Source organism: Erythrolamprus reginae, unplaced genomic scaffold (genome assembly GCF_031021105.1).
Source record: "Erythrolamprus reginae isolate rEryReg1 unplaced genomic scaffold, rEryReg1.hap1 H_5, whole genome shotgun sequence".
Classification (NCBI taxonomy): Eukaryota; Metazoa; Chordata; class Lepidosauria; order Squamata; family Dipsadidae; genus Erythrolamprus; species Erythrolamprus reginae.
Genome location: NW_027248506.1, coordinates 812,299 through 884,387, shown reverse-complemented (window position 1 = coordinate 884,387; position 72,089 = coordinate 812,299). Strand labels below are relative to the sequence as shown.

Genomic DNA, 72,089 nt, shown 5'->3' with positions numbered 1-72,089 from the left:
GTAGGATAAAGATCATTAAGCAGCAGCTGAAAAATTAAAAGACCTTTTAAACGGGTGAAAATGAATGAGCCTCTAGGATGTAACTGTTGTGCTGTATGTACAGTATGTATTTATGTATTTATTTATTTATTTATTTATTTATTTATTTATTTATTTATTATTTAGATTTGTATGTCGCCCCTCTCCGCAGACTCGGTATACAATAGTGTATACAATAATCCCTTGCTTTCACAGATTCACTACTTCACGGGTTTTCAAAGGGCGGGTAAAATATTTACTGACCCCTCACATCCTGGACACAAATTGTTTCAACTCCTACCCTCAAAACGTCGCTACAGAGCACTGCACACCAAGACAACTAGACACAAGAACAGTTTTTTCCCAAACGCCATCACTCTACTAAACAAATAATTCCCTCAACACTGTCAGACTTTCTACTAAATCTGCACTTCTATTCTACTAGTTTTTCTCATTATTCCTATCACCCATTTCCTCCCATGTTGACTGTATGACTGTAACTTGTTGCTTGTATCCTAAGATTTTTATTAATATTGCTTCTTCATTGCTTATTTGACCCCTATGACAATCATTAAGTGTTGTACCACATGATTCTTATTTTATTTTATGTATGCTGAGAGCATCTGCACCAAGACAAATTCCTTGTGTGTCCAATCACACTTGGCCAATAAAAATTCTATTCTATTCTATTCTAAATTCATTAAAAAATTTAAATCCATTAAAAATCCATAAAATTGTTCTACAGTACTACTGTACTCTATTAAAGAAACCGGTAGAATATCACATATAGTTCCAGCTGAGAAACATTATAGAATGACTGTTTAATGCAAAGGGTAAGCTTTAAAAGTCCAAATACTTGTTAAATACATAAAAAAATATCTTTCCTCTACTTTATGGAAATTTGTTTTTTATGGGTGGTCTTGGAACGCATCCCCAGCGAAAAACGAGGGATCATTGTATATAGAACGGGCCCGAAAGCTAATATAGGAACACCAGGCTATACTGTACATTCTTCTAGTCCCTAAGGCCACATGTCCAAATGATGCATGTGCTTAGCATAATGGTTGCCTGGTTACCAAGATACCAGGGAAGAAGGATTCTGTTCCTTTCCATCAGGCCCGTTTCTGACCTCATTACTGAAAATTTAGAGGTCATAGTTGAAGTTCCATTACCTAAGTTCCTGCTTACATTCTTTGGCAACTAACAGATTCCTCATTATGCTTTCTTTCTTTGTGCATTTCTAAATAACCTGAAGGTTGTCAGGGAGTAAAATTAGCCTAAAATTTCCTCCAGTATCATTGTGAAACAAAATACAAATGTAAAATAATGCACTTGGGGAAAAGGAATCCTCAATCTGAGTATTGCATTGGCAGTTCTGTGTTAGCAAAAATGTCAGAAGAGGAGGATTTAGGGGTCGTGATGGGTGAGCAGTGTGGTCGGGTGGTAGGAAAAGCAAGTAGGATGCTTGGCTGCATAGCTAGAGGTATAACAAGCAGGAAGAGGGAGATTGTGATTGCCTTATATAGAGCGCTGGTGAGACCACATTTGGAATAATACTGTGTTCTCTTCTGGAGACCTCACCTACAAAAAGATATGGATAAAATTGAATGGGTCCAAAGACAGGCTACAAAACAATTACCTCTCCTTTTCCGTCCTGCTCCCCTTCTCAAAAACAGTCCCAAAATGCCATTATGGCATGACTAATACATCTGTTTTCTTCCGGAATGGAGGCCCTGACACTATGTCCTACCCATTTCAGACAGGTATTTGTCTGTCATCGCTTGTTTCCTTTGTCACATGGAGCTTCTGTGATCTTTGGATAGGGAATTACCCCAATGCTTCTATCCAGGCTGTAATTTTCCTCCCATTTGCTGGTTTAACCTCATGAAGCATTTATTTATTATTTCATTTCCCAGGCTTATATTGCCGGCCCAATTGCTAACTCTATTGCTGAAGTCGCATTTTTTTTGCTGTTTAGTTTAGAGAGGTTGACATTTAGTTTTAATCTATTATGTGCTTGTGTGTTGTTGTGGTTGAAGATGAAGTGAAGGCGAAGTAGTCACTAACAGGAAGGACATTTTGGTATATGATTTTATGAACTATAGTTAAGTCAGAATGGAGGGGATGGTACAACAGTTCGTTTAGTGACTCTTCAGCATTGAAAAAAAGTGATTTATGATAGTTTTTCAAATTTATTTATCTATCTATCTATCTATCTATCTATCTATCTATCTATCTATCTATCTATCTATTGGATTTGTATGCCGCCCCTCTCCGAAGACTCGGGGCGGGTAACAACAAAAAAAAAGACAATGTAAACAAATCTAATATTAAAAATAATCTAAAAAACCCCAATTTAAGAAACCAATCATACATACAAACATACCATGTATAAATTCTATAAGCCTAGGGGGGAAGGGAAAGTTTCAATTCCCCCATGCCTGACGACAGAGGTGGGTTTTAAGGAGCTTGCGAAAGGCAAGGATATCGGGGGGGAGTTGGTTCCAGAGAGTCGGGGCGGCCACAGAGAAGGCTCTTCCCCTGGGTCCCGCCAAACGACATGTATTCATTGTCTCTCCAAGGTATCATTTTAAGCAAAACAGTTAGATGCGGTGTATTTTACGCAGCGCATAGACAACTGGATTCAAGCATAGCCATAAAACCATCTCTCTTCTCTTACAACTAAATTGTGTATAGAAAAAGAACACTACACACATGAGTGTTTTTCAAGACTCCGGGCTCATACGTAAAATAAGTTTTAAAAAAAATGTAAGAATTGAGGAAGCTTTGCTAATAAGGAAGCGGCAGAAAAAGGAATAATTAAGGTTTCTAGAGAGCAGTTTTTTTCAGAACGGGGAGATTTTGGGTCAACCTGCCAATTGGGAGGACAAATATTTGTATATCCCAGTGGGAAGAATCGTATAATAAATTCATTTTGACAGGAAAAGAAATTCTGTGTTACATTCTTTGCATGCCATTTCCCACACACTTCCAACAACCCCACTTATATTGCTGTACACTGATACCCCGTAATCTTCACAGCGTGAAGGAGGTTGGGAAAACCTGTACTGATATTTAGTGCTTTGGATTTTTTAAATAAACTCCTGTATATGTTGTCAGCAATTAACATGTTTATTTATAGCTCACGAATAACAGTTGCAGGTTATATAACTGCCTCCTTTCTAAGAGGGTAGACGCAAAGAAGAAAAAGAAGGGAGGGAGAAAGAAAGGAAGGAAGGAAGGAAAGAAGGAAGGAAGGAAAGAAGGAAAGAAGGAAAGAAGGAAAGAAGGAAGGAAGGAAAGAAGGAAGGAAGTTAGGAAGGAAGGAAGGAAGGAAGGAAGGAAGGAAGGAAGGAAGGAAGGAAGGAAGGGGAGGTTGCCACTACCGCTGCTATTGGTGCGCGTAATTTTCATAAGTTTGGGGCGTTTAAGGTATGGTGCACAGCTTCAGATCTCTGGCATACGCGCAAGAATGTCGCAGCAAAATTTTGCTTCTGTGCATGCGCAGGAGTCCAGATCTTGCGAGAGGACATGCACACGTGCAAGATTTTGGTGATATTTTTTTTGCTTCTGCTCATGCGCAGAAATAAAAAATCTTTCACACATGTCCCCTCGCAAGATTTTTCTTCTTGTGCATGCACAGAAGCAAAATCTCACTGGCATGTGCGCATGCTAGAGACTGCAAACTGTGCATGCAGCTCAAGTTTAACTACCAGTGTGGCGTCCGCATCTGTACCAGTAGGAACTTACTACTGGAAGAATATAAGAACCTAAGAAGAGCCCTGCTGAATCAGGCCAAAGCCCATCGAATCCAGCATTCTGTGTCACCCAGGGGCCCACCAATTGTCCATGGGGATCTTGAGCAGAAAGAGAAGGCAAGACCCTCCCTTTCCCTTGACCCCCAACAACACAACAACAACAACACAAGCGCACACAACAGATTTAAACTTAATATTAACCGCTCCAAACTTGACTGTAAAAAATACGACTTCAATAACCGAGTTATCGAAGCGTGGAACTCATTACCGGACTCCATAGTGTCATCCCCAAACCCCCAACACTTTACCCTTAGACTATCCTACGGTTGACCTATCCAGATTCCTAAGAGGTCAGTAAGGGGCGAGTACAAGTGCACTAGAGTGCCTTCCATCCCCTGTCCTATTGCTCTCCTATATCTCCTATACCTTTCTTCTATTCCTATATCTCTTCTTCTATTCTTTCATTGATATGTTCTATTCCTATATCTTCTCTTCTGTTCTTTCTTAGATATATTTTACTATGAGTATCTCCTCTATAACTTTCATTATGTATTTTACTATGCGTATACCCACTAAAACCCTCATTGTGTATTGGACAGAATCAATAAATAAAATAAATACAATTAAAATAAATAAGTGGTACCCAAGGGAATCCTGCCTGCCTCAACCAACATAGAGGCGGCACATGGACATCCAAGTGAAGAAGGTTGGAAGGAAGGGAGGGAGGAAGAAAGGGAGGGAGGGAGGAAGGAAGGGAGAGAGGGAGGGAGGGAGGAGGGAAGGAGGGAGTGTGAAGAATGAACTAATGGTATAGTATTGTTCTGAAGTTTCCAAATTCCAGTATTATATTCTTCAGTCCTTAGCTCATAACCATTTTTAAGACTGTGTTGTAAACTAAAGTCAAGTGTTTTCTGGTTCCTATTATTAAATTTATGGCTGTAATATCATGCGAGACAGTAGCCAATTGCTATTATTCCAGGCTGCATGGGAATGATAAAGCAAGGGGGAAAGGCATGAGGCAACTAAGAGTTTTAGCGCTCTTACAATTTGTACAGATTGTCTCTGTGAATCATCTGAACAAATAGCTTAATTCTGCCCAGAGTCGTTATCTGTACTATTCAAGCAACTGCATTTCGAAAATTAAAAATCCAGAAGGTTAAAGGAGAATTATTTATATCTTTTACAGTCAGAAGCAGTGTAACATACCTTAAACGCCCCAAACCTATGAAAATTACTTTGTGTTTAATATTAATTCTTATTCAATGGTTTGGGGGGGGGGGTTAGTGTTCCATGCTTAATATGCTGCCAGCTAATAAAGTCTCTTGACAGTTATAATAATCAAAATAAATGTAAAATAAAAACATTAAAAACAAAGCAGCAATTAACAGCAATGAAAACAAGTACCACACATAAAATTATACAAGAGACTAGACAGTCGCTTGTCTAAAATGGCATCGGGAGTCCTACTTGAGCAGGGGGTTGGACTAGAACAGTGAAGGCGAACCTTTTTGTCCTCGGGTGCTGAAAGAGCATGCATGCGCGCTATTGCGCATGTGTGAGTGCCCACACTCATAATTCAATGCCTGGGGAGGGCAGAAACAGCTTCCCCTACCCTCTGGAGACCGGAAACAGACTGTTTCCCAACTTTTGGTGGGCCCAGTAGCCTTGCCTCCCCCAGAGGCTCTCTGGAAGCCAAAAACGCCCTCCCAGAGCCTCCGTGAGAAACAAAAATTATTATTATTATTATTATTATTATTATTATTATTATTTATTAGATTTGCATGCCGCCTCTCTCCGAAGACTCCGGGCGGCTCACAACAGCAAAAACAGTACAAATCCAATAATTAAAACAGTTTAAAACCCTTAATATAAAAAACATCCACGGTTGACCGCTCCAGATTCCTAAGAGGTCAGTAAGGGGCGAGTACAAGTGCACTAGAGTGCCTTCCGTCCCCTGTCCTATTGCTCTCTTATATCTCCTATACCTTTCTTCTGTTCCTATATCTCTTCTATTCTTTCATTGATATGTTTTATTCCTATATCTTCTCTTCTCTTCTTTCTTAGATATATTTTACTATGAGTATCTCCTCTATAACCTTCATCATGTATTTTACTATGTGTATATATATATATATATATATATATATATATCCATTAAATCCCTCATTGTGTATTGGACAAAATAAAATAAATAAAAAATAAAACAATCATACATCTCATACAGACCATACATAAAGCGGAAACGGCCCAGGGGGAATCAATTCCCCCATGCCTGATGATAGAGGTGGGTTTTAAGGAGTTTGCGGAAGACAAGGAGGGTGGAGCCAATCGTAATCTCCGGGGGGAGTTGGTTCCAGAGGGTCGGGGCTGCCACAGAGAAGGCTCTTCCCCTGGGTCCCGCCAGACTATATTGCTTCATCAACAGAACCCAGAGAAGGCCGACTCTGTGGGACCTAACTCGTCACTGGGATTCGTGTGGCCGGAGGCATGTTGGAGCTGAGCTAGGGCAACAGCTCACCACCAAAACAACCCAAAGCAAAAAAAAGTATTGGCAAAAGATTCACAATTAGGTTACAAGAGATTACAGAGAAAGAAACAGCAAACGCTCCGGGATTCTTTCTACTAGGAATAACAAAAAAGCAACAACCGAAGGACATATAATATCTATCATTATATATTATCACAGCGGCAAGAATTGCTTAGGCTCAATATTGGAAAGATGACCAAACTCCGTTTTGCTTGACAAAATATACAGGTGTGCAGAAATGGACAAATTGACAAGAGAATTAAAAGGACCAAACAAGTCGGATTATTAAGAGATGCTTGGAAGAAACTTCCAGCAGACATGGTTGGTAAATCTACAGGAACTGGATTTAAACATGCCTGGGATAAACATAGATCCATCCTAAGATAAAATACAAGAAATGGTATAAGGGCAGACTAGATGGACCATGAGGTCTTTTTCTGCTGTCAGACTTCTATGTTTCTATTACAAGGTTTGGACTACATGGTAGAACTGGATTAAAAAAAATAAGAGAAAGGCCAAGTGACAATATGGAAAAGAAGACTAGGAATTGGAACAAGGAAAAGATACGATGTATTGTAAATAGAAATGTAAATCTCAATGTGTGAAATATGGATGCAGATCTATGTAAAAATTATGATGATGATGATGATGATGATGATAATAATAATAATAATAATAATAATAACAATAATAATTTATTAGATTTGTATGCTATCTCTCTCCGCAGACTCGGAGCGGCTCACAACAATAATAAAACAATGTACAATGTGACAAATCTAATGTTTAAAAGAAAACACATTAAAAACCCAACATTTAAAAACCATGCAACACAAGCATACCATACATATATATGATGTTTAAAGATTTAAAAATGATAATAAAAAGAACATCTGCTTTCTGCTAACAGAATAGAATAGAGTAGAATAGAGTAAAGTAGGGTAGGGTAGGGTAGGGTAGGGTAGAGTAGAATAGAGTAGAGTAGAATAGAATAGAATAGAATAGAATAGAATAGAATAGAATTCTTTATTGGCCATTCTTTACGGTGTGATTGGACACACAAGGAATTTGTCTTTGGTGCATAGGCTCTCAGTGTACATAGAAGAAAAAGATACATTTTTCAAGTATCAATCAATTAATGATTGTCATAGGGGTCAAATAACGAAGAAACATTTTAAAAAAAATTAACTAGGATTCTGTAAAGCACATCAGTCTTCCCAAGACTGGGATGGAGGTAATATATTTCTGCTTACTTTCCCCGCGTAGTATCATAGCTGGGACTCCTGTTATCTTTCGCCTGCTGGGGGCCGCTGCTTCCGTAGCCCGAGTGCCTGGACGTTCTGCTTATGACCGGTCTTTGGGGTGTTTCTTTTTCAAGAGGACCCTTTCGGGGTTGGATCTGCGCTTGGTGCCCTCCATCCTTAGACAGGATTGATGCCTTGGAATTTGCAACACTCCCGTCACTGTCCTTTTCCCTGCTAGGAGTTTTAGGAGTGATATTTTCCCCTCGCTGTGTCGTAACTGGACTTGGAGAGCTGTGAATTCCCTCCTGGGTTGTAACAGTGCTGTGTTCTATATCCCGTCCATCCTGGCTTATAGTCAACACAGAAGTGGTGGGATTCCCAGAAGAATCTGGTATCGATGGTGTTGCCTCCCCACCTCCAGTCAAGCCAGGATAGCTTACTTCCACCGTGCTAGAATCCAAAGCCTGGGCCGAAACATGGTCTGTTGAATTAGCTCCTGCGCCGCTTCGTCCCAAGGTTAATAAAAGCAACAATGAAAACATCTCCCACCTTCTCATGGCTTGAGAGAACCTCGGTACGTCGTTGATATTGTCTGAACTCTTTCGCTTTGTGCTGGTTGTTTTCAGCCCCGGGTTGGAACCGAACGCCGGATTGCGAGGTTGTGTTTGTGGGAGAGAAAGGAAACAGGTTTTGAGTAGTTGAAAGTAGACGGAGGAAGCTCCGTTTCCTGTTTCTGTGGGTTGTGACCTGTGGCCTCTTGGAGCAGTGGAAGATTGTGCCAATTGCCTTTGTTGAAGTTGGAGGAGAGGGAATGGCCGAATGCAAACATGGAAATATGCTGTCAGTGAAATCAATTGATGGGAGAGGACGTTGAGTAACTTCCCTTCCACATTGAGTAGCGGCAGAGAACATGAGTAACCTATCCAAGGTCCCACTTGCATAATCATTCTACGATGTAAGTAAATCTCAAGTTGCTTCTTTGTCACCATTAGTCCTGGACTTATGACCAAAATAATTGAGCCCAAAATTTATGTTGCTAAGCAGGACAGTTGTTAAATGAGTTTTGCCCTGTTTTGCCTTCTTCCTTAGCCTGGTTGCCGATCAGTTTCCAGTCACAATTCAAAGTGTTGGTCATGAGTCTACGGAGAGGGGCGGCATACAAATCTAATAAATAAATACAGTAAATAAAATACACAATATAGTGATCCCTCGTTTTTTGCAGGGGATGCGTTCCAAGACCACCCATGAAAAACGAATTTCCATGAAGTAGAGGAAAGATACTTTTTAATGTATTTAACAAGTATTTGGACTTTTAAAACCCACCCTTTGCATGATACAGTCATTCTATAATGTTTCTCAGCTGGAACTACATGGGACATCCTACCAATTTCTTTAAACCATCTTTCCAAGCAGCCTCCATGTTTTCAGTGTCTTTCTCCCATCTTGGAACTGAACCAGATGGATATTTCTTCCCACAATATGTATATTGTGGAAATATATGTATTTTGCATATGTATTTTAGAGGATCGATCTTCAAAACGTCTTCTTGGCAATTTACAATTAAATAAAAGATTTAGAAGTGTATAAGTCTGCGGAGAGGGGCGGCATACAAATCCAATTAATAATAATAATAATAATAATAATAATAATAATAATAATAATAATAATGCGCTAAAATAAAATAGAACCATGAACGGCCACCATTACAAATACTTTATAGACAAAAGTTAAAGAACTGAACACTGGAAAGAAGGAACAGAGGGCTATTCATTGCACAAGTTCTCACAAAATCACAAAATGTGCTTTACTGATATCTGGTCTTTCCCACTATGATGACATCTGTTGAGTTTTCATTCAAAATAAGTTGGTGCATCCATAAATCACACCAAGAAAATCTTATGCAATTGTGAAATCTTATGCAATGCTTTGTCCTCTCTTTCTCTCTGTGTCTCTCTCTTTTATCTTCTTTCTTTCACTTTCTATCTTTCTTTCTTTTTTGTATTTTTCCCCTTTCTGGCATACATTATAGAAATACACATCTCTGACAAAGCACTAAAGACAATATGGATTTATTTTCAGAGATTAAGCTATGACTCAGCATATCTCAATGGTGTAACTCTCCCCACCCCAATTTATTTATGAAAAAAGGAAGTGAACATGGTGAATTTGTAAAATTCATTAAATAGATAGGACATAGCTGAATGCGTTGCAACGCCTTAATCAAAAAAATTTTTTTTAAAAAAAATCCAAAATTCAAAACAGGATTGTTTGAGAAAGAGGATTTGTGATGTACATTTTGGGAAGAAAGAATGTAAGATTTTTTATTTAATATTTTGCCAAAGACCTTGGTTTTTTCGCCCTGCTATTCTCCATTTCAACGAGAAATAGAATTGCCTACTGTTTTATAATTGCAACAAAGCAATCCTTAATTCTGACAATTTGGAAAGAGCAGCCTGCCTTTCACAGGTCAATCACATGGGCAGTACATTCATAATTATTGAAAACCTCAATCTGTCAAAGACCTTGGAGTACTCATATCCAATTATCTAAGTCCTAGAGCCCACTGCAATAACATTGCCAAAAAGGCTTTAAGAGTTGTTCACCTAATCCTTCGCAGCTTCTTCTCTGGTAATTTTGAACTGCTAACAAGAACTTACAAAACATTTGTCAGACCAATCCTAGAATAAAGCTCGCCTGTATGGAACCCATATTGCATATCTGACATCAACACAATTGAGAGAGTCCAGAAATATTTCACAAGAAGAGTCCTTCACTCCTCTTCTCAGAACAAAATACCTTACTCCACCAGACTTGAAATTCTTGGTTTAGACAACTTACAACTCCGTCGTCTCCGTTCCGACTTAATTATAATTCATAAAATCATATACCTAAATGTCCTACCTGTTAACAACTACTTCACCTTCAACCACAACAACACACGAGCATGAAATCGATTTAAACTAAATGTCAACCGCTCCAATCTTGACTACAAAAAATATGACTTCAGCAACAGAGTAATCAATGCCTGGAATGCACTACATGAATCTGTGGTTTCTACTCCTAGCCCCAAAACCTTTAACCTTAGACTGTCTACAACTGACCTCTCCTCCTTTCTAAGAGGTCTGTAAGGGGCGTGCATAAGCGCACCACTGTGCCTACCGTCCTTGTCCTATTGTCTACTTTTTATCATTACTTATCTAATGTTTAATATGTACAAATTATCACCCTATCATTGTTTGACAAATAAATAAATAAGATAAATAAATAATGAAAACTTACATAAAAAATTACAGGAGCAGCTCTGGCACAGCTGGTTAAGACACTGACTAGAGGGGAGAATAGTCTATGAGAATATTCTATTTTTACGAATGGGAATTGGGTTTCAGAGGTCAAGGTGGGAGACAATTTAGGTTGCAGTGACCACCTATGTTTGTGGTTTGATGTAAAAACTGATTGTGAGCAATCCTGTACTGCAACCAAAGTATTGGATTTCAGAAAAACAAATTTTAATGCAATGGGGGAATGTTTAAATAATGAATTAAAGGGGAGGGATAAACTGGCAGGAGCGAGCACCCAAGTGGACTGTATTAAAAAAGGCCATGTTAAAAGCCACTGGACTGAATGTAAGGCAAATAACTAAAGGTAAAAGGAAGAAGAAACCGCTATGGTTTAGCAATGATGTAAGGGCTATAGTCAATGAAAAAAAGGCTGCCTATAGGAGGTATAAAGAGTCTGGAAGTATAGCTGATAGAGAGGTGTATAAAATGAGACAGAAGGAGGCGAAACAGATAATATATGCTGCTAAAGCCTCAAAAGAGGAAGAAATTGCCAAATCTTTAAAGAAGGGAGATAAAACATAAGGGCAGACTAGATGGACCATGAGGTCTTTTTCTGCTGTCAATCTTCTATGTTTCTAAAGAATTATATTTATATCTTCTTGGAAGTCATGTGAACTGCTTTCACTTGTGCATAGTTTTAGGAACCAGACTGAAATGCATGAAAATGCTCCTTTCGCTCACTTCTGCTTTTCTGCATTTAAAAAGAATCAGGATGTGGAGATCAGGAGACCAAGGGAATCGATAGAGAAGAATATTGGCAGCTCACGACTGAAATGAAGAGTGCTTGCTGATTTTTGAGCTCGGTCTACTGATTCCTAGAGAGGCCCCACGGAGGCTTCTCCCCACCTTTCCCAGCCCTGTTTCCTCCCAAGAGATTCCTAGAGAGGCCCCACGGAGGCTTCTCCCCACCTTTCCCGGCCCTGTTTCCTCCCAAGAGATTCCTAGAGAGGCCCCACGGAGGCTTCTCCCCACCTTTTCCAGCCCTGTTTCCTCCCAGGAGATTCCTAGAGAGGCCCCACGGAGGCTTCTCCCCACCTTTTCCGGCCCTGTTTCCTCCCAAGAGATTCCTAGAGAGGCCCCACGGAGGCTTCTCCCCACCTTTCCCGGCCCTGTTTCCTCCCAGGAGATTCCTAGAGAGGCCCCACGGAGGCTTCTCCCCACCTTTCCCAGCCCTGTTTCCTCCCAAGAGATTCCTAGAGAGGCCCCATGGAGGCTTCTCCCCACCTTTTCCAGCCCTGTTTCCTCCCAGGAGATTCCTAGAGAGGCCCCACGGAGGCTTCTCCCTGACTTTTCGGGTTACAGTTTCGGAGGCTCGGGTTTGTAAGTGGGAAATGGTTCTTGAGAAGAGGCAAAAAAATCTTGAACACCCGGTTCTAATCTGGAAAAGTTCATAAGTAGAGGTGTTCTTAGGTAGAGGTACCACTGTACATTCTATCAGGAGTAGAATCATACAGGAATTACTCCATGGTGTGTGCCTCCAGAAGCAAAGGAAGATTATCAATCTCTTATCCAAAGAACAGCAGACCAAGGGACAAAAGAAGAGTATATAAATATATCTTAAGTCTCTGTCTGGAATTCAGGATCCCTCTTATGGAAGTACCGGTATATCATGGAAATAGGTCAGGGTCTCCTTATGGAAGTAGATAGAAACATAGAAACATAGAAGACTGATGGCAGAAAAAGACCTCATGATCCATCTAGTCTGCCCTTATACTATTTCTTGTATTTTTATCTTAGGATGGATATATGTTTATCCCAGGCATGTTTAAATTCAGTTCCTGTGGATTTACCAGCCACGGCTGCTGGAAGTTTGTTCCAAGGATCTACTACTCTTTCAGTAAAATAATATTTTCTCACATTATTTCTGATCTTTCCCCAACTAACCTCAGATTGTGTCCCCTTGTCCTTGTGTCCACTTTCCTATTGAAAACACTTCCCTCCTGGACCTTATTTAACCCTTTAACATATTTAAATGTTTCGATCGTGTCCCCCCTTTCCCTTCTGTCCTCCAGACTATACAGATTGAGTTCATGAAGTCTTTCCTGATATGTTTTATGCTTAAGACCTTCCACCATTCTTGTAGCCCGTCTTTGAATCATGACATACTGAAAAATCTGTACCCCTGGATTCACACCTCCAATAGCCACCCAGGCAGAACACCTGGCCAAATGTTGCCAAGGCTGAAGAACAAATCAAAATCCAGTCAAGAGTTGCTTAAGGAAGCTCCATTATTATTATTATCATTTATTGGATATGTATGCCGCCCCTCTCCGCAGACTCGGGACGGCATACAAATCCAATAAATAACTCCCAACCTGTTTAAAACATCACAGACAAGATAAACAGGGGTCTCCCTTCCCATCAACCGCTCTGAGTCTCCGGAGAGGGGCGGCATACAAATCTAATAAATAAAATAATAAAAATAAAAATCACACAAAAGAGTCACAGAACTTGTTCCCATCACAGTGCTTTTTGGGGGAAGGAAGTTGAATCAGATTTTAATTTGCTCAATTCTATTCAGTGTTACTTGCTTTGATCACTGGCGGGAACATTTGCACAATGAGTAAACAAGAGAACTATGAGTGAGCTTTGCATTTCTGCATTCGGCTTTTACTTTTCCTTCCCCACCGCATCCCATTCCTGTGTCACTGTACCGTTTTTCTGAGCAACATCTTACAGATAACATGACGCGTAAGCACCATTGTGTAACATTATCTTTGCTAGTCTCTTTGTGAGCTCCATTCTCTTTACAGAGCACCGGTTTTTTGCTCTTACGGAACACGGGGCAATTCTCGGGAACTTCCAGTGTATAATATCATCTACTTCTTGCTAATTTATCTATAAACTTCTACTGGAAGATTTGGAGCCGCTAGTTTGAATTGGCCCTGCGAATGTCTGGAAGTCCCCAGTATTGTTGTTTTGAAACTAACAACAGTGAGAAAGCCAGCAGAAGTAGCAACACACACAAAGACAGGAAACCTAAATTCCAATCTGCAAGATGCTGAACTGTAATTTTGGAAGTGACAAAAGCAGAGGAGCATTACAGTGATACCTTGTCTTATGAAATTTATTTATTTGTTTGTTTATTTTGTCCAATACACAATGAGGGTTTTAGTGGGTATATATGTATGTATGTATGACCTTCCACCATTCTTGTAGCCCGTCTTTGGACCCCTTCAATTTTGTCAATATCTTTTTGTAGGTGAGGTCTCCAGAACTGAACACAGTATTCCAAATGTGGTCTCACCAGCATTCTATATAGCGGGATCACAATCTCCCTCTTCCTGCTTGCTATACCTCTAGCTATGCAGCCAAGCATCCTACTTGCTTTCCCTACCGCCTGACTGCACTGTTCATCCATTTTGAGACTTATTATTTCTCACCTATTGAAGAAATGGAATCCAATAAGCTTGATACCGCAAAAAAAAATTGTACAGTGTACTAATGTTGATTACTGCATAACACAAGGAGAATTTACAGCTCTTGTCTGACTGAGGAACATAATTACAGCAGTATTTGGATACTTATACTTTTCAGACTATAGAATTGCTGCCCATATGTGCTCATTAACTCTAACCAGATTGTTGTTACGATGCTGCCAGAGAAATACCGGGAGTTGGGCTTTGTGACAGAAATATTCCACTTGAGAATGGAGATGTTGTATGTTTTCCAATAGTGACTTTGTAAGTGACACAACGTAAGAAGAAAAGGTTTCTCCATGTCAACTGCTTCATAGTTCGATTTTGATGGGAACTTAAATTAGAAAAATAATAAGCAGGACACAAACAACTTTGGAATAAGTTAAGCCCATTAATAGAAAACTTAGAACTAAGACACCTTAAACATGATCTAAGTATTGCCCACAAGATTATAGACTGCAATGTCCTGCCTGTCGATGACTACTTCAGCTTCAACGACAACAACAGAAGAGCACATAACAGATTCAAGGTCAGTATTAACTGCTCCAAACTTGACTGTAAAAAATACGACTTTATTAATAGAGTTGTTGAAGCGTGGAACTCATTACCAGACTCCGTAGTGTCGTCCCCTAACCCCCAACATTTTACCCTTAGTCCACGGTTGACCTCTCCAGATTCCTAAGAGGTCAGTAAGGGGCGTGCATAAGTGCACTAGAGTGCCTTCCATCCCCTGTCCTATTGACTCTCCTATATCCCATATATCTTCTCTTCTATTCTATATCTTTCTTCTATTCTCTCGTTGGTTATTTTATCCTATATTCTCTCTTCTATTCTTTCTCTAATTCTGTTTCCTCGAAGGTGTCCTCTATTACCTTCATTGTGTATTATTGTGCATTGGACAAAATAAATAAGTTTCAAGTTTCAAGTTTTATTGGATTTATATGCCGCCCCTCTCCGAAAACTCGGGGCGGCTAACAGCAATCATAGACAATATACAATAATAATCCAATACTAAAAGCAAATTAAAAACCCCTTAATATAGAAAACCAAGCACACATACAAACATACCATGCATACCATTGTAACGGCCTAGGGGGAGAAGAAATCTCAATTCCCCCATGCCTGGCGGCAGAGGTGGGTTTTAAGTAGTTTACGAAAGGCAAGGAGGGTGGGGGCAATTCTAATCTCTGGGGGGAGTTGGTTCCAGAGGGCCGGGGCCGCCACAGAGAAGGCTCTTCCCCTGGGTCCCGCCAAGCGACATTGTTTAGTTGACAGGACCCGGAGAAGGCCTGGATGGATGGATGGATGGATGGATGGATGGATGGATGGATGGATGGATGGATAGATAGATAGATAGATAGATAGATAGATAGATAGATAGATAGATAAGTCTGTAGCATCCCTCCACAACTCAGCCTCATAACCCTTGTATAATAAAATGATTTAGCAATGAAATCCCCCGTTCCAGATAGAAACAAACCCACCTCCTACCCAATAAATTGTTCTTTCTCTCCAGCAAAGTGTCATATAGAGCATCTACTGAGCTTCCAAGCCAAATGTGGGTTTGGTTAGTTTCAGAGCTGTGATTAACTGGTGACATAGTGTCTTATTAAATGATCTACATGCTGGGTATTTTTAAACCTTTTGCAGTTTTCCTGGAGACAAAGGGACAACACAGGATTTGTTTGGAGCCTAAAGGAGTTTCCACTCCCAAGGAAAATACGGTGGTACTTCTACCTAAGAACGCCTCTACTTATGAACTTTTCTAGATAAGAACCGGGTGTTCAAGATTTTTTTGCCTCGTCTCAAGAACCATTTTCCACTTACAAACCCAAGCCTCCGAAACTGTAACCGGAAAAGGTAGGGAGAAGTCTCCGTGGGGCCTCTCTAGGAATCTCCTGGGAGGAAACAGGGCCAGAAAAGGCAGGGAGAAGCCTCTATGGGGCCTCTCTAGGAATCTCCTGAGAGGAAACAGGGCCTCCACCCTCCCTGTGGTTTCCCCAATCGCACACATTATTTGCTTTTACATTGATTCCTATGAGAAATATTGCTTCTTATTATAAACCTTTCTACTTAAGAACCTGGTCACGGAACAAATTAAGTTCATAAGTAGAGGTAAATCCTGCAACTTCCTAAATTGACCTGGCAGAGCAATGTTCCTGTGGTTGGTTGGTGAGCAATTTTATTGTTTATTTATTTGAGTTTGCATGAAAACTAGAGCCAACTAACAACTTTCATTATTACCTTTGAATTCAGCATGTGAAATCCATTAAGAAACGGCACGTTCCATTTCTGAAACTGAAAAAAATTGAAAATTTGTAGAACAGTGAATTATCTGACCATCTCCTTTAGTGAAGTTTAAACCAGTGGTTAAATTCAAGAAGAATCATTTCCCTATGGACCAGTGGAAGAATCTGCTTCAGAGAAAAGAGTAGAATAGAGTAGAGTAGAGTAGAACAGAACAGAATATAGAATATAGAATATAGAATATAGAATATAGAATATAGAATATAGAATATAGAATATAGAATATAGAATATAGAATATAGAATATAGAATATAGAATATAGAATATAGAATATAGAATATAGAATATAGAATATAGAATATAGAATATAGAATATAGAGTGTCAGTTTTTTTGGCAGCTGCATCACACTGCTGGCTCATATTTAAGTGATTATGCACTAGGACTCCAAAAAATCTCTCAAAGTTACTACTATGGATTTGGGAAGTGGAAATGTTGCATAAAATTGTAGAGGAGGGGGTGGAATGTTACAGTACCAGTTTAGTAATTTAATTAATATATCAAAAGGATAGGGATCCCAAATTCGGTCTTAAATAGACAGCCTGGTTTATATGGCTCTTTTTATCATTCAGATGATTTGCAACCTAATTCATGCGCTTAACAGCAAATGTACCAACAAACCAATTTGGAAATTCCATTTGAATTAGTTCTTTGGGGGTTCACCACCTTCAATTTAATTAAGATAACGTGAAAAGCCTTCCTTCTCATCAAACCGAATAACACTGAAGACATAAACTGAAAAGACACTAATAGTGAAATTAAGCAGTGGAAATATGTTGCATTAGGTTGTTATAGTAACAGGCAGAACACTTTCATAAGAATTTGAAATGCGGAGTCCTGATTTTTAAGGAGAGGTTCCATTGGAAAATGTGTAGGGCGGAATCATGAGAACAAGTGGGTGATATTGTGTATTCAAACTGCCCCATTGGGGAACATAATGGGTCTTCTTAGAAATTAATAATTCCTAAGAGTACCCCTCTCCCCAATTGGTTTGTCTCTCTCTTTAACAAAAGAGATAGCGAGAGAGATTCATAAAATGAGTTTGCATGAGAGAATAATAATAATAATAATAATAATAATAATAATAATAATAATAATACTCAGCTGCTGCAAAAAGATCGCACAGACTGACTGCAAGCATAGACATGATACTGTGGCACAGATGATCCACTGGAACTTGTGCCAGAACTACCATTCATTTATTCATTTATTTATTCATTCATTCATTTATTCATTTATTTATGTATTGGATTTGTATGCCGCCCCTCTCCACAGACTCGGGGCGGCTAACAACAATGATAAAAAACAACATGTAACAATCCAATTTAATAAAACAACTAAAAACCCTTATTATAAAAACCAAACATACACACACACAAACATACCATACATAACTTGTAATGGCCTGGGGGAAGGAATAGCCTAATATCAATTAATCAATCCTGCTGGTAAATTCATCTCCGAATGTAGAGGAATGATTTTGTTGTTGCCTACATTTCAAAGAGAGAGAGATCTGATTCAACACATAGCCGACCCTCTTCAGTGTAAATCTTGGAAATAATTGCATGTTGAAATTAAAAAAAAAATGCAAACTGAGATTTCAGCCCAAATTGCTTATGTACAAAGACAATAGTATGAATTGCTACTATTTTTTTTTTTAAAGACATTTGGTATTTTTTATTATTTTTCGGTATAGTACTCTCAAAAAATGATTACAACTCTAGCTGTGCCAAACATTTGATTCCTCCTGCATTGTGCTGAGGCTTGTACCGAACTCCAGAAAGTTCACAGAGATGATTCAAATCAAAAGAAACTGTCACTGAAGAGATATAAGGAAAGAGTTACGTTTACAGACGGAAGGGGGAAAGAAGAGGTTTGTGTTGATCCAGGAAAAAAACTTCTTTCCGAGAATGAAATGATGAAGGAAAGGTTTGTTAAGCATCTTTAAAAAAAAATACAATTTTGTGCACAATAAATGGAAAAGAAAACAAACAAAGACACACACACAAGCACACAAATAAATAAATCTTACAGTCTGGGCTACAGTTTTAACTCTATCTAAGAACGCCTCTACAGTACTTACAAACTTTTCTAGACAAGAACCGGGTGTTCAAGATTTTTTTGCCTCTTCTCAAGAACCGTTTTCCACTTACAAACCTGAGCCTCCGAAACTGTAACTGGAAATGGCAGGGAGAAGCCTCCGTGGGGCCTCTCTAGGAATCTCATGGGAGGAAACAGGGCTGGAAATGGTGGGGAGAAGCCTCAATTGGGCCTCTCTAGGAATCTCCTGGGAGGAGACAGGGCCCAAAAAGGCAGGGAGAAGCCTCTGTGGGGCCTCTTTAGGAATCTCCTGGGAGGAAACAGGGCTGGAAAAGGTGGGGAGAAGCCTCCGTGGGGCCTCTTTAGGAATCTCCTGGGAGGAAACAGGACCGGAAAAGGCAGGGGAGAAGCCTCCGTGGGACCTCTCTAGGAATCTCCTGGGAGGAAACAGGACCGGAAAAGGCAGGGGAGAAGCCTCCATGGGGCCTCTCTAGGAATCTCCTGGGAGGAAACAGGGCTGGAAAAAGCAGGGAGAAGCCTCCGTGGGACCTCTCTAGGAATCTCCTGGGAGGAAACAGGACCGGAAAAGGCAGGGGAGAAGCCTCCATGGGGCCTCTCTAGGAATCTCCTGGGAGGAAACAGGGCTGGAAAAGGTGGGGAGAAGCCTCCGTGGGGCCTCTTTAGGAATCTCCTGGGAGGAAACAGGGCTGGAAAAGGCAGGGAGAAGCCTCCGTGGGACCTCTCTAGGAATCTCCTGGGAGGAAACAGGACCGGAAAAGGCAGGGGAGAAGCCTCCATGGGGCCTCTCTAGGGAGGAAACAGGGCCTCCACCCTCCCTGTGGTTTTCCCAATCGCATGCCTTATTTGCTTTTACATTGATTCCTATGGGAAAAGTTGATTCTTCTTACAAACTTTTCTACGTAAGAACATGGTCACGGAACGAATTAAGTTCGTAAGTAGAGGCGCCACTGTATAACCTTGGAATGTTCAGGTGCTTCTCAGTCAAATATTGATTTGGCTCACTTGCTCTCCTGCCGGCTGCAAAGGCAGGGGGGCAAGCGTCAGGACTTTCTCCCCGCCTTTCTCCTCCCCCTCGACTGGGCCGACCGTGCCTCTTCCCAACCTCCCTCCCTCCTCCTCCTCCTCCTCTTCCTCCTCCTCCCGACCGGCCGACATCTCCCTGGGGTTCGCCTTCCTCCGCCCCCACCAGCTTCCGGCTCCTCCTCCTCTTCTCAGAAAATGACAGCCGGGCGGCAGCGCAGAGGCTGGGGGAGTGGGGAGGGGGATTCCGGGGAGCGCCGGGGGGACCTAAGGCTGTTTCCCTCCCCCCCCTGGCAAGAAGGTGGGCTGCCTGGGGTTGATGGGATTTCCCCGCCCTCGGGAATGGCGCTAAAAGCAAAAGGAAGCGGGGGATTCCCGGGGCGGGGCTTTGACGTCACATGATTTTTTTGCATGCACAAGTTTTTGTTGCCTCTGCATCAGCCAGAGAATATATATTTTAAAAAACCATTTTGATATGTTTAAATGTTTAACATTGTGTGTTAAGAATGCATGCTTGTCATATAACATTTACTTGAAAAGTATACATTGTTAAAATAATGCTTCCTCGTGTATTCATTGATATTCCTTGTTTTTCCCTAGAGTGTGATTTTCATAAATGTGCCTATTTTCCATCAGATAATGTATCACCATGCTTGGAATGGGTGCGAAAACGGAAAGATACTTATTTCATTCAAGAATATTATTAGCAGGGGGGGATATTATTTTTCTACCCGTTCTCATTCATTCTGAAGGAACAGAATTTACTTTAAAATTATTATTTTTTCCTCTTCTGCAGGAGAAAACAAATAAGTGAAATCTTCATTGCTTGAATGTGCTATTTTTGGAATCACATGCTGTCTGCGAACATCCTCACATCTTTCATCCTAAAGTTTGCAGACTGCCTGGCGTCTCATCATTCTATGAAATGCCAGAGGATCTTGAGAGAACTTAAGTTTTCATTAAAACTAATTTTAACATTCCATGCTAATGAAAATTAATACAAAGGCAAACGAACTTTAAGTGTTTGTTAATATAAAAATTTAGCTAGCATGATGTCTGCAGTAAAGCAGAGATGTATAATTATCTGTTGGCTGGTTGGTTGACTTTCTTGTTTATTTTACATGCTATGAAATAACTCTGGGCATTTTGCAATAATGCCATAAATACCGTATTTTTCAGAGTATAAGATGCACCTTTTTCCTCTCTAAAAGAGACAGAAAATTTGGGTGCGTCTCATACTCTGAATGTAGCTTTTTTCGAAGCTTTTTTTTCAGTCCTAAGTAGGTGCTAAGGATCTTCCCCATTCTTATCTTACAGGCTTTTTCGCTGTTACTCTCGCCAATAAATGTTTTCCAAGCCCTAAGTCTTTACAGGGTTTTTTTCATTGCTCTAACTTGCTCCGAATAATTTTCTTTCCAGCCCTAACCAGATGCTAACCATGTTCCCAGCTCTTACTAGTTTGCAGGCACTTTCATTGTTACTCTCTCCGAATAACATTTTTAAAGCCCTAACCAGGGAATAAAATAATGAACTAAGCCTGACAAGACTAAGGGGACTGGAGGCTTAAACATATAAAGACATAACATATAAAGAACGGTTGCTGGAATTAATTTAATTTTAATTTAATTTATTGTATTTCTATACAACCCAACTCCCGAAGGACTCTGGGTCGTTTACAACAGCATATTGCGTGTATGTCTGCTTTATAATAAGGGTTTTTAGTTGTTTTATTAATTGGATTGTTACATGTTGTTTTTTATCATTGTTGTTAGCCGCCCCAAATCTACGGAGAGGGGCAGCATACAAATCCAATCAATCAATCAATCAATCAATCAATCAATAAATAAATAAATAAATAAATATAGAAAATACATTTTAAAACATCATAAAATATTTAAAAAGAGTTAAAAATCACATGCATAAATATCATTCAAGCCAGACTGCACAATTACGAGATCAATAACCCCAAGCCTGCCAGAAAAACCAGGTCTTCAATGCTTTCCAAAAGGCCAATAGAGTGGGGGCAGTCCGGATTTCAGGTGGTAGTTGGTTCCAGAGAACCGGGCCAGCCGCAGAGAAGGCCCTTCCCCACGGGCCCGCCAGTTGACACTGTTTAGCTGATGGGACCTGCAGAAGAGCAACTCTGTGGGATCCATATGTCCATGAGAGTGTAAAGTCCTTGGGCAGAAATTCATAAATGCTTCTATTAAACATTTATCTTATCATTTTATAAGAAAATGCTAATATTTCATAAACCAAGTTTTTCCATTTTTTCCCCCAAAAGAAATAAGGGGAAACCAGTTTCTTTCTTTATTTTATTTATTTATTTATTGGATTTGTATGCCGCCCCTCTCCGCAGACTCAGGTCGGCTAACAACAGTAATAAAACAGCATATTACAATAATCCAATACTAAAAACAGTTTTAAAACCCATTATAATAAAAAACCAATCATACATACAGAGATACCATGCATAAAATTGTAAAGGCCTTGGGGGAAAGAGCATCTCAGTTCCCCCATGCCTGGCGGCAGAGGTGGGTTTTAAGCAGCTTACGAAAGGCAAGGAGGGTGGGGGCAATTCTAATCTCTGGGGGGGAGTTGGTTCCAGAGGGCCGGGGCCGCCACAGAGAAGGCTCTTCCCCTGGGCCCCGCAAAGTGTGATTTATATGGTTCCCCTGTATTTTCATACATACAGTTGGGGAACTGAAGGAAATATAGGCTTAATAAAAATAATAATAATAACAGCATTCCTCCCAGGTGTTAGTAGCAACTTTATTTGGAAAATTCATTAGCGCAATTGCAATAATCAAAATCGAAATCCATTTGACAAAACCCTTTCCAATGAGTACCAAAAATGCAATATGGGAATTTTTAGTGAAAAATCTCCGAGGTCAAATTTCTTTCAGGTCTCCAGCACATACTGCGGCCCCGTTGGCCTTGTAATTCTCAGCCAGGAAAGAAATACAAGAACAAAAACCCAAAGCATTTTGAATCGCTCCAGACATTTTTTAACTTCTTAATATCGCATTGTTTACTGTAAAAACATTAACTGCTTCAAATACGTTGCTTTTATAACGTCCCCAGAGCGCATTACAATTCGCAATTCCCTTATATTGCAAGCAGGCTTTGTGGCATATCGCTCTGTTATAACCATTGGAGGCAAAACATTTGCATGGAGACCTGGTTTTCATCCCTGCCATGTGGAAAGAGCATAATTATTAGCATTGAGCATAAATATTGTCTTGCCTTTCTCGTTACCAATTCTCATTTGGATTTAAGAAAACAGAAAAATGGTTTTGAAATGATTGAGATAATCAAGCCTATTTTAGCCATAATAGAAATGGTTGCTAGCACTTTTTTTCTTGAAAAAGATTATTTTATTTTATTTATTTATTTATTTTGTCCAATACAGAATGAGGGTTTTAGTGGGTATATATCTATATGCGCATAGTAAAATACATGATGAAGGTTATAGAAAGATACTCATAGTAAAATATATCTAAGAAAGAAGAGAAGAGAAGATATAGGAATAGAACATATCAATGAAAGAATAGAAGAAGAGATATAGGAATAGAAGAAAGGTATTTATTTATTTTATTTATTTATTTTGTCCAATACACAATGAGGGTTTTAGTGGGTATATATCTATATGCGCATAGTAAAATACATGATGAAGGTTATAGAAAGATACTCATAGTAAAATATATCTAAGAAAGAAGAGAAGAGAAGATATAGTAATAGAACATATCAATGAAAGAATAGAAGAGATATAGGAATAGAAGAAAGGAATAGGAGATATAGGAGAGCAATAGGACAGGGGACGGAAGGCACTCTAGTGCACTTGTTCTCACCCCTTACTGACCTCTTAGGAATCTGGAGAGGTCAACTGTAGATAATCTAAGGGTAAATAATCTAAGTATTAACCGTAGATAATCTAAGGGTAAAGATTCATTTCTTCGCTCAACTTTACTTTCTCTGTGACCTTATAATATTGCCCTTGCAAGTTATTGTTTAGTCTATGAAGAACATTGCTCAACTGTGAAAGGGATCTTGGAGTTGTAGTAGACAACCATTTAAATGTGAGCCAGCCGTGTCCAGCAGCTGCCAAAAAAGCCAACACAGTTCTAGGCTGCATAAACAGAGAGACATAATCAAGATCACATGAAGTGTTAATTCCACTTTATAAGGCCTTGGTAAGGCCACACTTGGAATACTGCATTCAGTTTTGGTCACCACAATGCAAAAAGGATGTTGAGACTCTAGAAAGAGTGCAGAGAAGAGCAACAAAGATGATCAGGGGACTAGAGGCTAAACCATATGAAGAACGGTTGCAAGACTTGGGCATGGTTAGTTTAATGAAGAGAAGGACAAGGGGAGACATCATAGCAGTGTCCCAATATCTCAGGGGTTGCCACAAAGAAGAAGGAGTCAACCCGTTCTCCAAAGCACTTGAGGGTAGAACAAGAAGCAATGGACGGCAACTAAACAAGGAGAGAAGCAACTAGGAGAAATTTCCTGACAATTAGAATTGTCCTGACAAGTGAGAACAGATAATCAGTGGGACAGCTTACCTCCAAAAGTTGGGAATGCTCCAACACTGGAAGTTTGTAAGAAGATATTGGATAACAATCCATCTGAAGTAGTGCCCTTCATGGCATCGGACCAGAATATCTCCGGAACCGCCTTCTATCACACAAATCCCAGTGACCAATTAAGTCCCACAGAGTTGGCCTTCTCCGTGTCCCGTCGACAAAACAATGCTGTCTGGCGGGGGCCAGGGGAAGAGCCTTCTCTGTGGCGGCCCCGGCCCTCTGGAATAAACTCCCCCCGGAGATTAGGATTGTCCCCACCCTCTTTGCCTTTCGCAAACTCTTAAAAATCCACCTTTGTCGCCAGGCATGGGGAAATTGGTTCCCCTCGGCCGCTCTGTTTTATGTATGGTTTGTTTGAGTTGTACGAGTGTTTTTAATCAAGGGTTTTTAAACTGTTTTGCTTTTGGATTTTTATTTTGTATTCCTGTTGTGAGCCGCTCCGAGTCTTCAGAGAGGGGTGGCATACAAATCTAATAAATAAGTAAGTAAGTAAGTCAGGAAGGAAGGAAGGAAGGAAAGAAGGAAGGAAGGAAGGAAGGAAGGAAGGAAAGAAAGAAAGAAAGAAAGAAAGAAAGAAAGAAAGAAAGAAAGAAAGAAAGAAAGAAAGAAAGAAAGAAAGAAAGAAAAGGGAAGGGAAGGGAAGGGACCTTGGAGGTCTGTCTGTCTGTCTGTCTTTCTTTCTTTCTTTCTTTCTTTCTTTCTTTCATAGAAACATAGAAGACTGACGGCAGAAAAAGACCTCATGGTCCATCTAGTCTGCCCTTATACTATCCTAAGATAAAATACAGAAAATAGTATAAGGGCAGACTAGATGGACCATGAGGTCTTTTTCTGCCGTCAGTCTTCTATGTTTCTAAAAAGAAAGAAAGAAAGAAAGAAAGAAAGAAAGAAAAAAGAAAGAAAAAAAGAAGGAAGGAAGGATAGAAAGAAAGAAGAAAGGAAGGAAGGAAGGAAAGAAAGAACGAACGAAAGAAAGACAGACAGACCTCCAAGGTCCCTTCCAACTCTGTTGTTGTTGCTGTTGTTGTTGCTGCTGCTGCTGTTGTTATTATTAAGACCACCCTTGACAGAGGTGGCGTCACCAGCAGGTTGCTACCAGTTTGTGTGAGCCAGTCCAAACCAGGAAGAACCCACCTGTGCATTGCAGCGCGCCAAAATCATAAAGGAAGATACTGAAACTAGGGCAAGACCCACCTCAGCATTATACAGAGCTTCTGCACGCTGCCCATTAATGTTTCTGCTCTTCTGGCAGCATTCGACAAATTGCAGACATTGCTTAAGGGCACAAGCCATAGATTTCTCTTTGGATTGTAATGATTAGCAACCCTGTACTCCTAAGATGCCAAGGGTGATACTGTACCAACAGAACAATGGCTTTATCTTTGAGCAGCTCGACAGTGAAGAACGGCACAAAGCTTTAAAAAGTCAGAATTGAGAATAAAAATGTTAGTCGTGCTTTCGGTGTCCTTGAAAACACAGCTACTGCCCACTAATGAGACAGACACCATTTCTGCTCTCACCTCAAAAAAGGCAGTGAACTCAAAACGGCAGAGAAGGAAGGAAATGTATTGTGGTACATGCAAACACACATCTAAGTAAAATCTGTATTAATGTAACTGTGGATTTTACTCATTCTGCCTATTCTGCCTTTGGATCATTGAGGAAATTTCCTTCTTTAAAAAAATACAAGTTTCTTAGAATATAGTATAAGGGCAGACTAGATGGACCATGAGGTCTTTTTCTGCCGTCAGTCTTCTATGTTTCTATGTTTCTAATATTAGACTCTCTTTCCTAAAGACACAAAAAGGTTTTGTTGCAGCCGTATGGAATTGCAAAATTGATAGCAACCTTGCTGTTCATAAATCATACTTCTTGTGGGGCGTTCCTTTATTCTTAATTGGAACGTCGGTCATTCTCATAGGAACACGATTTAAATTTTCAAATTTCAGGTGGGAAATCTAAATTAGATTTTAGAAAGCTGGCGCAGATACCCAAACGGAGCTCTCCTCAACACCATCTCTCGGCTGTGGCGAGGGGGGCGTTTGTCCAGGTTCGCCTGGTGCACCAGTTGCGGCCCTATTTGGACAGGGGGTCATTGCTCACAGTCGCTCATGCCCTTATCACCTCGAGGTTCGATTACTGCAATGCTCTCTACATGGGGCTACCTCTGAAAAGTGTTCGGAAACTCCAGATCGTGCAGTACGCAGCCGCGAGAGCCATCGTGGGGCTTCCTAGATTCACCCACGTTTTTACAACACTATGTGGCCTGCACTGGCTGCCGATCGATTTCCGGTCACAATTCAATGTGTTGGTAATGACCTTTAAAGCCCTTCATGGCATTGGACCAGAATACCTCCAGAACCGCCTTCTACCACACGAATCCCAGCGGCCAATAAGGTCCCACAGAGTTGGCCTTCTCCGGGTCCCGTCGACTAAATAATGTCATTTTGCGGGCCCCAGGGGAAGAGCCTTCTCTATGGTGGCCCCGACCCTCTGGAATCAACTCCCCCCTTAGATTAGAACGGCCCCCACCCTCCTTGTCTTTCGCAAGTTACTTAAGAGCCACCTATATCGCCAGGCATAGGGGAACTAAGACATCTCCCCGAGGCTTATTATATTTCATGTTTGATGTGTATGTGCTGTATGGTTTTTAATTGTTGAGGTTTTTATATATTTTATTATTAGATTTGTTCCATTGTTATACTGTTTTTATTACTGTGGTGAGCCGCCCCGAGTCTTCGGTGAGGGGCGGCATACAAATCTAATAAATTGAAATTGAAATTGAATTCCTTGCCCAAGAATAAAATCAAGATGAAAAACACTTTCCTTGTCTTTCCAAACTATTTCCCTGGACACGTTTATGATTCAAGGAAGAAGATTGACTTTCCGTTCCCTTCCATCCACAGTCTCTTAGAATGGTGCAAACAAAACCCCTAAAAACGAATCCGTACCTTCCTCACAAATATGCAAAATGAATACAACATAATATACAGAACGAAAGAAAACAAACCTACAATTCCACATACTAGATACAAATACTTAATATTAGGTCGCTTGATGGTGATAGTGAACAGTACAGTTGACAAATTATGTCTTCTACATAACAAATAAATATATGAATATAGTGAAAGAAAATATTAATTGATGATAAACAAATAATTATATAGAATAGAATAGAATTTTATTGGCCAAGTGTTATTGGACACACAAGGAATTTGTCTTGGTGCAGATGCTCTCAGCGTACATAAAAGAAAAAGAGACATTTGTCAAGAATCATGAGGTACAACACTTAATGGTTGTCATATTTATGTGCAAATAAAGAACACTACTGAAACTGAATTTGTTTTATATGTTGTCCAAGTTTATATGTTACTTTGTCTGTTTTTCTTGTTTTTTTCTTTTTTTTTCTCTGTACATTTTGTTTGTCTAACTTTCTTTTCTTTCTATTTTTAAATGTAAAAACTTAATAAAGATTTTTTTTTTTTTTAAATGGTGCATTCTATAAAATTTATATTCAGGAATATGAGAATATGAGAAATTCCTAGTTTGACAATTACTCCCATTGTTATATTGGATGTGCTGCTGTGTCTCCAAGGAATGACTGTAGGTAGCTGGGGGATAATTTTCTTTCTGTTCAATTAGAATAGAATAGAATAGAATAGAATAGAATAGAATTCTTTATTGGCCAAGTGTGATTGGACACACAAGGAATTTATCTTGGTGCATATGCTCTCAACGTACATAAAATAAAATATACATTTGTCAAGAATCATGTGGTACAACACTTAATGATTGTCATAGGGGTCAAATAAGCAATGAAAAAGTAATATTAATAAAAATCTTAGGATATACGCAACAAGTTACAGTCATACAGTCAACATGGGAGGAAATGGATGATAGGAATGATGAGAAAAACTAGTAGAAATAGAATTGCAGATTTAGTAGAAAGTCTGATAGTGTTGAGGGAATTATTTTTTTAGTAGAGTGATGGCGTTCGGGAAAAAACTGTTCTTGTGTCTAGTTGTTTTGGTGTGCAGTGCTCTGTAGCGACGTTTTGAGGGTAGGAGTTGAAACAATTTGTGTCCAGGATGTGAGGGGTCAGTAAATATTTTACCCGCCCTCTTTTTGATTCGTGCAGTATACAGGTCCTCAATGGAAGGCAGATTGGCAGCAATTGTTTTTTCTGCAATTCTGATTATCCTCTGAAGTCTGTGTCGTTACAGTACTATACATTTATTTGTTAAGGCCTCCGGGGGTCCACAGGAAACGTGGCAGCGATGAAATATTACCTGAAGACTAAGGTCTGACATAGGTGACCCATGGAGCTCTAAATGTCTGCTCTGACCTTAGCAGAGGCATAGTGTATCTATTTTAGAGTTGAATAGGTAATGCAGAAGAAGGAGAGCCTGCAAATTTCTGAAAATTGTCGTTAAGTCTCTAGGTAGTAGAAAAGCAGTTTTCCCGCTATTATAGATTAGCATAGACAAGGAGAAAATGTTCAAATATTGTGAAGGATAAAGCTTGGCTATCCTTTTCAAAGTGGTGATAAGTCCAGAGGGAAATATTTGCCGTAGACGCACCTGAGTTTTTGGGGTGGAAAATAGGAAAAAGAATCTGCTTACCAGGTATTCATCTGGCTAGCGTCCTTAGCCAAAATATTATTTTATCCCCTGGTTAGGGCTTTTTAAAAAACTTTATTCGGAGAGAGTAACAATGAAAGAGCTTGCAAGCCAGTAAGAGCTGGGGAAATCATTAGCACCTGGAAGGAAACATTTGGAGCTAGTAGAGCAATGGAAAAAAACCTGCAAAAACTTAGGGCTTGGAAAACATTCTTTGCAGAGAGTAACAATGAAAGGGCTTGCAAGCCAGTAACAGCTGGGAACAGATTTAAACTTAATATTAACCGCTCCAAACTTGACTGTAAAAAATATGACTTTAGTAACCGAGTTGTCGAAGCGTGGAACTCATTACCGGACTCCGTAGTGTCATCCCCAAACCTCCAACACTTTACCCTTAGATTATCCACGGTTGACCTATCCAGATTCCTAAGAGGTCAGTAAGGGGCGAGTACAAGTGCACTAGAGTGCCTTCCGTCCCCTGTCCTATTGCTCTCTTATATCTCCTATACCTTTCTTCTATTCCTATATCTCTTCTTCTATTCTTCCTATTCCTTTCTTCTATTCCTATATCTCTTCTTCTATTCTTCCTATTCCTTTCTTCTATTCCTATATCTCTTCTTCTATTCTTTCATTGATATGTTCTATTACTATACCTTCTCTTCTATTCTTTCTTAGATATATTTTACTTTGAGTATCTCTTCTATAACCTTCATCATGTATTTGACTATGTGTATATAGATATATACCCACTAAAACCCTCATTGTGTATTGGAATGAATGAATGAATGAATAAATAAATAAATAAATAAAATCATTAGCACCTGGTTAGGGCTGGAAAGAAAAAAAAGCTCCATACAGTGTATAAGAGATACCTAAATTATCAGCCTCTTTTAGGAAGGAAAAAGGTGCATCTTATAGTGCGCTTATGCACACCCCTTACTGACCTCTTAGGAATCTGGAAAGGTCAACCGCGGATAGTCTAAGGGTAAAGTGTTGGGGGTTAGGGGATGATACTACGTAGTCCGGTAATGAGTTCCCGAAGCCATGGTGCCTTTGATCATGGTTTGCTGAATACATTTCTCTTATTTCCCAGAAGACCTTCGCTAAAGCGACAAATCGTTTTGCAAGTCAGCCTTCCTAAGATTCATTTGTGTATTTTGAAAAAGCAATTGTCTTCCATAAACTGTATTTCTTCTGAGAGGAGTTTTGGTGAAAGATTTATCTTCTTCCCACGCTATGGAAATAGAACGAATAAGAACCGCGATGTTTGCTTTTAGGCAGAATCAAAGCACACTTCCTAACCCACTCTCTCTCTCTCTCTCTCTCTCTCTCTAACTTAATGTCTCTTAGTTTCCTGTTCATCTAATTTGGTCAATGAGATCGCACGGTGCATTTATTTATTTTTCTCATTGTTGAATTACCACCCCCACCCCCCTTAAATGAAGTAGACAGAAATAAACACCATATTTACCAAATGGAAAGTGTAACTCTAAATTTAAAGGGAAAAAATAGGCCAAAAAAAGTGTTATCAGCAGAGTTTGAAATTAGTTATAACATTTTCTCCTTTTCTTTTACAGTGGTTGGTTGATGGTCTTTTTCCAAGGAATTAACCCTAACCCAACCCTAATGAACCCCTCAATGAAATAGAGTTTGACACCCCCGTTCGAGGCTTTTAAAAGTTTAAAGATATTTTAAAGACAAGATTGGACAACAATTTGTCTGAAATGGTATAAGGTTTTCTGCCTATTCAGCGGGTTGGATTAAAAGACCTCCAGGTTTCTCTTCTCTTCTCCCCTCCCCTCTCCCCTCTTCTATAAAAACAACAATAACAACACTTTCCCCCTTCTATTTCTTGATGATGTTTTTCCAATCCCATCAGGTGGGTTGGGCTGAGAGAGGGACTAATAATAATAATTTATTAGATTTGTATGCCGCCCCTCTCCGAGGACTCGGAGTGGCTCACAACAAGTAAAAACATCATATACAAATCCAATGTTAAAACACTTTTAAAATCCCCTATTAAAAAACCATCGTACAACACAAACACACCATACATAAAGCCAAGACAGCTAAGGATATATCAATTCCTCCATGTCTGGTGACGTGGATGAGTTTTCTAGTCCAACCCCCTGCCCAAGCAGGGGACCCTACACCACTTCATACAAATGGCAGTCCAATCTCCCCTTGAAAGTCCCAAGTGTTGAAGTGCTTACAACCTCCACAGGCAAGCTATCCATCCACTGGGTGATCACTCTCACCATCAGAAGTTCCTCCATATTTCCAGGTTAAATCTCTCTTTGTTCCTGTTTAATTCTATATAATACTACTACTACTAATAATAATAATAATAATAACAACAACAACAACAACAAAACAACAATAATAATAATATGAAATCCAGCATAGTGATCTCGTTTGCTTTATTAGTATTGACATAATACTAATACTAATAATAATAATAATATCATAATCATCACAATAACAACAATAATAACAATAACAAAACCAACAACAGAGTTTGGAGGGACCTTGGAAGTCTTCTAGTCTAACCTGCTTAGGCAAAAAACCCAACCCCACTTCAGACAAATGCTCATTCCACATCTTCTTAAAAACTTCCAGTGTTGGGAGCATTCACAACTTCTGGAGATAAGCCGTTCCACGGATTAATTGGTTTTCTTCTATTCTCGGATCCTCCGTCCCCCCCCCCCCAAACTATGTCTTCCTTACAATTTCCCATCCTTGGGTTTCCGCTTCCCTCCATAATCCAGAAAAGGACATTTGCGTCCTTTCCAGAGCGCCTCCTTCCATCACGAGCCTGTTGCTTTAACAGGTGGGAAACGGAGGAAAAGAGAGAAACCAAAGGGCGTGGCTAGCGACCAAGGGGAGGAGCCTCCACCCTAAAAGCCACAGGACCCCACCAAATACTTCTCTGCACCACCCCCCCCCTCTACCCACCCCCCACCCCCGTATCCCCCTCTTCTTGCACGGGAGCCAACCAAGGTAGCGCATCCTTTTCCTCCGTTCCAGCGGTGGGCAAAGATGGCAAAAGAGAGTCCAGAGTCCAGAACTCCGTTATCTTTTTTTGGAGGGGGGGGCACTTGGCACCGGGAGGGGTCGCGGGAAGATGGGAGGAGGGCGGCGGGGGGGGGGTTCCTTGGGCGCCGCCTTTGTCTACCTGACACACCGGCACAAAGAACCAAGGAGGAAAGGGGCGCGCTTGCTTTCACGCGCGCGCGCACACACACGCGCGCAAAATCCTCGCCCGCCCCGCGTTGGAGCTGCGAAGCGGGGCGCAGTTTTCTCTCCGGTCCGCGAGGGGAGCCTGCCTTCCATCCATCCTGCCTGCCTGCCTGCCTTTTTTTCCCCCTCCCAGCGACATCCTTGCCTCGCCTGGGAAGAAAGACCGGAGCTTGGGTACCACCGATTGAGCCTTTAAGGCGGACCTCGGCAGGGATGTACTGAGCGCAAGGCGCCTCCTGGGGAACTCTTGGCTCCATTCCTATTCTCCTTCTTCTTCTTCAGTGCCTCCTTTTTTTCTCTCTTTCTCTCTCTCTCGCTCTCAAAATCAAACAGTTGTAAAAAGACTAACTGTTGATCGCTCCGGCAGGGCGAGGCGGGAAGCAAATTAAACCATAACGGGTGAGTAACTTATGGGCATCTCTAGGGAAGAGGGGGGTCGCTCGAGGCTGCTAAGACTAAGAGAGAGGGGTCTTTGCTTGCTTAGCCCGGGGATAAAGGCGAGTAAAGTGGGGTGGATTTGGGCAAAGGACTGAGAACGGAGCTGCAATTTGGCTTATATGGCCCTTGTTGGGTGTGATATTTATGCACTGTGTTATTATTTGGGCATCGGGCTATTATTATTATTATGTAAGCGTGCAAAGAAAACAGTGCCCGATCCGATGCAGCCTCCACTTTTGGAAGCAGTCATTCCCTCCACATGGGTGAGACTTTGGAAGAAGTATCTTGAGATCTTTTAAATAAGCTTCGGCACAGAAGCAAAGAAATAACCGGCACACGGATTTGGCTGCCGGGAGAAAGAAAAATTGAGGCTGATAATAATAGATGTCTTAGTTAACATCTGGAGAATTGGCCAGAGCTGTAGAACTGGGGAATAATCTCCTTGTTGATGCTTGAACCAGCCTTGAACTGCATCTTTAGGGGTAGGGAAGAATTGAGATATGTAGTTGAAACATTATGTCTGGGATAAGCAAGAATATTCTTGCAATCTTCCTTCTGGTTTTAATTGCCTTGTTTCCTTGGAATTCTGAGAAAAATAAGCCATGCTAGCATGCACACTCTGCCTTCGATAGCATGGTGATCTCCAAGGTATAGAAAAAAGGGTTTCTGTTATCTTGGCCAACCTAGCTGGTTGGAGTGATAGAAATTGTTTTGGAGAGCATCAGAAGGGCTGGGGTGATTTGTAATTGGTATTTGTCACAGCAGCTCTTCCACAGATGGTTGAAATAAGCCCTGGAGCCTTCTCCTGGCAGTCTGGAATGCAGGAATATAAAGAAAGGGGACTTTAGCTCTTTAAGGCCCTTCAGTTGCCAATAAAAAGACCTTGACTCTAAAGAGTGAAGGTGGCTGAACATACTGGAAATTCCTTGCATCCATTCTGGGGTGCAAAACATCTCAGTCTTCAGTCTCAGTTAAATAATGATCATATCTTACCACTTCTCTCTCTTGTGTAAGAGACTTGTGTGGGTGAGAAGGAGGAAAAATAGGAATTAGCAAGTGTCTGTGATTTATACAGTATTGTCCCCCTTTCAGCAGGAAAAACCAATTTTCCATTTTTAGAAAACTAGAGGAACCTTTTGGTGAATCGAGATAATCAAATCTGAAGATTTGCCTTCTCAATTATTTGGTGTTCAAAGGGGGGAAAACTCTTAATCTCATTTCACACACACACACAGCCCCCCCCCCCCAAAAAATGTCCATCCATTACTTTCTTTTTCCCTTACCCCCAATTAATTTGGCAAATATTTATTTCAGAGCTGATAGTCTAGTTTGGGATCCATGTAAGCTAGGCTGGTGCCAAAATTAATAATTTTTCCAGTAATTTAAGAAAGAAGCAAAACAATGACTGTTTTCTATGAGTTTAGACGATTATTGCATTTTTTTGTGTGTCTTTTAAATTGCACTGATGATTGGAAATAATCAAAGGGACTAAACAAGCAGTCTACTTTTCCAGGAGACGAAAGGGTCTTTGGTTGCTTCTCAGATCTTTTGCAATAAGGGTTTGTTTAAAAACAACCCACATTGTGGGTTTGAACATGATCTCAGCTGATGTTAGAATCCTCCCTTTGAGACAGACTCAGGCTCCTCCCATCACCTCATTCCACTTCGAGTTCACACTCCTATTTTAAAAGAATTACTCACAAGCTTGTGGTTCATGAGAACTTGCTATGATACCAGATAATGGCTTTACATTTCTATTCTTGCTGTCTTAGCAGAATCGGGAGCCCTGGTTTATTTAAAAATCTATTTGAAAGGCAAATGAGCTACAAATCCCACAATCATTTTTTAAAAGATATTGGGGTGCTGGTGACAGACTGCTCTGTCCCACACATTGGTAAAAAGAATCCGAATACTAAATACACACTTGGACAAACTGAACTTGCAGAAGACCCCCACTCAGTCAAAGACCTTGGAGGACTCATTTCCAATGGCCTAAGTGCCAGAGCCCACTGCAACAGCATTGCCAAAAAAGCACTAACAGTCACAAATTTAATTCTATGCAGCTTCTTATCTAGAAGCACCGATCTACTAACCAGAGCATACAAAACATTTGTCGGACCAATTCTTGAATACAGCTCACCTGTATGGAATCCACACTGCATAACAGACATAAGTGATTGAGGCTACCAGCATGTAGCCTATGATATGTATTGTGACTCACAAATGTATCTCAGAATAAACTTTACTCAAAAAAACAGAGAGACATAGGGAATAACAAGTAGAACAAGTAGGAAGTTACTCATTCCAACTACAACAAATCAGTTTTATCCAGGATTTATTTATTTATTTATTCATTCATTCATTTATTTACAATTAAAGGAGTCCAGAAATACTTCACAAGAAGACTCCTCCACTCCTCCTCACGCAACAAATTACCTTACTCTTCTAGACTTCAATTACTTTAGAAAATTTACAGCTACGCCGCCTCCGAACTGATTTAACTGTTGTTCATAAAATCATACATCACAATGTACTCCCTGTTAGCGACTACTTCACCTTTAACAACAACAACACAAGAGCACGCAATAGATACAAATTAAATGTAAATCGCATCAAACTAGACTGCAGAAAATATGATTTCAGCCATAGAGGGGTCACCGCCTGGAATTCACTACCAGACTCTGTTGTTTCTTCCTCCAATCCCAAAATCTTCAACCTTACATTTTCTACAATAGACCTCTCTACAATAGAGGTCTGTAAGGGGCGTGCGTAAGTGCACTTTTGTGCCTACCAGCCTCTAATGTCTTTTTTATCTTTTCTATTTCTACTTTATATTTATATTATGTTAAACATACTACAATACTACAATAAATTTGTATGACAAATGAAATAAATGAATGAATGAATAAATACATCCTGGATAAAACTGATTTGTTGTACTGTAGTTGGAATGAGTAACTTCTACTTGTTCTACTTGTTATTCCCTATGTCTCTCTGTTTTTTGAGTAAAGTTTATTCTAAGATACATTTGTGAGTCACAATACATATCATAGCTTACATGCTGGTAGCATCAATCACTTATGAAAAATATCATTGAAAATTAGTAGACTTAATCTCTTGCTAAATTTAGCTTGGATTGGGTTGTTAATGTACCATCTGGAATGTACCCCAAGATGTGGCAGTGATCAGTCACTAGTAGTGCATTATCTGATATTATCTGACAGGTGTATCATAGAAACACTTACAATGGAGGAAACATTTTTGCTGGGTTGGGTTCCTGGATCACACTGAGCCATAATGTCGTGTGCTGAGTTTTGAGTTGTTGTATGACTCCAGTTCTCTAACTCATGGTTATAACATAAACAGATTTGTATGAATCCAATTTTTGGACTAAAGTTTTACGTTCATCATGTTGCATGGAGTCAGCCATTGGTACTTATTGGCAGACCAAGATTATAGAAACAACGGCATAGTGTATTAATATTATAATATGTGAGTGTAATGATAATGTATGGGTCCTCTGTCTCCGTTGGTGATTTAATTCCAGGGATACCACAAAAAAAAATGAACGAACCTCTGAATCTAATATAGGTGCTTCTATTTTATTTGTGGAAATTGGCTTTTTTGTACATCATTGGACACTGTAGTGACTAAGGGTCAAATGAGGTGAAGAGATGGCATGAGTTTAAAAAATTGGGCAAAATATTTACAATTAAAAACTAAGGCTCGAATGAAGTAGGAAATGATTTTTGTATAATCCATCCCCAAAAATAATACCACTGTGAAACAGCCTCTTTAAACAAGAAACAAAAGCTGCGATTAAAAAATGTATTAAAGCAGTGTTTAGAAAATTAAACCAATGAATGAAGAATAATGCAGTGACACCAAAATACAAAGAATTGCAAGCCCATAAGAATGAAAAGGTATTGGACACTGCACTACTTTTACTACTAGTTTTTTCTCATCATTCCTGTTCTGTCGGGCTGTCTGGTAGAATCCTCCCAAAAATGCACAGATACAATTTCAGACACACACACGTTTGAAAATTCAAAACAATGTTCTTTATAATGAAAAGTCACTTAAACTAAGCCCTCTTTTGGGATAGCAAAGAGCCCTCGTCTCCAAACAAACTGGTAATTGGTAAAAGTCCCTTATCAGTTCTGTGATACTTAGCTTGCAGCTGTGAGGCAATTCACAGTCCTTCTTCTTTCACAAAGTGAAACACACTTTGCTCTGGTTTAGTTTCAAAGCGGGGGAAAATCAGCACACAAAAGGTCAAAGTCAGTAAAACAGTCATGAAACACAACGATCAGATAATCCTCCACAATGGCCAAACCCACAGGCTGCTCTTTATAGCAGCCTCACTAATGACCACAGCCTCACCCAACCACAGGTGGCCTCATTTTCTTTTATAATAATCTCTCAGTTGTTGTTGCCTATGCATCGCTCTCCGCATGCGTGGCTGTATCATTAACTCTTGTTCTGAATCCAAGGAGGAGCTAGATAATTGATCTCCTTCTGAGCTGTCTGCCCCATTCTCCTCCTCCCTGTCACTCATGTCTTCTTGGTCAGAGGAGCCTTCATCAGCAGATTCCACCGGGGGCAAAACAGGCCTGTAGCATGTGCATGTCTCCCCCACATCCACAGTCCTTGGGGCAGGAGCTGGGCCAGAGCTAACCACAACAATTCCTATCACCCATTTCTTCCCACTGTACCCTGTTGCTTGTATCCTTAAGACTTTTATTAATATTGATTGTTTCCTGATTGCTTATTTGACCCCTATGACAATCATTAAGTGTTGCACCTCCTGATTCTTGACAAATGTATCTTTTCTTTTATGTACACTGAGATCCTGCGCACCAAAGACAAATTCCTTATGTGTCCAATCACACTTGGCCAATAAAGAATTCTACTTCTAAATAAAAATTGCCTATCTTTTCAGTGCTGGACACTGACGTATTTCAACCATGGACGTATTCATGAAAGGATTTAATAAAGCTAAGGAAGGCGTGGTAGCAGCCGCAGAGAAAACCAAGCAAGGTGTCGCAGAAGCAGCAGGGAAAACAAAAGAAGGGGTCCTCTATATGGGTAAGTGGTGAGACACCAAATCTGGATTGTGTTATTTTTATTTGTTTTATTTAAGTGTGGCACATCGGGAACCCCAGGTCAAGAACTGGGTGGAGCCAAGACAAAAAGAAAATAAATGGCTAAATGGATTTCTTTGCCTCCCTTTTCACTTAGGATAGAGAGCATTTGCCTGCCATTGAATTAGTTTTCTCAGGGAGGGAATTAGAAGAATTAAACCAGATAGAGATAAATAAGAAAGATGTTCTTGCATGCTTTTCTAAACTAAATGTCAACAAATCTCCGGGTCCAGATGGCATCCACCCTAGAGTTCTCAAGGAACTCAAGTGTGAAATTGCTAAAATATATATAATCTTTCTCTAAGATCAGGCACTGTGCCTGAGGATTGGAGGGAGGCAAATGTAACCACAATCTTCAAGAAAGGATCCAGAGGTGATCCAGGAAATTATAGACCAGTCAGTTTAACCATGTCATAATGTTAAGCTATCATTTGCAGTTTATTGTGAGGGCTACTATTTTATAATAATACAATGATCTGTGTTGAACTTAGGATCAACAAGTTGCGTGAACTCTTGAACTGTATCCGTGTGCTTCCTAAATCTCATTCCGTTCAGTTTCCATTGAAACAAAGAAACATAGAAGATTGACGGCAGAAAAAGACCTCACGGTCCATCTAGTCTGCCCTTATACTATTTCCTGTGTTTTATCTTAGGATGGATATATGTTTATCCCAGGCATGTTTAAATTCAGTTACTGTGGATTGACCAACCATGTCTGCTGGAAGTTTGTTCCAAGCATCTACTACTCTTTCAGTAAAATAATATTTTCTCACGTTGCTTCTGATCTTTCCCCCAACTAACCTCAGATTGTGTCCCCTTGTTCTTGTGTTCACTTTCCTATTAAAAACACTTCCCTCCTGGACCTTATTTAAACCTTTGACATATTTAAATGTTCCGATCATGTCCCCCCTTTTCCTTCTGTCCTCCAGACTCTACAGATTGAGTTCACTAAGTCTTTCCTGATACGTTTTATGCTTAAGACCTTCCACCATTCTTGTAGCCCGTCTTTGGACCCGTTATTGAAACTGATTTTTATTTTTATTTTTCTTGGATAAACAGGGTCGAAGACCAAAGAGGGCGTGGTTCACGGTGTCACAACAGGTAAGTACATATTTGCATGTCTAGATCTAAGTCATCAATAAATCTCCTGCCTGTTCTTTTAAAAGTAGCTCTGGTTTAAGAAGGAAATGTCTGCAATATGATCGAAACAGCATTATTGGTCTTATTGGGAGAGGAATATTCCTGCAGAGAGGACATTTGGAGATATTAATCTGTAGTACAATTCCAGTTTCTGACGATTCAAACACATGACGCACCATCTGTAGAGAATGCAAAGCCAGGAAAATTTTGGCCCAGATTCTATATCTGGTTTTGGGCAATAACCAGCGGGCCTGCCGGCTGAGTGATTATTTTCACTGCAACATATAATGGATGAGCTTCGGTGGCGCAGTGGTTAGAGTGCAGTACTGCAGGCTAATTCAGCTGACGTATTTTGCAGCCTGCAGTTTGACAGTTCAAATCCCACCAGGCTCAAAGTTAATTCAGTCTTCCATCCTTCCGAGGTGGGTAAAATGAGGACCCAGATTGTTGGGGGCAAGAGGCTGGCTCTGTAAACCGCTTAGAGAAGGCTGTAAAAGATTACTTACAGAACCGTCTTCTGCCTCATGTACCCCAGCACCCAATCAGGTCCCACAGAGTTGGCCTTCTCCAGGTCCCGTCAGCCAGACAATGCCATCTGGCGTGGCCTAGGGGAAGAGCCTTCTCTGTGATGGCCCCGGCCCCTTGGAACAAAGTCCCTCCAGAGATTCTCACGGCCCCCACTCTCTCCGCCTTCCGCAAGGTTTTAAAAACTCATTTCTGCCAATAGACCTGGGGCCGCTAACTTTTAACACTTGGCCCCGGCCAATGACTGAATGGATGATGTATGATGGGTTGAATGTGATTGGTTCATTTTAAGTATTGGAGTTTTAGTTTAGAGTTCTTACATGCTTTGTATTAACCTTTGTTGTGAGCCGCCCTGAGTCTAAGGAGTAGGGCGGCATAGAATAAATAAATAAATCTAATTAATAAATCTAATTAATAATAAAAGAACTGTGCAGTGGTATATGCTAATAATAATAATAATAATAATAATAATAATAATAATAATAATTTATTAGATTTGTATGCTGCCCCTCTCCAAAAACTCAGGGCGGTAAGTCATCACTCTACTAAAGAAATAATTCCCTCAACACTATCAAACTTCTTACTAAATCTGCACTTCTATTCTACTAGTTTTTCTCATCATTCCTATCACCCATTTCCTCCCATGTTGACTGTATGACTGTAACTTGTTGCGTATATCCTAAGATTTTTATTAATATTGCTTCTTCATTGATTATTTGGCCCCTATGACAATCATTAAGTGTTGTACCACATGTTTCTTAACAAATCCATATTTTATGTACATTGAGAGCATCTGCACCAAAGACAAATTCCTTGTGTGTCCAATCACACTTGGCCAATAAAGAATTCTATTCTATTCTATTCTATTCTATTCTATTGTATAGTCCTGTTGTGAGCCGCTCTGAGTCTCCAGAGAGGGGCGCCATATAAAATTTAATTAATAATAATAATAATAATAATAATAATAATAATAATAATTCTATTCTATTCTATTCTGTCAATTGCAAAAGGCCGCTTTACTGAGATCGGCAAACATAATTCGCCGCTACATCACACAGTCCTAGGTGCTTGGGAAGCGCCCGACTGGTGATGAAATACAAAATCCATCATAGTGATCTTGTTTGCTGTGTTGTATTGACATAATAATAATAATAATAATAATAATTATTATTATTATTATTATTATTCTATTCTATTCTATTCTGTCAATTGCAAAAGGCCGCTTTACTGAGATCGGCAAACATAATTCGCCGCTACATCACACAGTCCTAGGTGCTTGGGAAGCGCCCGACTGGTGATGAAATACAAAATCCATCATAGTGATCTTGTTTGCTGTGTTGTATTGACATAATAATAATAATAATAATAATAATAATAATAATAATAATTCTATTTTATTCTATTCTAATTCTAAGTGCTATTGGTATTGCTAACCGATGGCACCTGGTATCTTCCTTACATTGGGAGCAGCTTTCATAATAATAATAATAATAATTTATTGGATTTGTATGCCGCCCCTCTCCGTAGACTCGGTGCGGCTAACAACAATAATAAACACAACATGTACAATCCAATAATAAAAAACAACTAAAAACCCCTATTATAAAACCAAACATACACACAAACATACCATGCATAACTTGTAATGGTCTAGGGGGAAGAGCTATCTCAACTCCCCCATTCCTGGAGGTATAAATGAGTCTTTCACGCCTAGAATTCCTTTGATACACTGGCAATTGTTCCAAAATTATAGTTATATACAGTAATAGCTGGTGCAGGCGTGCACAGCTGATATTTGTTGGGATTCAAGGTTTAGTGAACATGGTCGAGAGGACAGATTTCCTGATGGCAAAATAGTCAGTTAGTCCTTGCTCAGTTACCTGTGAGCAGCATAGCAAAGCATTTTGCCTCGGACGCCACCAATCACAGTTGCTGGCAAAACAACAGGAAGTCTCTTCCCCAGACTGTAGAAACACAATCGTCCACGGTCAAGGATGGCTCAGGAATATTAAATAGGTTCTTAGCATTTCAGTGCAATTATTAGCTGTGGGACCCCAACAGCAGCAGATGACCGATGTACCGTATATATTTCCAGGAACTCTTTTCCTATAAAATGATTTGTATGGTATGCCCATGTCACACCAACACTCCGCAGTCTGCATTGGTTGCCGATCAATTTCCGGTCACAATTCAAAGTGTTGGTTATGACCTATAAAGCCCTTCATGGCATCGGACCAGAATATCTCTGGGACCGCCTTCTGCCGCGCAAATCCCAGCGACCGGTTAGGTCCCACAGAATTGGCCTTCTCCGGGTCCCGTCGACTAAACAATGTCATTTGGCGGGACCCAGGAGAAGAGCCTTCTCTGTGGCGGCCCCGACCCTTTGGAACCAGCTCCCCCCAGATATCAGAGTTGCCCCCACCCTCCTTGCCTTTTGCAAGCTCCTTAAAACCCACCTCTGTCATCAGGCATGGGGGAATTGAGACTTTCCCTCCCCCTAGGCTTATAGAATTTATACATGGTATGCTTGTTTGTATGATTGGTCTCTTAAATTGGGGTTTTTTTAGATTGTTTTTTAATATTAGATTTGTTTACATTGTCTTTTTATATTGTTGTTAGCCATCCCGAGTCTTCGGAGAGGGGCGGCATACAAATATAATTAATAATAATAATAATAATAATAATAATAATAATAATAATAGTAATAATAATAATAATGGTTCTCAAAGCTGCAGCTGAAATTCATATCCGCATCTCAGAAGACATTTTTGACCTTGCTTGAGTAGCAACTGACAGCTGGCACAAGAGGAAATTCAGATTTTCTTCCTTGGCCACTTCCTTTACAATAAAGTGCAGGTAGACCTCAACATAAGAGCCGGAGTGGCGCAGCAGGTAGAGTGCTGTACTGCAGGCCACTGAAGCTGACTGCTAGATCTGTAGGTCAGTGGTTCAAATCTCATCACCGGCTCAAGGTTGACCCAGCTTTCCTTCTTTCCGAGGTGGGTCAAATGAGGACCCGGATTGTGTGGGCAATACGCTGGTTCTGTTAAGAAGTGCCATTTGCTAACATGTTGTAAGCCGACCTGAGTCTAAGGAGAAGGGCGGCATAAAAAAGGAAATAGTATAAGGGCAGACTAGATGGACCATGAGGTCTTTTTTCTGCCGTCAGTCTTCTATGTTTCTAATTCCTTCATTCCAAAATTATTGTTACATACAATAATAGCTGGTGTAGGCGTTCCCAGCTGATATCTCTTGAGCTACCTTTTTAATATTTCCCAAAATATTTCATTCTTTCAGAATAGAATAGAATAGAATAGAATAGAATTCTTTATTGCCTAAGTGTGATTGGACGCACAAGGGATTTGTCATTGGTGTATATGTTCTCAATGTTTGTATGCACAAACATTGGAGGCCACAACTTAAGTCAGTTTGACTTCTAAAGAGATTAGAATACCATCAAATGAAAATGTGATATGTAAGAGTATTTTAGATATTTAGGATGAGGAAGAGAAAGCGAAACTACTGAAATAACTCAAAGCATCACAGGTTGGTTTTTCCCCAAAAAATTTTGTTTAAAGAGACTAATTGGCTTTTGGACATGCTCATGCTCTTTTGAACTAAACAATGTCGCTTGGCGGGACTCACGGGAAGAGCCTTCTGTGTGGCGGCCCCGGCCCTTTGGAACCAACTCCCCCCAGAGATTAGAATTGCCCCCACCCTCCTTGCCTTTCCTAAACTTCTTAAAACCCACCTCTGCTGTCAGGCATGGGGGAACTTAGATAATCTTTCCCCCTAGGCCTTTACAATTTCATGTATGGTATGTCTGTATGTATGTTTGGTTTTTATAATAAGGGTTTTTTTAGTTACTTTAGTATTGGATTGGATTGTTACATGTTGTTTTTATCATTGTTGTAAGCCACCCCGAGTCTACGGAGAAGGGCGGCATACAAATCCAATAAATAGATAGATAGATAGATAGATAGATAGATAGATAGATAGATAGATAGATAGATAGAGACAGACAGACAGACAGACAGACAGACAGACAGACAGACAGACAGACAGACAGACAGACAGATTACTAATGACTTTGGGAACGAACCAGATAAGACTTTAAATGGATCCTGAACACTTTTATAATCTACTACAGCTACTACAATGTTGAAAGGACATTGGATTGGTTTTACAATGCTCAGACAGGCTGACCATTCTTTGCATATTTAAGCAAGCGTTGTCCTGCCAGAAGCTCCAGATGGATGGCTATTCTGGAATTTCCACTGTAGCTTAAATAAATATATTTGTTAAAAATGTTTTTTTTAAAATTAAAAATTTAAAATGTATGTTTAATTGTATACTACAGGCAAAAGTATGCCTGTAGAGCAAGTTGGATTTCACTGAGATATGCTTTTGCAATTTTTTTTCTTTCTGTCATTTGCATGCCTAATAAAATGGCATCCTATGCCATCTATGAACATTAATATCCACAATTAATAGCTACAACTCTAATAGGTTGACTGGTATGCGTGTGTGTGATAGGATTTATAGTGGGTTGATAATGCGGTTTTATAATGGTTTTACAATGGGTTTTTTTTATAATTTGTTATTTATATTGAGTTCTCATTATTGCTGTTATATTGTATTTTACTTGTTATAAACCGCCCTGAGTACCAAGGTATTGGGCGACATGGAAGTCAAATAAAATGCAATGCGATGCGATGCAACGCAGCGCAACACAACACAACACAACAAATTAAATTAAATTAAATTAAATTAAATTAAATTAAATTAAATTAAATTAAATAAATTTGTGAATCGTCATGTTGGCTAGTAGTGGCTTCCAAGACCCTTTGCTACTGGTTCACATATGCACTCACGCACACAACGCTTCTGCACATGCTCAGAAGCATCCCAGGCAGGTGGGCGGAGCCTCCGACCACTACCAGTTCGCAGAACAAGGCCAAACCGGAAACACCCCATTGCTGAATTGTTGATTTTGGAAAAAGACATTTTGGAAATTTCTTCCCCTCTCTTACCTTTGACCTTTTCCTCCCCTACAGTGGCTGAGAAAACCAAAGAGCAAGTGTCAAATGTAGGTGGAGCCGTTGTCACCGGAGTGACAGCCGTAGCCCACAAGACGGTGGAAGGGGCTGGAAATATTGCGGCAGCCACCGGCTTTGTCAAGAAGGATCAGTTGGCCAAACAGGTGGGTGGAGCTATAGATATTTGCAAAAATGTGGATTCCACACCGCGTATTTTCTCTCTGTATAAAGGTTGGTTTGGTTTTCGAAAGGCTTTGCCTAAATGCTTCCCTGTTTTTCTGTGCTAACTATTTATAACGTCAGTAAACCCACTGCCGACAATCGCTGTTTATATTGGTTACTGGCTAATTTCCTACCATTACATCCTACTTGACTCAGTTACTCATTACTCACTGGAGGGGTAAGCACACTGCAAAACCTCAGGATGACACAGTAGATGCATCAAGCCATCACACTGGGGAAACAACAATTCTTGTTTTCAACTAACTTTTGGCCTATGGATCCAAATATAACCACAGTTTTTGGTGGCAAAGCTGAGTTTTTGAATGTTTTTGAAAGGCCAGGAGGGTGGGGGGCAGTACGAATCTCCAGGGGGAGTTGATTCCAGAGGGCCGGGGCCACCACAGAGAAGGCCCTTCCCCGTGGTCCCGCCAGCTGGCACTGCTTAGTTGACAGGACCAGGAGGAGGCCGAACGTGTGGGATGTGACCGGCTGCTGGGACACAGAGGCAGAATACACTCTCGTAAGTAGTCTAGTCCTATGCCATGTTGGGCTTTATAGGTAATAACCAACGTTTTAAATTTCGTTTGGAGACCAAACCCATAACAGCTCACGCGGGTGTATTCTGGACTAACGGAAGTTTCCGAACCTAGCCCAGTGGTTCTCCATTTTTTCTTTACCACGGACCCCCACCTTTAAATACCTGTTGTGGCCACATGCTCCCAAGACTTAACTCCAGATTCAAATCATGACATTTCTGCAAGCCTTCCTCTAGACTCTTGTGGCCCCCAGGGCTCCACAAACCACGTGTTGAGGACACTGCCTTAGCCTAGTACAGTGTTTCTCAACCTTAGTTTACAATGAAATTGAAAGTCTATGGTTTACAATGAAAGTGGAAAAGCAGCGTTGATAATTAAAAAGCAGTGTTTGCTTTTTAAATATATATTTTATTTAAAGAGGAATTTTATAGTAAATCATTTGTCTTAAGAGGATTGTTTTTTGCACTTCCCTTTCATGTTGTTGGGTTTTTTTAAAGCAAATATTGATTAAAGACTACAGTACATGGAAAAAGGTACTTTGGAGATTCTGATGAAAAGCTGTCAGGCAGAAACCGCTATGTTTTATTGCTTGGAGATCTCTTTCCGTATCCATCAGAAAGGAGGCTTTATTCACTCGTCCTCCAAAGGTTTTTGAAAGCACATTAGCCGCTTAGCAAAAATAGAGAAAAACACAATACTACTGTCAAACTTGCGCACTGCTTGTTTCTGTGGCTTAGTTCTCACTATTGATGGAAATTGATATTGGGATTTTTACCACTTCACACCGCAGATCTTTTAAGTGATTTGACCCTTTTATTCCATATCCATGCTTTCCCATTTTTATTTTATACCTTTCTCTGGGTGCTCGAAGAGGGAATAAACCTCTGCCAGCGCCCAGAGAAAAGTCGGGCGGTAGGGAAAGCAAGTAGGATGCTTGGCTGCATAGCTAGAGGTATAACAAGCAGGAAGAGGGAGATTGTGATCCTGCTATATAGAGCGCTGGTGAGACCCCATTTGGAATACTGTGTCCAGTTCTGGAGACCTCACCTACAAAAAGATATTGACAAAATTGAACGGGTCCAAAGACGGGCTACAAAATTGGTGGAAGGTCTGAAGCATAAAACGTATCAGGAAAGACTTCATGGACTCAATCTGTCTAGTCTGGAGGACAGAAGGAAAAGGGGGGACATGATTGAAACATTTAAATATGTTAAAGGGTTAAATAAGGTTCAGGGGGGGAAGTGTTTTTAATAGAACACAAGAACAAGGGGACACAATCTGAAGTTAGTTGGGGGAAAGATCAAAAGCAACGTGAGAAAATATTATTTTACTGAAAGAGTAGTAGATCCTTGGAACAAACTTCCACAGTAACTGAATTTAAACCTGCCTGGGATAAACATATATCCATTGTAAGATGAAATACAGGAAATAGTATAAGGGCAGACTAGATGGCCCATGAGGTCTTTTTCTGCCGTCAGTCTTCTATGTTTCTATGAAATGCTCCCTTCGCTCTGGGCAGCCCAGAGCGAACGGAGTGTTTCCCTTTCTCTGGGCGCTTGGAACGTTTTCCTTTCTCTGGTCACTCTGGTGACTCCCTCGCGCTGCCTCCCATATACCCGGTGTGAGGTTGTATCTGTGTGCGGAAAGGCAAAAGGGGGCGCTTTGCCCCGGCCGGATCAACTCGGCTTCAGCCAAACCGAGGAGTCACCACAGTGAAGGAAAGGCGCCGGCTGCAAAGTTACAAAGTGTGTCACGCACTGGCCACCGCCAATTTAGCGAAACGGAAAAAAGTCATGATACATCACGTGACAACAACATGATGCCACAAGATTGACACCCCTTGTCTGTCTACTCAAAAGTAAGCCCTACCAATTTCAGTTGGACATCAATAAGTAAATATAGAGAGTCACACGCCCTTCAGTAAGGCCACATTCAGCAAATTCAGTCAAATTAGCATATATTTTTAGGGCAAGTTGTGCGAAGAGCATTCACAAGATTTAATGCATATTTAGCACTTTACCTTCCACCTCCTACACAATGAGCTCTTCAGGTTGCTAGTGTTCTCTGAGGAGATTGTTGTGCAGTTTATTTGTCGGACATGTGATTTGCTCTGGGCTGAAGCGAAAATGATTGATGAAATTTTTCAAGGATGCTGCATATCGACTTCACAGAAAAACCTTTTGTTTTAAAAATGGGAGGTCAAGTCGCAGTGAAAGCTTTCTGAAACGTGCGGGCAGAAGAAACACAAAAATAACTGCCCCCTATATGTTATGGTTAGCTCTGGTCCAGCTCCTGCCCCAAGGAATGTGGAGGTGGATGTGGGGGAGACATCCACATGCCGCAGGCCTGTTTTGCTCCCGATGGAATCTGCCGACGAAGCCTCCTCTGACCAAGGAAGCGTGAGTGACAGGGAAGAGGGGAGTTTGGCAGACAGCCCAGGAGGAGATCAATCATCTGTATCATCCCTGGATTCGGAACAAGAAGTTATGACACATCCACGCATGCGTAGAGTGATGCATAGGAGACAACAACTGAAGGATTATTACAAGAGAAAATGAGGCCACCTGTGGTTGGGTGGGGCTGCTGTAATTAGTGCTAGATAAAAGAGCAGCCTGGTGTTTTAGCCTCATGGCAGTTTATCTGATTCATTGTTTCGTCAAGATCGTGGTTTTTGTGCTGTTCAAGATTGTGTGTGGACTTTCTGGACTTTAGAATTGGACTCAATTTCCCAGTTATTGGGTGAGCAATTGGATTGCATTTCACCTGTGCCTTGTGTGTACCAGAAAATCCCTTTGACATTTAAAAAGGGAGCTGTTTCTGTTTTTCTGTTTTGGGTTTTCCTTCTATGGTGTGGTGTGTGTCTTCCTGGACTAATTACCCTGTAATTACGGGCGGTTGAGACACGCCAGCAGAATACTATATAGGAGGGCGGGAAGGAAAATCCAACTATTAAAAATCAAAACATGGACTTTGATAGGACTCTGTATTTGTTACCGCTCAGTTATTCTATATTTCAACATCGTCTAAATCTATAACTTGATAAAATCATGGCTTCCGTGAATAGCCCTATTTATGTATCATGACTCCAGTTCTTAAAACGCTCTGCACTGTTTTTTTAATCTTTAGTGGATACAACAAATTATTGCCAATTTAATTTATTTTCACCCGATCAAAATCTGATGTTTTCTCTTTGGGTTGTTGTTATGGAAATAGCCTTAGAAGACTATTGTAAGTCTCTACAAGACTGAATCACATTTGTAATTCTGAACATTCATTTCAGAATAAACTCACTTCCGAGAAATAACACATAATATTACAACCCACAGTCTATCTGTGTCTTAATTTATATTTGAAGATGAAGCATTTGGACTCCAGCCTTAAGACTTTGCACACAAACAGTCCCATTGTCTTTAATGTATCTTATTCAAAAATGCATGTTAGCCTACTTCCGTAGGATATTCTGTTTCGAGTGGAGGAGTGAAGGGCTCTTCTGGTGAAATATCTTTGGACATTTTCAAGGGTGTTGATGTCTGAGATGTGGTATGGGTTCCAGACAGATGAGCAGTAGTCTAGGATGGGTCTGGCAAAAGTTTTGTAGGCTCTTGTGAGTAGAGTGAGATTGCCTGAGCAGAAGCTGCGTAAGATCAGGTTAACAACTCTAGAGGCTTTTTTGGCGATATTGTTGCAGTGGGCTTTAGCACTTAGGTCATTCGATATTAGTATTCCAAGGTCCTTTACAGAATGTGGGTTGGCAGTGAGAGATTGTTTATTCAGTTTGTATATGCGGTTTGGATTCTTTTTGCCGATGTGGAGGGTAGAGCATTTGTTGGTTGATATTTGAAGTTGCCAGGTGTTAGGCCCGTCTGAGACAAAGTCCAGGTCTTTTTGGAGACTGAGTGTGTTTTCAGTGGTGTTGAAAAGTTTCACATCGTCGGCAAAAAGAACACAGTTGCTTTCAATATGGTCACAGAGATCATTGATGTAGAGAATGAAGAGAGTAGGACCTAGTACGCTTCCCTGGGGAAACCCACTTATGACAGGGATGGGGGTGGAGATGGCGCTACCAATTTTGACAATTTGTATGTGTGAATTCCATACAGGTGAGCTGTATTCTAGAATAGTTCTGACGAATGTTTTGTATGCTCTGGTTAATAAATCAGTGTTTCTAGAGAAGAAGCTACGTAAGACTAGGTTTACAATTCTTAATGCTTGACCCCTGTCTTCCTGTTTGGTGAACTTTTATTGTCTTCCTTATTTCCTCTCCGTAGTTGATGAGAGCTGTTAGTAGATGCCATCACTTGATGATTTCCTACCAAGGTTGCTTTCATCAGTGTGTCTGTTGAATTCTTGGTGCGTTGTTGAGCCCTTCGAATGGCTCCATTTCAGAACGGTTGTTTCCTTGTTTGCTGAAAATGATGAAGTGGGCTCAAGGGAATGGGATTCCTGGTAGAAATCAAAGCCAGGAAGCGAATCCATTAATTTTCACAATGCAGTACATTTCCTGGTACCATTTCGAAAGGCCTCTCCCTTCAGCTTCAAATGCCACTTAGATGTGTGTGTCTTCCTATTGTGTTTTTTGAAGTTTAAAAGAGCACAAAAGCCTATTAACTTAACTATCCAGAAATTCTTTGAGTTTCAGTAATATTCACATTCCTTGTTCCCCGCCTACCATTACCTTTCAGTGATATTCATTATGCTTGGCCAAAGGCAATGCCTCATTAGCCCACTGCAGTAATAGATAGGTGGTGGGTGGTAATAGGCAAAATCAAAGACTCTAGAACAGAATAAATGGGAACTTTAAGCCCAGGTATATGAGCATGAAAAACATGACTGTAAAAAATATGACTTCAGTAACCGAGTTGTCGAAGCGTGGAACTCATTACCGGACTCTGTAGTATCATCCCCAAACGCCCAACACTTTACCCTTGGATTATCCACGGTTGACCTATCCAGATTCCTAAGAGGTCAGTAAGGGGCGTGCATAAGTGCACTAGAGTGCCTTCCGTCCCCTGTCCTATTGCTCTCCTGTATCTCCTATACCTTTCCTCTATTCCTATATCTCTTCTTCTGTTCTTTCATTGATACGTTTTATTCCTCTGCCTTCTTTTCTATTCTTTCTTAGATATATTTTACTATGAGTATCTCCTCCATAACGTTCATCATGTATTTTACTATGTGTATAACCACTAAAACCCTCATTGTGTATTGGACAAAATCAATCAATCAATAAAAAATAAAATAAATATATGTGAAATAAAATCTAATGGGCCAGAACGTTTTCCATAACATCTCTCAGATTGCTACCTAGAATTTAGGACTTTTTGAGATAATAATAATAATAATAATGATGATGATGATGAGGAGGAGGAGGAGGAGGAGAAGAAGAAGAAGAAGAAGAAGAAGAAGAAGAAGAAGAAGAAGAAGAAGAAGAAGAAGACCACCACCACCAACAACAACAACAGAGTTGGAAGGGACCTTGGAGGTCTTCTAGTCCAACCCCCCTACTTAGGCAGGAAATCCTACATTACTTCAGACAAATGGTTATCCAACATTTGCTTAAAAACTTCCAGTGTTGGGGCATTCACAACTTCTGGAGGCAAGCTGTTCCACTGATCAACTGTTTTGACTGTCAAGAAATTTCTTCTTTGTTCTAAGTTGCTTCTCTCCTTGTTTAGTTTCCACCCATTGCTTCTTGTCCTGCCCTCAGGTTCTTTGGAGAATAAGTTGAATACTCAAAAATAGTCACTGGCTAGCTTGTTTGAGGAGGCTGGGAGTTGAAAGACCAGACTAGAAAGTACCATGCAAGTGATTCCTGCTATTTGTGAATTATGGCTTTGTGTTCTACAAGCTTTAATTAAATCTGTAACGTCTCCATCTCATGGAAACATGGGTGACCCTTCATGTAAAACAGAGTTATAAGAGGTAAACTTTTAATTTCCGAAGCTGTCAAGTTTCTTAAAATGGCGGTAATGATTAAAAGAGTAATTTTTCCAGTGAGGCTATTGAAAGACCGCTTGGTAAATTACTCGGTGTAGAACAGCACTGCAAAAAAAAAAGAAAATTACATGCTACATCCTACACAGTCGAATGCCGTAAATAACCACATTCGACGTCTCACATATAGTCACTTTGTTAGAAAAAGAGACTAGAGGCCAACCAAGTTCATTGCGAAGGTCCCTTTTGTTCATACAACATGCCCTGGTTTGTTGCTGAAAAACACCCAACAAGTTCTAAATGCAGCATTGTCCAGATCTCGAAATCTGGAGTCAATCGCATTATTGTCATTTCAATGGAAAGATTGATTTGTTTAAAAAAATGTAAGAAGCTTTTCACTTTGGAGAATTTAGTTATTTTGTCTTCACAAAGGACGATTTTAGAAAGGGTTGTTGGTCAAGGGAGCAGTTTTTCGGGTCTGTGCCCTCTCCTCTATCCATGAAGATCCAAAGAAAAAGATGTTAAACTATTATATGTTGGATTCAAACATTTCTATTTATTTATTTATTTATTTTATTTTATTTATTTATTTTGTCCAATACAGAATGAGGGTTTTAGTGGGTATATATCTATATACACATAGTAAAATACATGGTGAAGGTTATAGAGGAGATACTCATAGTAAAATATATCTAAGAAAGAAGAGAAGAGAAGATATAGGAATAGAATATATCAATGAAAGAATAGAAGAAGAGATATAGGAATAGAAGAAAGGAATAGGAGATATAGGAGAGCAATAGGACAGGGGACGGAAGGCACTCTAGGGCACTTGTACTCGCCCCTTACTGACCTCTTAGGAATCTGGAGAGGTCAACCGTGGATAATCTAACTTTTAATCTTTGTTTGTTTGTTTTGTCCAATACACAATGAGGGTTTTAGTGGGTATATATCTATATCCACATAGTAAAATACATGGTGAAGGTTATAGAGGAGATACTCATAGTAAAAGATATCTAAGAAAGAAGAGAAGAGAAGATATAGGAATAGAATATATCAATGAAAGAATAGAAGAAGAGATATAGGAATAGAAGAAAGGTATAGGAGATATAGGAGAGGAATAGGACAGGGGATGGAAGGCACTCTAGTGCACTTGTACTCGCCCCTAACTGACCTCTTAGGAATATGGAGAGGTCAACCGTGGATAATCTAAGGGTAAAGTGTTGGGGGTTTGGGGATGACACTATGGAGTCCGGTAATGAGTTCCACGCTTCGACAACTCGGTTACTAAAGTCATATTTTTTTACAGTCAAGTTTGGAGCAGTTAATATTACATTTAAATCTGTTGTGTGCTCTTGTGTTGTTGTGGTTGAAGCTGAAGTAGTCATGAACAGAAGCCACTTCTTCTAGTAGAAAGAGGAGAATATGTTGATTTCTCCCCCTGCCAAACTACAAAACTGGGCATGTCTAGTTTAAGGAAAAGAAGGACCAGCGGGGCGTTTATTTTTATTTATTTCTTTGTTCGTTTTGTCCAGTACACAATAATACACAATGAGGGTTATAGAGGATATAATCAGGTAGAATGTATGAAAGGGGGAATGGAGGAGAAAATAAAGGAGTGAAATATAACTATGTTTGCCCAGGTTCGCCTGGTGCACCAGTTGTGGCCCTATCTGGACCGGGACTCATTGCTCACAGTCACTCACACTCATCACCTCTAGATTCGACTACTGTAACGCTCTCTACATGGGGCTACCTTTGAAAAGTGTTCGGAAACTTCAGATCGTGCAGAATGCAGTTGCAAGAGCAATCATGGGCTTTCCCAAGTATGCCCATGTTACACCAACACTCCGCAGTCTGCATTGGTTGCCGATCAGTTTCTGGTCACAATTCAAAGTGTTGGTTATGACCTATAAAGCCCTTCATGGCACCGGACCAGAATATCTCCGGGACCGCCTTCTGCCGCACGAATCCCAGCGACCGATTAAGTCCCACAGAGTTGGCCTTCTCCGGGTCCCGTCGACAAAACAATGCCATCTGGCGGGACCCAGGAGAAGAGCCTTCTCTGTGGCGGCCCCGACCCTCTGGAATCAACTCCCCCCAGAGATTCGGATTGCCCCCCCACCCTCCTTGCCTTTCGCAAACTCCTCAAAACCCACCTCTGTCGCCAGGCATGGGGGAATTGATTCTCCTGGGCCACTTCCGCTTTGTGTATGGTCTGTATGAGATGCATGATTGTTTTTATGTTAAGGGTTTTAAAGTGTTTTTAGGTATTGGATTTGTACTGTTTTTGTTGTGAGCCGCTCCGAGTCTGCGGAGATGGGCGGCATACAAATCTAATAAATAAACGAACGAACGAACGAATTAATGAATTGATGAATTGATGAATTAATGAATTGATGAATTAATGAATTAATTGATGAATTAATTAATGAATTGATTGATGAATTAATTGATGAATTAATGAATTAATTGATGAATTAATTAATGAATTGATTGATGAATTAATTGATGAATTAATTAATGAACTAATTAATGAACTAATTAATGAACAAGTTAATGAATTTGTTAATGAATTAGTTAATGAATTAATTAATGAATTAATGAATGTTCTATATCTATATCTATATTTTATCCATAGCTAGACCAAGCAACATGGAGGAAATGCTAGAAAAGTGATGAAAGTTCTTTGCTATCAGGTTTTTATTCCCCATGCATAGATACCACCGAAAGAGGATTGGGTCAGCCAATATTTTAGGTGGCAGATTTTCCTTTGGGCTACAGCAGGGAAGGACCCTAATTCTACCTTAAAGAAGAGTACCGGTATATGGGATTTGCACTAGGGCTCTAAGTAATATTAACCAGCTCAAAGTAAAACAATGCAAACTTAAGCCCTGAAGAACAAGAGGCTCAGAACTTTTTCCTTTAAATGGCTTGATTGCAGCGGAAATCAAAATATTCCCATTGCAGGGTGTAATGGCAAAAATGTAATAATTGCATTTCCAGCCTTCTGAACCCAATCTATGACCTCATAATTTTGATGCGTCCAGAGAATAGAGGAATGGATGGGACCAGCTAAGTATTTGGACATCTGTACCTGCTTGATTTGAAAAACATTAATTTCTCTCTCATGCTGCCTATGTTTTTTAACCAATTTCATTTTGGAGTTATTTAATTTTTAGTCCTTTGGCCTGAAATTAATTTTCCTGATACCTGAATGGAATGACAAAAGCTATCTTAGTTCAAAGAAAGAATGGTTAAAACGTGATTTAGCACAGGAGGTAAAATTGACATTTAGAGAGAGCCTCTGTAAGTCCATTGATATACAGAGGTTTATTTATTTATTTATTTATTTTATTTTATTTATTTATTAGTTTTTATCATTTTTATTATTAACTGTACTTTTTTTATAGTATTGTATAGAAGTCAAATAAACAGAGAGAGAGAGACAGAGAGAGAGATGATAAATAGAGATGATAGACAGACAGATAGAAAGACAGACAGATAGAAAGACAGAAAGACAGACAGGCAGACAGATGTGGATGATAAAGAGAGAATGACAGATAGATGATAGATAGATAGATAGATAAAGATAGATAGATAGATAGATAGATAGATAGATAGATAGATAGATAGATAGATAGACAGACAGGCAGGCAGGCAGGCAGGCAGGCAGGCAGGCAGGCAGGCAGGCAGGCAGGCAGATAGGTAGATAGGTAGATAGATAGATAGATAGATAGATAGATAGATAGATAGATAGATAGATAGATAGATAGATAGAGATAGATAAGTAGATAGGAAAGATCAAAAGCAACATGAGAAAATATTATTTCACTGAAAGAGTAGTAGATCCTTGGAACAAACTTCCAGCAGACGTGGTTGGTAAATCCACAGTAACTGAATTTAAACATGCCTGGGATAAACATGCATCCATTGTAAGATAGATAGATAAGTAGCTAGATAGATCCCAACCCCTAAATTGTCACGTTCCCCCCTGAGGTTTTGCCACCGTGGCAGTTCCTCCTCCTAGCTTCCGGGCAGGTGTTGGACAAAAGATGACCTTGAATGTCTGGAAAGAAAGTGTTGTGGATACATCTGCTCCTTCCTGAAGCCACCCCTCCAAGATTCTCATAGTCAACAGGCCTTTTCATGATAGTGTGGTGAGCTGATGTTTTCCCCCCTAACTTCTGCACCAGCTCGACAATGCTGCGCATGGGCGCAGGCACACTTTACGCATGTGCGTATGCACAGAAGCCCAAAACAAGATGGCGGCACCCACAGACTGGCGCCGACAGAACCGGAACTGGGACATCACCACCAGTTTACTAACTGTTCTAAAGAACTGGTTAGAACTGGTAAGATAGGTGATCCAAGATAAGCGATCCAAAATAGGTGGCAATTTTGTGATTTTTATTTTTTAGTCTTACAAAGGCTAATTGCTCCGAAGAGTTTACTGGACTAGCAAAAGAGGTTTGCAAAAACCTTTGTGTAAACACACACAAGGCCATTCTAAACATATCCCATCCTTGTTCAAACAATTGGACCATTTCAGGGTACTTTTACCAATCATAAATAGCTAGCTGCTGATAAATCTCCTTTATATGTGGAGCAACATAGCTAATTTCAGTTCTATAATAGCTCCAATTATCTAGTGTTCTGGCATAATTCTGGACAGATTGTCAGTATTCATTAACTGAGACGCAGATGTTACTTGGTGGAGAGAAAGCTACGGTTATTAATCCTTAGGTTGCCCCGATCATACTTACGATCTGGAGAGTTTGATATACTCTTCCGTCATGTCTGTAGTTTTGATTGATGAAACATGAAATAGTCCTTTTGGTTCAGTAATGCTATTACATTATTAATAGGGGCCCAGGGAAGGATGTTTGCTTATTTAAAGCTATAGAAGCCCTCTTCTAAATTATCTGACAGTCATTGCTAATAATTGTATTCTCATGTTGGTTGTGGCTCCTTGTCGGGAAATTGTACGTGCTAGAGGAGTTGTTGTGAACAGTTCCTGCTGTCAGAGAGATCAAAATTTGAGGATCTGATAGATTCTGTACAATTCACCCAGAAGTTCAGTCCTTTATTTATGTCTGAGAAGAGAAGATTTTTATTTGATTGGGTTTTGATATTATTTTCCACAATTTAAAAATTTCAAACATGCCCTTATACTATTTCCCGTATTTTATCTTAGGATGGATATATGTTCATCCCAGGCATGTTTAAATCTAGTGACTGTGGATTTACCAACCACGTCTGCTGGAAGTTTGTGCCAAGCATCTACTACTCTTTCAGCAAAATAATATTTTCTCACATTACTTCTAATCTTTCCCCCAACTAACCTCAGATTGTGCCCCCTTGTTCTTGTGTTCACTTTCCTATTAAAAACACTTCTCTCCTGGACCTTATTTAACCCTTTAACATATTTGTTTATGCATATTTTGTACATGTTATTTATAACATGTTTCGATCATGTCCCCCCTTTCCCTTCTGTCCTCCAGGCTATAGAGATTGAGTTCATGAAGTTCAGGTACACACTACCAGTAGCAAAATTTTGAATTTTTTTTTTCTTTTTTCCCTTGTGGGCTCTGGGTATGTTTTTCCTATCGCAGTAAATGAGGTTGAGTGTGTATAATTTTAGAAGAGCTGTGCGTGCGTGTATGTAAAGCCGTCCCGAGTCTTCGGAGAGGGGCGGCATACAAATCTAATAAATAAAATAAGATAAATAAAATAAATAATAAATACAGTTCATATAGTAGATAATGAATATTTTTGTGTGCCTGTGTGTAATATGTATATAGACATAGAATTAATATGTATGTAATATGTATATAGACATAGAACATATGGCACATAGACATAGAATTAAATAATATATTTAGGATGTTCAGTCATAGTAAATAGAGAGGGAAATTGTATCTCTTTGAGGTGAGGAGAGGCCAGGCACCCTAACCCAAACCCTTGACATGAGTGACGTCAAGTTGACCAGCTTTAAGCCAGTCACATGACCTTTAAGTCACCCACAGTCACATGGCGGTCAAGCCACTCCCACCTGGTCACATGGCCAGCAAGCCACACCCACAAAATAAGCCATGCCCACAGTGTGGTAGTAAAAAATTCTGTAGCCCTTCACTGCCTGGTGATCTTGGTCTAAGATTACAGACAGAAAAACTACTGGTATATTCTAGGTTACGGTAATAATTCAGTCATGTGTGAAAGTTAGTTCACACCAGGTATGGTAGGTTTTCCTCTCACCTTCCTGCCTCCCACACACTGCTGAGAAAAGATCAGAAGTTTATATTTATATTTTGAATTCAATATTTATCAGGGTTATTCCAGAGGCTAATTATATTTTGTGCCCTAAAATATAATCTGAACTCTGAGCACTTGATTTAGTGTGTTGTATAGATTTTATAAATTGTAGTTTACTATTTAACATGATGTAGAAAAGCAGTCAATTATTGCCATATTTTTTGGAGTATAAGATGCACCTGAATATAAGATACACCTTAGTTTGCAGAAAAATTTCTGCCTCTTCCTCCCAGCAAACAGCACAGATGATATACACAGATGATATACACTGTGTATTTCTTTGCAAGTGTGCCTGACCATTGAAATAGCAAATAATTTGAGAAATGTACATTATGACCAGAATATCTCCGGGACCGCCTTCTGCCGCACAAATCCCAGTGACCGGTTAGGTCTCAAAGAGTGGGCCTTCTCCGGGTCCCATCAACTAAACAATGTTGTCTGGTGGGACCCAGGGGAAGAGCCTTCTCTGTGGCGGCCCCAACTCTCTGGAACCAGCTCCCCCCAGAGATTAGGATTGCTCCCACCCTCCTTGCCTTTAGGAAACTCCTTAAAAACCACCTCTGCCGTCTGGCATGGGGGAATTGAAACATCTCCCCCCTGCCCATGTAGTTTTGGTGTATGATTCAACTGTGTGCTTGTTTTTTTATATATTGGGGTTTCTTTTGGATTTTTTAACCTAAAACTGTCATTTAGATTGCTAAATATTAGATTTCTTACTATGTATTGTTTTTTACCATTGTTGTGAGCCGCCCCGAGTCTACAGAGAGGGGCGGCATATAAATCCAATAAATCTAATCTAATCTAATGACAGTAAATTAATACCAGAAAGTTTTCTTAAATGTAGTCACACTAACTCCTCCCAATTATTTAAATAGATCTACTCCAAACATGACTAAGTCAGGGTTTAACTCAACTGCCTTGTCTTAATACTAAAACAGGACACTGTTACCATTCAGATTATACTTGTACAGATGCTGTGAAAATCGATGTGGCTTTCTGGAAGTATACATTATTCTTCTACTATTTAAAAGAAGATACAATAGCATTGGGCCTCTTCAGAGCAAACATTTATTTTAAAAAAAGCTTCATTTTGTTAAGTTGTCTAGAACAATAATAAAGCAGTCTTTAAAAAACAAGTCTAATAATTTGAACATTCTATAGACATTTACAGTGGTCCTTCTACTTACGAACTTAATTCATTCTGTGACCAGGTTCTTAAGTGGAAAAGTTAGTAAGAAGAAGCAATTTTTCCCATAGGAATCAATGTAAAAGCAAATAATGCGTGCGATTGGGGAAACCACAGGAAGGGTAGAGGCCCTGTTTCCTCCCAGGAGATTCCTAGAGAGGCCCCACAGAAGCTTCTACCTGTCTTTTCCAACCCTGTTTCCTCCCAGGAGATTCCTAGAGAGGCCCCACCGAGGCTTCTACCTGCCTTTTCCAACCCTGTTTCCTCCCAGGAGATTCCTAGAGAGGCCCCACCGAGGCTTCTACCTGTCTTTTCCAACCCTGTTTCCTCCCAGGAGATTCCTAGAGAGGCTCCACAGAGGCTTCTCCCTGCCTTTTCTGGTTAGTTTTGGAGGCTGGGGTTTGTAAGTGGAAAATGGTTCTTGAGAAGAGGCAAAAGAATCTTGAACACCCGGTTATTATCTAGAAAAGTTTGTAAGTAGAGGCGTTTGTAGGTAGAGGTACCACTGTATAATGAGCAAATTTTTGTGCTACTTCAATTTAAAATAAACACTGTCCATTCCAAATTCTTTGGTTTTGTTCTAGTGACAGGCAATGCAGTTTTAATGGTCTTTTGTGCTCAGTGGCATTTTCACCTATTTATTTCAGTAGAGAAAGCACATGATAAAGGTGTTGGACATTTTTAGACATTTTGGTGTTGCATATTCTGGGATAGAAGCCTTACAGACCTCTCTCTCTCTCTCTCTCTCTCTCTCTCTCTCTCTCTCTCTCTCTCTCTCTCTCTCTCTCTCTCTCACTCTCTCTCTCTCTCTCTCTCTCTCTCTCTCTCTCTCTCTCTCTCTCTCTCTCTCTCTCTCTCATTAGAATATGAGGCCGTTAGAATCTGATGTGTGACACTCAAAGCACAACTGTTCATCTAATTTATCCCTATTGGAAGATATAATGAAATGGCCTCATTAAGTAAGGTCTGAACTTGTCGCTGCATCAAGGTGTTAAATATTTCAGTGCATACCAGGAAGCCGCCATTGGAGATAGGACATTATTATAAACTCTGCAAGGGGGGGAAAAAGCTTTCGACAGAGTTCTCTAGAGAAATAATGCTGGTTCTTGTTGTGGTTAGCTCTGGCCCAGCTCCTGCCCCAAGGACTGTGGATGTGGGGGAGACATCCACATGCTACAGGCCTGTTTTGCCCTCCCCGGTAGAATCTGCTGATGAAGGCTCCTCTGACCAAGAAGACATGAGTGACAGGGAGGAGGAGAGTGTGGCAGACAGCTCAGAAGGAGATCAATTCTCTAGCTCCTCCTTGGATTCGGAACAAGAGTTAATGATACAGCCATGCATGCGGAGAGCGATGCATAGGCAGCAACAACTGAGAGATTATTATCAAAGAAAATGAGGCCACCTGTGGTTGGGTGGGGCTGTGGTCATTAGTGAGGCTGCTACAAAGAGCAGCCTGTGGGTTTGGCCATTGTGGAGGATTATCTGATCGTGGTGTTTCATGACTGTTTTACTTACTTTCACCTTTTGTGTGCTGATTTTTCCCCGCTTTGAAACTAAACCAGAGCAAAGTGTGTTTCACTTTGTGAAAGAAGAAGGACTGTGAATTGCCTCACAGCTGCAAGCTAAGTATCTCAGAACTGATAAGGGACTTGTACAAATTACCAGTTTGTTTGGAGACGAGGGCTCTTTGCTATACCAAAAGAGGGCTTAGGTTAAGTGAATTTTCATTATAAAGAACATTGTTTTGAATTTTCAAACGTGGGTGTGTCTGAAATTTGTACCTGTGAACTTTTGGGAGGAGTCTGCCAGAGAGCCCGAGAGAACAGTTCTTATGATCTCATGACTGAAGAAATGGCACGTTCTCTTTCCTTGTAACTTCTTATTTAAACCAATTTTGTATTAGTTTTTTGCTGCCATAGATTTCTTAAGAAAGACGGCACCATTGTGAGGATGTAATAAAAAGGATTATCCCATGTCTGGAATTTCTCAGACACATCTCGTTTTAGAACATTCCACCCAACTGAAATCTTAAAAGAGCTAAAAGTTCAGGGATGCTTTCATTTTAGAAGAATATAGGGAAAAAATGAGGGGGTAGTTGTTAGTAACTATGTACAAACATTTGGGTTGGCAATATATAAACGAGCTAACAATAAATGTTTTTTTGTATTGACGTATTATAGCTTTAAGAGGTAGTGCTGCAAATTGCCATAAGAGGGCGCCAGAAAGCATGATTTTCTTTCTCTGCTCGCTCTAATTTTTCTGCTGATTCACTGTGACTGATGTATTAAACTCTGTGTGTTCAATGGTAGTTTAATGCATTTGTAAGCTGTAATGTATGTCTGATATGTAAGATAAAGACAGGCTTGTAATATTATTATTATATTGAGAGATATCGACTGATTTGAATGTGAATGACTGGACTGTTTAACTTGACTGTGCCATTTCTAAAGAAAACACTATTTTATACATTTTAATCTATCTGTCTTATATGATTGAATGATTACTCATGTTTCCTGCCTATCTGCTGGAATCACATAAAAACCAATCATTTAAAATCCAACAACACATACATACCAAACATAAAATATAAAAGCCTGGGGGAGGTGTCTCAGTTCCACCATGCCTGGCGATATAGGTGGGTCTTGAGTAATTTGCGAAAGGCAAGGAGGGTGGGGGCCATTCTAATCTCCGGGGGAAGTTGATTCCAGAGGGCCGGGGCTGCCATAGAGAAGGCTCTTCCCCTGAGTCCCACCAGACAACATTGTTTAGTCGACGGGACCCGGAGGAGGCCCACTCTGTGGGACCTAATCAGTCGCTGGGATTTGTGCAGCAGAAGGCGGTCCCGGAGATATTCTGGTCCAATGCCATGAAGGGCTTTATAGGTCATAACCAACACTTTGAATTGTGATCGGAAACTGATCGCCAACCAATGCAGACTGCGGAGTGTTGGTGTGACATGGGCATATTTAGGGAAGCCCATGACTGCTCTCGCAGCTGCATTCTGCATGATCTTTTCAAAGGTAGCCCCATGTAGAGAGCATTACAGTAGTCGAACCTCGAGGTGATGAGCGTATGAGTGACTATGAGCAGTGACTCCCGGTCCAGTTAGCGCCGCAACTGGTGCACCAGGCGGACCTGGGCAAACGTCCCCCTCGCCACAGCTGAAAGGTGGTTCTCTAATATAAGCCTCTTGAAGAAGCACTTTTGGGGACTTTCATTGGTAGGATGCCAAATGCATTGACCAGGCATATAGTGTAATCAAAGGGAATATCTGTGTAACTAGGCCAGTGGTGGGCTTCTAGCCATAACGCTAAATTGGGCTCACTGCAGCGGCTCTTAAATGATTGCAGGGCCAGCGCGCGTTTGCTGCTGCACCTGTGGAGGTAGCAAAATCGTGCACGGAGCCTCATGTGCGCCCGTGTTTTGGCGAGTTGTTTTTGCTTCCAGGCATGCCGAAACATGGGCACACCTGTGGCTCCAAGCACAATTTTGCTATCTCTACAGGTGCAGAAGCAAAATCACTTATCGTTCCGGCTCTGGGCTAGACTGTGTGTTTTTCTATTTCACCAACCCTGCAACATGATGTCTTATGTTTCCATTTAAATCTGAAAAGTGTGGAGGAAGACCTCCCATTGGGATTTTACAGATCAGAAAAGCTGGGTGAACTCGGAAGCCTGCAGTGTGAAAAAGAAATGTCTAATTGAAAACACCCACTCTTTAACACCGCAACCACGAAGCCAAATCATCACTAAATGAAATTTGAAAGCAAGTTGGATAGACGGATAGGAAAACCTGAAACCGAAATAGGCTTTTCACAACCTTGTACGTTTGGAACAAGAGTTGCATGTTTTAGACATTTTAGGAGGCTTTTACTGTTGGCATGTCAATGCTCAGATACAGAGATATCTCATCTTACAAACCCCTCGTCATACAAACTTTTCGAGATACAAACCTGGGGTTTAAGATTTTTTTGCCTCTTCTTCCAAACTATTTTCACCTTACAAACCCAAGCACTGGGGTGCCCCGCTTCCAGACTTCTGTTGCCAGCGAAGCGCCCGTTTTTGCGCTGCTGGGATTTCCCTGAGGCTCCGCTCCATGGGAAACACCACCTCCGGACTTTCGTGTTTTTGCAATGCTGCAGGGGAATCCCAGAAGCGCAAAAACAGGCACTTCACTGGCAACAGAAGTCCAGAGGTGGGGTTTCCCATGGGGGGGAGCCTCAACGAAATTGCAGCATCACAAAAACACGGAGGTCCAGAGGTGGGGTTTCCCATGGAGGGGAGCCTCAGGGGTATCCCAGCAGTGCAAAAATGGGCGTTTCAGCTGGCAAAAGGGGTGAATTTTGGGCTTCCATGCATTAATCGCTTTTCCATTGATTCCTAATTTTCTGAGATGGTGAATTTGTGGTTTTCATGAGCTGTACCCCATAACCATCACAATTATGACAAATCACAGCTTGAACTATCTTGCCTTGCATGTAATGAGTCTTTCTCGTATATTACGTTTCCACTTTTTAAGGTGCATTACCGAAATAAATGAACTTTTGCACAATACAGTACTCTAATTTTTTACGTTTCACCTCTATATCCAAAGGAAATATATATATATATTTTAATGTCATATTTATTGTAGGCAGAGAGTCATGTGAGGACGAATCCAGTAATAGTTTTTTCCAATTGACACATTTTATAAAAATGCATACATTTTTGTGATAACATCTCAGTAACGTTTATGCTAATGTATGTAAATCAGAAATGGTCCTCCCAGATTTAAAGCCATTTTCAGTTTTCTTGCAATTTTTTTTTAAAGTTTGGATTGCTCACCATTGAACATACGTAATATTTCTGAATCATATTGATTTGACTAATTGTGTGACTAAATGCTGTGTAGGAAAAAACCTCACGTAGGCTTTTAATGATGTTCTCCTTTGGATCATGTCTTTAATCATCAACAATAAATTATAAATTGCACGGCTCTTTGTCCCCAATATCTACATCAGGGTTTCTTGTATGTGTCATCTTTCAAAAGCTCCTCAAAAAAAAAATATCAATGTTTGGAGTCCTTAGTACTCTCTCCACTGAGTGTTTTTTCTTGCTGACTTCGTTACCAAACTAGGTAATATCATTAGTTCTTAGTAATGAAACATTTGCAAGAAAATCACCAACTAATCCTATGTAGCTTCTGCTCTGACAATCTCACACTACTTAACAGAGCTTACAAAACCTTTGCCAGACCCGTCCTCGAATACAGCTCATCTGTTTGGAACCCATATTGCATCTCAGACATTAACACCCTTGAAACTGTCCAAAGATACTTCACCAGAAGAGCCCTTCACTCCTCCACTCGAAACAGAATACCCTACGAGACTAGACTTTCAATCCTGGGCCTAGAAAGCTTAGAACTGAGACACCTTAAACAAGATCTAAGTATTGCCCACAAGATCATATGCTGCAACGTCCTGCCTGTCAGCGACTACTTCAGCTTCAACCACAACAACACAAGAGCACACAGCAGATTTAAACTTAATATTAACGACTCCAAACTTGACTGTAAAAAATATGACTTCAGTAACCGAGTTGTCAAAGCGTGGAACTCATTACCGGACTCCATAGTGTCATCCCCAAACCCCCAACACTTTACCCTTAGATTATCTACGGTTGACCTCTCCAGATTCCTAAGAGGTCAGTAAGGAGCGAGTACAAGTGCACTAGAGTGCCTTCCGTCCCCTGTCCTATTGCTCTCCTATATCTCCTCTATCTTTCTTCTATTCCTATATCTCTTCTTCTATTCTTTCATTGATATATTCTATTCCTATATCTTCTTTTCTATTATTTCTAAGATATATTTTACTATGAGTATCTCCTCTATAACCTTCATCATGTATTTGACTATCTGTATATATATATATATACCCACTAAAACCATCATTGTGTATTGGACAAAATAAATAAATAAATAAATAAACTCTGATAACACCAAGGACCTCACAGTTCAAATCTGAGCTACAGCTATTCTCTTCCATCAATTTTCAATCTCTTTCTTCTTACATCACAGCTATTTTGAAAGATTTGGGGTGTAGTATCTTTCTTAGAAATGGTTAGCAAGGGTTTTCCTTGCTAACCATTTCAGCACCCAAAAGCTGCTTTAAGTATTACTAGCAGCAAACATCTCAGTCAATACAGAAGAAAGCTAGTTCTTATAACCTTAGTTATATATTAAGATTAAAAGATATTATCACAAGATGATTTAGGAAAGATTATTCAACCTGCAATCCCTCTGCAAATAGGTATACGTTATTTGTTAATACTAATACCACATTAGAGTCTACAGCTAAAGATTTTTAAATCTATAATTGTTGCTTTTCAACATTTTGCCAATGTCTGCTTACCCTGTATAAGTTGTCCTCGCTTCCCTAATTGCTTTTTTTTAAAATGATCAATGGATTCCCACTCCTTTGAAGTCTATTTAAATTTCTAATAATTGAATCCTAGTGTTGTGATGTGAAAAAATCCACAGCGTAGAATGTATAAATTATTCCATATTGATCAATGTATAAAAAGCAGAATGGGTCACCAGCATATTACATTTGTAAATCAAAAGTTTCTTAATACAAGGTAGGTACAACATACAAACATTCTACAAACATGGGTTTGTTACAACAAGAGTGTCATTAACCAACTTTATTAGGGAAGTGAGTAAGATAAGATTTCAATTGTAATTTGTTGTTCAGCCAGACTCTTGGCAAAAGGGAATTGATTCTGATAAGTATTTACCAAAGACCCAGACTTCTATCCTGTTTGTACCCTATGACAATCATTAAGTGTTGTACCTTATGATTCTTGACAAATGTCTCTTTTTCTTTTATGTCCATTCAGAGCATCTGCACCAAGACAAATTCCGTGTGTGTCCAATCACGCTTGGCCAATAAAGAATTCTATTCTATTCTATTCTATTCTACTCTACTCTACTCTATTCTGGGATGTTTTGTGTTTATGTATGTATGTATGTATGTATGTATGTATGTATGTATTCATTCGTTCATTCGTTCATTCGTTCATTCGTTCATTCGTTCATTCGTTCATTCGTTCATTCATCCAATACACAAATACATAGGAAGAAAATAGACATGTGATAATATATATAAGGGTAAAAGTGAACTTAGAGGAGAGGATATATTTACTTACTTACTTACTTACTTACTTACTTACTTACTTACTTACTTACTTACTTAATTGGATTTGTATGCCGCCCCTCTCCGCAGACTTGGGGCGGCTAACAACAGTAACAAAACAGTATAATCCAATACTAAAAATAGTTAAAACCCATTATATAAAAACCAATCATACATACAGACATACCATGCATAAAATTGTAAAGACCTGGGGGAAAGAGTATCTCAGTTCCCCCATGCCTGGCGGTAGAGGTGGGTTTTAAGCAGCTTACGAAAGGCAAGGAGGGTGGGGGCAATTCTTATCTCTGGGGGGAGTTGGTTCCAGAGGGCCGGGGCCGCCACAGAGAAGGCTCTTCCCCTGGGTCCCGCCAAGCGACATTGTTTGGTTGAAGGGACCCGGAGAAGACCCACTCTGTGGGACCTAACTGGTCGCTGGGATTCGTGCGGCAGAAGGCGGTCCCTGAGATAATCTGGTCCGGTGCCATGAAGGGCTTTTCCTATTCTATGTGGCAAATACCTAACTCTTATGTCCGGTGTACCATTTGTCATGCTAAATGGCAAAGCATTATACTGAAAATGGGGCAGTGGAAGAAATATGTCTTTTTACATACATCTGTTTTATTTTAATTACAGAATGAAGAAGGTCTTACACAGGAAGGAAAAGATCCAGCTGATCCAGATAACGAGGCCTATGAAATGCCACCCGAGGTAAATCTGTTTCTCACATCTTCCCACACAGTAGTCCAGTAACGGTTGCCTAACGAGAGGATGTGGCCCTGTCCATTTCTGTTTGAAATACAGGTGGTCCTCCATGTATGGCCAAAGGTTTTGCTGCTAAGTAAGGCATGAATTTTGTTCCGTTTTACCACCTTTCTTGCCACAGTTCAATGAATCATTGCAGTTGTTAAATTAGTAACACGGTTGTTAATTAATCACAGAGAAGACATCCACACAAACATACCATGCATAAACTACATAGGCCAGGGAAGATGTCTCAGTTCCCCCATGTCTGACAGCAGAGGTGGGTTTTAAGGAGTTTATGAAAGGCAAGGAGGGTGGGGGCAGTCTTGATCTCTGGGGAAAGTTGATTCCAGAGGGCTGGGGCCGCCACAGAGAAGGCTCTTCCCCTAGGTCCCGCCAGACGACATTGTTTGGTCAATGGGATAATATTATTATTATATAATATTAAATGTATTATTATTATTATTATTATTATTATTATTATTATTATTATTATTATTATCATCATCATCATTATCATTATTTATTAGATTTGTATGTCGCCCCTCTACACAGACTCGGGGCGGCTCACAGCAGTGATAAAACAATATACAGTAACAAATCTAATATTAAAAGTTTAAAATAACAAATCTAATATTAAAAGTCTAAAAGCCCCATTATTTAAAAAGCATACACATAAACATACCATACATAAAACTACATAGGCCAGGGGAGATGTCTCAATTCCCCCATGCCTGACAACAGAGGTGGGTTTTGAGGAGTTTATGAAAGGCAAGGAGGGTGGGGGCAATCCTAATCTCTGGGGGGGAGCTGGTTCCAGAGGGTCGGGGCTGCCACAGAGAAGGCTCTTCACCTAGGTCCCGCCAGATGACGTTTGGTCGATGTGACCTGGAGAAGGCCAACTCTGTGGGACCTAACCGGTCGCTGGGATTCGTGCAGCAGAAGACAGTCCCAAATGTATTCTGGTCCGATGCCATGAAGGGCTTTATAGGTCATGACCAACACTTTGAATTGGTCTAATCTAAGCTGTGAGTCTAGGAGGATGCCCAAATTGTGAGCCCATTCTGAGGGGAGTAATTTCCCCCTCCCCCAGAAACAAGGATGGACCGTCGAGATAATCTTTCAGAGGCAATATCCACAATTAGTGATGAGCAAACCCAACGGTGTTCGGGTTCGGCAAGTTCGGACGAACTTTACGCAAAATTCGGCCGAACCCGAACTGAACCCGAACTCCAACCCAAACGAGGAATCCCTCCCATGAAGAGATTCTGGAGGCGGAGCTTTGACATCACCGGCAGGTTGCTAAGGATGCCAAGGTGATCACTTCCTGGATTCCATGAAATCCAGGAAGTGATCACCTTGGCGTCCTTAGCAACCTGCCAGTGACGTCAAAGCTCCGAACGCCAAACACGACCCCGAACTTTGAAAAAATTTCGGGTTCGTGTTCAGCATACCAAACACTGCAAAATTCGGTAAAGACCCGAATTGTTGCAGGTTTGGTTCACCCATCACTATCCACAACCACTCGGTCTTGTCTGGCTTAAGTTTCAGCCTGTTACCTCTCATCCTCACAGCCTCCAGGCACTGGCACATCACATCCACCGCTAAACTGAACTGACACACGGTGGAGATACATAACTGGGTGTCATCAGTGTATTGCCAGTACATTATTATTCCAAGCTTCTATTTTAGGAATGCAAGTAGGCTTTCAGCCAAAAAAAAAAGGGGAAAAAAATAAGCTAAGCATTTGTAGACATCTTTGCTACAATCACTCTGGCGACAACAGAAATTATGCAGCTGTGTGAAAAACATAACTATGGTAGAGCCTGTAGGCAAAATACCTTAGAAGTTCTTGAATTACAATCCCTTCATTGGAGTCATTGACTATTCTGGTTGGAGCTGGCAAGAAATTGAAATCCAATAACAGTTTGAGAATCTTGTCGCAGCTTTATTATGCTTTATACAAAATGCCCCCCAATCCCTTTGATCACATTTTCCAAAAAACAAAAAAACCAAACTCCACAACAACACAATGGAAGACTGTGTCCAGTTCTGGAGACCTCACCTACAAAAAGATGTTGACAAAATTGAACGGGTCCAAAGACGGGCTACAAGAATGGTGGAAGGTCTTAAGCATAAAACGTATCAGGAAAGACTTCATGAACTCAATCTGTATAGTCTGGAGGACAGAAGGGAAAGGGGGGACATGATCGAAACATTTAAATATGTTAAAGGGTTAAATAAGGTTCAGGAGGGAAGTGTTTTTAATAGGAAAGAGAACACAAGAACAAGGGGACACAATCTGAAGTTAGTTGGGGGAAAGATCAAAAGCAACACGAGAAAATATTATTTTACTGAAAGAGTAGTAGATCCTTGGAACAAACTTCCAGCAGACGTGGTTGGTAAATCCACAGTCACTGAATTTAAACAGGCCTGGGATAAACATATATCCACTGTAAGATAAAATACAGGAAATAGTATAAGGGCAGACTAGATGGACCAGGAGGTCTTTTTCTGCCGTCAGTCTTCTATGTTTCTATGTTTCTACAAGAATGGTGGAAGGTCTTAAGCATGAAACATATCAGGAAAGACTTCATGAACTCAATCTGTAGAGTCTGGAGGACAGAAGGGAAAGGGGGGACATGATCAAAACATTTAAATATGTCAAAGGGTTAAATAAGGTTCAGGAGGGAAGTGTTTTAATAGGAAAGTGAACACAAGAACAAGGGAGCACAATCTGAGGTTAGTTGGGGTAAAGATCAGAAGCAAAATGAGAAAATATTATTTGACTGAAAGAGTAGTAGATCCTTGGAACAAACTTCCAGCAGATGTGGTTGGTAAATCCACAGAGACTGAATTTAAACCTGCCTGGGATAAACATATATCCACTGTAAGATGAAATACAGGAAATAGTATAAGGGCAGACTAGATGGACCAGGAGGTCTTTTTCTGCTGTCAATCTTCTATGTTTCTATGTTTCTACCAAGAAGAGGTTTATTTTTACAATCCTCAGACAATCTATCATTTAGTAAGAGCTACATTTTACTCTGAACTGAGCTTTGAATTCCTCCTTCTTCTTTCTCTTCCAACAGGAAGAATACCAGGATTATGAACCAGAAGCTTGAATCGTCTCTCTCCCTCTCTCTCTTGCTCCCTGTCAACGAAAACATCTTGTCCTGTACAAGTGCTGAGTTCCAATGTGTAAACTACTTTTTATAGTTTTTATAGTGTCTTGAAGTTTTCCATCCGCAATGAATGGAGCATCTATAACTGTGTTCGGTGTCCATGTCTGTGACCAAACTCCGCCTGCAACGGAGGCCTGGGTCCAAGAGCCATTGTTGTTGTTTGGATATTGTGGCTTCAAGTTCTACACACCGAAAACAATTTAAAGAACACCTAAGTGTCCACTCCTTATTTAGAAAGCTGTAAATGTTTTGTTGATAGGTCATTGGTAATTCAGTATCGTTTATGGTATGGAAGTTTTTCTAAATGTTTTCTATGGTCGTTCTTCGCTGTCTGAGAAGGGGCTCATTGTGGAAGTTGTTAATATATTTCTATACATATATACATATATATAAAGTAACCTGAGCATGAACTATGCACCTATAAATATTACCTGCGGAATATTATTGTTTTGTGATAGGTTTTACTAACCTGTATCTGTAAATAAAGATGGCCAACTGGAGTAAATAAAATGCATTGACTGTTTAAAGAGGAGCTGCTAAATTGGCTCTGAATAATTCGTCCTTCCCATCCCAAAGTGTTCTTCCTAGGGGAGCTTCACACACACATTATTTATTTATTTATTAAATTTGTATGCCGCCCCTCTCCATAGACTCGGGGCGGCTCACAGCAGTGATAGAAACAATGTACAATACAAATCTAATAATATGAAGTTAAAAACCCATAATTTATAAAACATGCACACAACACGCCATACATAAATTATATAGGACTGGGGAAGATATTTCTATCTATCTATCTATCTATCTATCTATTTATTGGATTTGTATACCACCCCTCTCCGTAGACGGCAGAGGTGGGTTTTGAGAAGTTTACGAAAGGCAAGGAGGGTGGGGGCAATTCTGATCTCTGGGGGGAGTTGGTTCCAGAGGGCCGGGGCCGCCACAGAGAAGGCTCTTCCCCTGGGTCCCGCCAAATGACATTGTTTAGTCGAAGGGACCCGGAGAAGGCCAACTCTGTGGGAGAACACTAATAGTGTTTTTCTCCCAGAATTTAAGAGTGAAGATCAATTTCTAGGGGGGGAAAAACATAAAGCACAATTATAGGATGCTGAAAGGGTCGTAAATACTAACGGTTGCTAACCACCCAAAATGTGGTCACACGATCCCAGGGGAGGCCTGGATGTCAGAATTTCAAAGTGACCAAGTAAATCAAGGATTGCCTACCTAACTACTGTTGGAATAAATCAAGACACCAGTTTGCCTTTGGGTCTACAATCAGCACTTCTTAACTCCACTTCTCTTCCAAACAGGGGCGGCATACAAATCTAAATAATAATAATAATAATTCTGAGGGCTTAGCATAGTTTTAAAAGCCCAAAGTCTTAGCTGAAAAACAGCATGTGAAAGGACAGCAGGTAAAATGACAATGCGTACTGGATGTTTAATAGCTTTTGTAATATAAGATAAATGTTGGTAGATAAATTTATCAATAGTTTTTAATCATTGCTAGCCCAACAGGGCGTTCATAATGACCTTTTCGTAGCATTAATCTCCTTCAAAGGGAAAATATACACGACTATCAGTTGGTGGAGAATTGAGAACACTTACTGCCTTTCCCACTGTTTGTAACCAGTAAGTTTGGAAACGCTTGGCTGATTAGAGCAGAAATCACAAATCATGATGTTAATGACCCCTCAGATGGATCCACAAGGGTTCCTCTTAAATGTGTGCTTAGTTAAGATGATTTATGCAAGTACAACTTAACTGATCATAAAAGTTTCATTGTTAGGAAATATCATTTAAATATTTTATAAAGCTGGATAGAAGTATATCCAGCCTTAGCCATGTTTTACTTTAACACATTTTCTGGACACAAGAATTGGCAAAGTTAATAACCAGCCAGCGAACATTCCCTTAGGCAAAGCATATGCAGAAAATAAAATGCATTTTGCCACCGACACGTTGGAAGATATTGTCAATCAATTATTTACTATATGGGGCTGTTGAGTTGTCATTCTATTGCCTTTTCTTTTCAGCCAATATGAAACATTTATCCGTGACACGAGAGCAATGCTATTATTTTGTTACAAGAATCTTCCCTTTATCCCCAAACATCACCCAAACTATTCATGGTTCAAGAAGATCATAGAATAGAATAGAGTAGAGTAGAGTAGAGTAGAGTAGAGTAGAGTAGAGTAGAATTGAATTTGCCAAATGTGATTGGACACACAAGGAATTTGTCTTGGTGCAGATGCTCTCAGTGGATAGAATAGAATAGAATAGAATAGAATTTTATTGGCCAAGTGTGATTGGACACACAAGGAATTGGTCTTGGTGCCTATGCTCTCAGCATACATAAAAGAAAAAGAGACATTTG

The 72,089-nt window shown here is 40.1% G+C and overlaps 2 protein-coding genes across 2 annotated transcripts in view; one reads left to right on the top strand and one right to left on the bottom strand.

Moving 5' to 3' along the window:
• The window catches only part of LOC139155722 (multimerin-1-like), a 53,012-nt gene extending 44,828 nt beyond the window's left edge, over nucleotides 1-8,184 (bottom strand). Inside the window, exon 1 of the mRNA XM_070730984.1 lies at nucleotides 7,554-8,184. Within this exon, the coding sequence (XP_070587085.1) occupies nucleotides 7,554-8,101 (548 nt within the window). The 5' untranslated portion in view covers nucleotides 8,102-8,184. The remainder of the gene's footprint in view (nucleotides 1-7,553) is intronic.
• A 24,098-nt stretch (nucleotides 8,185-32,282) lies between these two features.
• On the top strand, nucleotides 32,283-70,222 carry LOC139155716 (alpha-synuclein). The gene is made up of 6 exons (XM_070730980.1): nucleotides 32,283-32,538; nucleotides 37,520-37,665; nucleotides 38,781-38,822; nucleotides 44,444-44,589; nucleotides 66,420-66,494; nucleotides 69,620-70,222. The coding sequence occupies exons 2-6, from the start codon at nucleotides 37,545-37,547 to the stop codon at nucleotides 69,650-69,652; spliced, it is 417 nt and encodes a 138-aa protein (XP_070587081.1). The 5' UTR covers nucleotides 32,283-32,538; nucleotides 37,520-37,544; the 3' UTR covers nucleotides 69,653-70,222.
• Nucleotides 70,223-72,089: the final 1,867 nt, after the last annotated feature.

Coding starts and splice junctions, on each gene's coding strand:
- LOC139155716 (XM_070730980.1), top strand. CDS start 37,545: ATGGACGTATTCATGAAAGGATTTAATAAAGCTAAGGAAGGCGTGGTA. Junction 38,823..44,443: donor GGTTCACGGTGTCACAACAG/GTAAGTACATAT, acceptor CCTCCCCTACAG/TGGCTGAGAAAACCAAAGAG. Junction 66,495..69,619: donor CCTATGAAATGCCACCCGAG/GTAAATCTGTTT, acceptor CTCTTCCAACAG/GAAGAATACCAGGATTATGA.